The sequence below is a fragment of the Indicator indicator genome, chromosome 14 (assembly GCF_027791375.1).
Source record: "Indicator indicator isolate 239-I01 chromosome 14, UM_Iind_1.1, whole genome shotgun sequence".
Classification (NCBI taxonomy): Eukaryota; Metazoa; Chordata; class Aves; order Piciformes; family Indicatoridae; genus Indicator; species Indicator indicator.
Window position 1 is genome coordinate 7,549,389 of NC_072023.1, and position 54,681 is coordinate 7,604,069.

The 54,681-nt window shown below is 46.7% G+C and overlaps 2 protein-coding genes across 5 annotated transcripts; both read right to left on the reverse strand.

Moving 5' to 3' along the window:
* Positions 1-4,930: 4,930 nt before the first annotated feature.
* SGSM3 (small G protein signaling modulator 3) lies at positions 4,931-22,768 on the reverse strand. Of its 2 annotated transcripts, XM_054387151.1 has the most exons (22): positions 22,741-22,768; positions 21,399-21,484; positions 20,158-20,224; positions 18,850-18,851; positions 18,522-18,734; positions 18,281-18,388; positions 17,192-17,335; positions 16,625-16,820; positions 16,254-16,399; positions 15,112-15,339; positions 14,155-14,209; positions 12,175-12,302; positions 11,021-11,176; positions 10,457-10,511; positions 9,992-10,041; positions 8,567-8,719; positions 8,397-8,467; positions 8,014-8,062; positions 7,634-7,719; positions 7,147-7,269; positions 5,558-5,618; positions 4,931-5,152 (listed from the first exon to the last, which is right to left on the reverse strand). In XM_054387151.1, the coding sequence occupies exons 1-22, from the start codon at positions 22,745-22,747 to the stop codon at positions 5,069-5,071; spliced, it is 2,268 nt and encodes a 755-aa protein (XP_054243126.1). In that variant the 5' UTR covers positions 22,748-22,768; the 3' UTR covers positions 4,931-5,068. The 2 variants fall into 2 exon arrangements, with proteins under 2 accessions (XP_054243126.1, XP_054243127.1); XM_054387152.1 differs by lacking the exons at positions 18,281-18,388; positions 18,522-18,734; positions 18,850-18,851; ... (1 more) ...; positions 21,399-21,484; positions 22,741-22,768 and having other exon boundaries at positions 4,931-5,146; positions 8,567-8,641; positions 17,192-17,326.
* An 11,660-nt stretch (positions 22,769-34,428) lies between these two features.
* Positions 34,429-52,364, reverse strand: ADSL (adenylosuccinate lyase). 3 transcript variants are annotated; one of them, XM_054387113.1, is made up of 13 exons: positions 52,246-52,364; positions 48,053-48,256; positions 46,961-47,005; positions 46,112-46,191; positions 42,765-42,936; positions 42,416-42,462; positions 41,928-42,018; positions 41,032-41,101; positions 39,935-40,082; positions 37,785-37,875; positions 37,177-37,266; positions 34,866-35,042; positions 34,429-34,556 (listed from the first exon to the last, which is right to left on the reverse strand). In XM_054387113.1, the coding sequence occupies exons 1-13, from the start codon at positions 52,321-52,323 to the stop codon at positions 34,470-34,472; spliced, it is 1,380 nt and encodes a 459-aa protein (XP_054243088.1). In that variant the 5' UTR covers positions 52,324-52,364; the 3' UTR covers positions 34,429-34,469. The 3 variants fall into 3 exon arrangements, with proteins under 3 accessions (XP_054243088.1, XP_054243090.1, XP_054243091.1); XM_054387115.1 differs by lacking the exon at positions 46,961-47,005 and having other exon boundaries at positions 52,246-52,356; XM_054387116.1 differs by lacking the exon at positions 34,866-35,042 and having other exon boundaries at positions 52,246-52,356.
* Positions 52,365-54,681: the final 2,317 nt, after the last annotated feature.

Sequence of the window (54,681 nt, forward strand, 5' to 3'; positions counted from 1 at the left end):
GCTGGGGGGTAAGAAGAGGATGTGTGAGCTCTGGGGCTGGTGGCCTCCTACCCCCTCAGTGTGGTCTGACCCAGCTGGGGTGAGAACCCTGCCCTTGGAAGATGGCAGCCCCTCTTCCTCCTGACAGGAGCAGCCATGGCCACTCACAGAGTGGAGTGGGGCCAGGCATGAGTCCCCTCAGAGCAGGGCAGAGCATCACTGGACCCAAGCCCTTTCCAGAAGCAGCTCCCACACCTCGCTGGGACTGGGCAATAAAGGGCCTTGCATTGGTTTAGCAGTTGCAGAAGGGGATTCTACCTGCAGAGCAGGTCACGAAGGCAGGAATGCTGGTTGGGAGCCCAGCATGGCTGCTCTCTGCACCACCTGCCATCTGTCAGGGGAGGGTCTGATCTGCACCAGGGCTGTGAGAAGCTGGGCAGAACAGGTACCTTTTCTAAATGTAGCCAAAGGGAACCAGGGTTCCCCACCAACCTGGTACACATTGCTGGTTTCCCAATTACAACCGAGTGTGGCAGAGCCCTGCCTCCTTGCTTCACTGCTTTGGGCTTCAGAACAGATTTTTAAGGTGCTAAAATCCAGGTCCTTATATGTTAAAGCTGTCCTTCAGTGCCCCAGACCTCTGTCTGTGCCTCGAGGCGAGCCTTCAGGCACAGCCTTGTCCCCACAACTTCTACATCACTTGCACTGCCTCCAGGTGCGCAAGGCAGTCTGCTGTGGTGGGGGCTAGGGAGAAGAAAGTGTCTGTGAGTCCTGGGGAGTGGCATAGCTAGTTACAAACAACATATCACATGGGGCCATGTGCAATCTGTCTCCTGCCTTCAGCTGTGCTGGTGCCTCCCTGTAAGCAGATGCCCTAGTGGAAAGAAGCAGCTGGGGCGGTCACCCAGCAGGCAGGGAAGGGGAAGTGGCACTGCAGAAGGCGTGCGTTGTGGCTCAGTAGCACAACTGTGAGGGCCCCTTTCTGGGGAAAAGTAAGTAATGGGCAGCCGACATCTGCACTTCCTCCAGCCCCACAGGGTAACAAACAAAATCAGAAGGCTGCCTACTGTGAGCTGCTGTGTCCAGCCAGCTCCTGCCGTGCAGGTAGCTGCTGATTCCTGAAGGGGTGGACAAGGAAAGGAAGCCCACAGAGCCATGATGATGATATTCTCTGAGCAGGGTTTTAGGCTGGAAACCCACGCTTTGTGCTGTTACTCCTGTCACTTGTCAATTCCTGTCTTTGTTAGGAGCAGCTCACCCCCCTACCTTTACCAGAGGAGACACAGCCTAGCTCTGCCCCACCTGCCCTCCTCACCACACAGCTGTTCCCAATTTGGCCCCAGCTGGGTCCAGGCTGTGTGGGCTGTGGGAGCTGAGGGAGACAGTTGGCAAGGGCAGGGCTGGCGACACTGCCTTTTGAAATCCTGCAGACTGAGGTGCTGACCCTGCTCGGGCAACAAAAGGATAAACTGCCATCCTTTCCACTATCTCCTTGAGGATGCTGTCTCCACCTTTCCCCAGTGCCAGGCTGCAGTGCTGCTTGCTGGGGATAGGTAGTTGTGGGCAGGCTGCTCCCCTGCCCCTTTGGTACCTGGTGGTGCTCTTCTCCGGGGGGAGGCCTTGCTGCAAAGGTGCAAGTACCTTTGCTTCATTACCAGGCAGGTGAACACCAACCTGGTTTACAGCTGGGAGAAGCTCCTGTGTTTTCTGAGCCCTGTTTGCTTGTTAACTAACTGCATGGGGAGCCACTTTCTTAATCATTCATGGGGGGAGCCTGCTGGCAGCTTCCTTCCTTTCTGGCCCCCTCTCTCCCATCTCATCTATGGCTGGAAGCAAGTCAGAGTCTCTTCTCTGCCTCCCTCAGGGTCTGGGTTGGAGATGATATCCCCTCTGCACCTGCTTTCTGTTGCCCAAGCTGCAGTGTTGAGTCCTAAAAATGAGAATACCTGGAACTGGTGGACTCTGGCTTCACCCTGCTGAGCCCACCCTCACATCTCTCCTGGTGTAGCCCTGCTGCTCACTGGGAGCAGGGTGCAGGAGCAGTTACCTTACAGAGCTGCCAACAGCACTTCCTAGGGCAGCTGCCCATCTTTGGGACCAGGTGGGCACAAGAAGCAAGTGGTTCCTTACAAGGAAAGTATAGCTGGGGTGTGTAAGAGGATCTTTCAGTTTTGTCAAACTCAAGCAAAATGAGCTTCTTCCAGCCCCCAGTGAGCAGTAGCCTCCTCCCAAACCAGCTGTGTGATTTATTTTGCAATCAGCAAATAAAGAATGACATTATCAAAGTGCAGTGAGCTCTTGAAGGTGGGAGCACTCCACCTGCATCCTGGCCTTACCCAGCCCTGGTTCAATGCACTGGGCCAGGCACCCCACACTCCTTGTTGGCAGAAATGCCAAGGCCTGTTAAGTATTTAGTCCTCACCCATGGTTGATGGTGAAAGGCTGAGCTCACAGCTGCTCCCTTTCACCTGTCCCATCCACCTTTCTTTGTGGAACGTTGTAGGAATTGAATTACATTAAATTTGCCCAACATACTTGAAAGTGGCTGATGGAGCCCAGCTGACACAGAATCATGAGCCCCACCTCCTGAGGAGCCCAACTAACCTGCTGGAACCCCTCTGCACAAGGGGATTCTGCCAGGAGAGCCAGCAACAACCCTGCGCTCAGGGGCAGAGGGGAAGATGGTTCCTCATTGCAGGAAACACCAGAAAGTCTGCTCCCCAAGCACTGCCCAGAGCAGGCAAGCCCAGTTCTCTGCTTTCTTACTATTATTTGTTTGAATAATAGTTCAATAGTTCTTTGTTGGAAGAGGTATTCCCCTGGACATAGGTTTTTGCAAAAACAACAAAGGCTGATGTTCTGCCTCTACCTTGAATGTAATCCTGAATCTTTCTGCTGTAACTGCTCCTTGTTTGTAAGGTGTTTCTGACGAGCACGCGCTCTCCCTTCCACTATGCAGCAAAGGGTGAGGGCTGATCAGCACCATCAGAGGCAGATGGTGTTGGGGCAGCAGATTTAGAGCGAGTATTCAACTGGAAAAGGGTAAAAGTGACAAGTTAATGGGGGAGAGAATGGATCTTTAAATTGAATTATTTTTTCAGTTACAAATATTTGAAAAAAAAGAGAAAAAAATCCATTTTATTAAAAAAATTCCAAACAGCCACCTGCTCAAAAACTTTTCTGCTATGCTGGTGGGAGGGCTTGGGGCTACTCTGCCTTTTCCAGCTAAGGGTGGGTGATCTGTCTGGGTCTTTCTCAAATCTGAAAAAAAAGAAAACCAAAAGAATTTTGAGTAGTGGTGCCTCATCCTTTCTTGGCTGCAAGGAGAGTCCCTTGGTGTTTGGAAGTTGCCTACCCCACAAACAGAAGTAGGTCTTCTGGTAGGAGAAGCATGGGCAGCTCTTACAGCCCAGTAGGCTGGTCTGTAGCCCAGCAGTTATGGTGGTGAGATGACTGCAGCCTTCCTCATCTGGATGCCAAACTGGAATTACTTTGACAGAAAACACTAATTATTCACATCAGTAAATATGCTTCAGCTTCCACCCTCCCATGAGCTTGGGCTTCTGAACATGGTTCTAGAGCCTGTGCCCTGTTGCTGCCCCACTTGGCAGATGAGACTTCCCCAGCTTTTCTGGAGAAGTTTCTCATACAGACACCACAAGCCACCACTGCCCAGCCCTTTCTGCCAGCCCCTCCTGCAGTGCCCCTACCCACTCCTGGTTTTGAGAACATCTTGTTTTTCTGGGGCTCTGGAGAGCTGGCATTTGGGGAGGGCAGGGCTGCCACTGCTGGCTGCACAGCTGCTCAAGCCCCAGCCATTACCTGGTCTTGTGGCCTGCTCTGGTGCAAGGATGGTCAGGAATCCAGCACCTCAGCTTGGTGCTAGGAGGAGTCAGCACAGAAATGGGGTCACAACGATCAAATGGCAGAAATGAAGAGCTGGCTCTAGCCCTGGCCCTGTCAAAGCACAAAGCCAAAGCCAGGCACTCTCCCAAGATGCAGTTTATTTACAAACCCACAGAATAAAGGAAAGTAAGAATCTAGTGTCATCTCACAAGTAGTTTGTGCTCACAGACAAGTGCTTTCAGTAGAAAGTCACAGACTCCATATCCAGAGCCACCACCACAACGCAGCAATTCTCCACTCCTGACCTGTGTCCCTGCTGCCACCGCAGGGCTAGGAGTTAGTCTCCCTGAGCCAGCTCCAACCTGAACCCCATCCTGAGCTACAACGGTGCCAAAATAGACATGTTCCTGGAGTTAATTTACAGGTTTTTGGTTAACAGTAAAAATCATCTAGAGACTAAAATGACAGCATGAAACACTCTTCTTTAGGGGAGGGGTGGTTTTTGGCTGCTCCTAAACTAGGAGACAAAGCCCATCCCCTAAGGCTGTTGCAGTGGCAACAGGCCAGTGCAGTCGGGCACCTCTTGTCCACACCCCATGCACCACTGCCAGAGAGGTAGGAAGAGGCAGATTCTGGGTTCCCCCTTCTCAGCCCTGTTTCCAGGACAGAGGAACTTGTCCAAGTGCTTCAGGTTTTGTCCTCCCTCTCCCCAGCAGAGGTGAGCCCTTGGCTGGCAGGGGGGGATGTGCCATCCTTGCTCCCATGCAGCAGGGAGTCTGTCACCAGCCCAATTCCACTTGCACATGCAGTGCCACCTGCCAACAGCAGCAGCTCTCACGGATCAAAGCCTCTTCCTCACAGCTACAGCAGCTGCTGGCCCATGGGGCAGTGGACCTGACTGCTCCCCCGGGGCACCAAGGGGGAGGCAGGGCTGAGGCAAACAGGACATGGTGGTGGTAGAGATGGGGAAGGCTGAGAGGGGACACTTGTTTTTGTGGCCAGAACACACTTGCCACTCTGCAGTATCAGCCTCAACCATCACCTCACTTGGGTCTGCAGCTTGGCCTCTCAGCACTGTTGCCATCTGTCCAAGTTGGCCTGGCAGCGTCCCCCTCCCCCAGGGGCATTTTGTCACAGATACAAGTGGGTAGGGTGGGGAAGGGCAGGGCTTGAGACATGATGGGAGCTGGGGGAAGGAGTGTGTGCCACTGAGAAGGTTCCCCAGGATGGGGTGGAGTGGGGGTCACCCATCTATGTCCCAGCTGAACAGATGGTGCTTCACGAGCATGTCCTGCACACCTTCCTTCAGCGGCTTCTTCTCCTTGTCCTGCAGGATGACAGAGACCCAGGTCAGTGCACTGCACCCAGAAAAAGGGAAGGTTGTGTCTGAAGGCAGAACCCCAGCACACTGAGGTCTCCAGCAGCCAGAGCAGCCTTCTGCACTTCCCACCTCCATGAGGCTGAAACAGGGAGAGGCTCTGTGGTTTGGAGCACTGGGGAAGAGAGAGGCCTGCCACTTTCCTCTGTCCCAGCTGGGCAGGGTAGCACCCTCTGTCAGCACCTCCACACAGCTCATGTGCACAGCCTGCCATGGCAGGGAGAGCAGCCCCATCCACAGACTGGCACCAGACCAAGAGGCAGAGGATGGGTTGGAGCACAAAGCTGGGAGACAGAGGTGGTAAGTGAAGCCTCTGGCTGAGGCAGAGAATGGGAGACACCACCACCTACTCACCTCCCTCTTGATTGGCAGCTCCCAGTCCTGAGAGAGGCTGAAGGCAAATTTGCAGAGGACTCTGCAATGTAAGACAGTGATGGTCACACACACCCCCACTCCCAGATGACACTCCCAGCCTGTGCCCACAACAGCTGCCCCTGGGCACACCATGGCACAGCTCCTCAGCTTGCCTCAGCAGCCACTGAGCTTACAAGGATGAAATTCCTTGTTTGTTTGTTTGTGTCAAAAGGGCAGCACCACCAGCCATCCCGTTCCCCCTCTTTGGGCTTCACATCCTGCCATGCCCAGGCTGGAAAGAGAAGCTTGGAGACATGACTCAAGTGCAACCCCTACAGAGCCTGACACAGCAGTGCAGGGAGGCACAGGCAGCCCTGGGCTCTGCTAGGCTGTGGACATGTGGCTAAGAGCTGCATGCAGCTGGCAATGGGAGGCTGCAGGTGCTTCTCCAGAAACCACACCAGTGCCAGTAGCACCTCAGAGTTTCTGCATCCCCTCCCCTCACTGGAGTAAGAGAAGTGTCCTAGCACTCATGCACATCTGCCGCATGGGGAGGGCACATGGAGCCCCCTCACTGGGGCTGACTCTAAGCAGAGGCTGCAGGCACAGCCTCAGCCCTGTCCCTAGAACAGGGATGCACAGCTCAGACCTCCTGGCAATGAGCTCATCAGTCTGTCAGCCTCAAGGCAAACTCCTGTGGTGGGGGTCTCCTCCAACTCCTGCTGCAGTGAGGGAGCCAAGGCCCTCCACAGGATGCTGACTGACACATACTACATAAGCCTCTGCTCCTGCTCCACACAGGCCTGGGATGAGCCTTGAACCAGTTCCATCTGGCCCTTTGGCTGTGCTGAAGTAGCAGTGCCCCCATGCTGTGAAACAGAAGCCATGGGATAGCACAGAGGTGGAGGAGACTCAGCAGCAGCACTAGAACAGGGCACCCTCTGTACACACAGGCCCACTCCTGGCTACTGACTCTCCCAGTGGGCCAGAGGCAACCAGGTGGTGTAGGAAGATGCTAGTTCCCACAGGACAGCATCAGCAATTGGGCTGGAGGGGTTTCTTTGCAGCTTCCTGGGGCTGGGTGTGACTCTGCAGAGTGAAGGAGGGCTGGGATGTGTGCTCTGGGCTATGTGCTTTGTGTGAGCTCAGCTGTGTTCAGCCCCTGACACTGCTCCCTTGCTTAACCTGGAGTCAGTCCGTGACAGTCAAACCGTCTCCCCAGTACATTCCCTGTTTCCTGCTTGGATTATAGTGGTTGGCAGAGGACTTGGAGAGCAGGGCTTGGAAAAGGCACCATTGAAGTAGACATAGGGATAGGGGACAGTAGGAGGCTGCTGGTAGGCCGGGGCTGCCTGCTTGTCACAACAGCTCTCCAGGAGCCAAGCTCTGCTCTTGATCAGGCAGGCACAGTGCAGCACATTAAACTGTCTAGACAGCTGCTGCTGCCTCAGCACACAGATGGAAATCGCTGCAGTGGGGATGTCTCAGCAGCCCATGCTGCTACTCAATGGAGAGGGCCCAAAGCCAGCCACAGTGAGGGCCACCTCCTCTCTATTCCAGACCCTGTCAAGGCCCATGGGAACACTCACCTCAGCTCACATTTGATCTGCACCCAGCCAGGACTGCGCAGGAATGACCAGGGATGAAACCACTTCTCAACAGTCTGCAGGCTTGAGCACAGCACCTCCAGCCACAAATGCAGCACCTGCTCACTGCAGCCATAGGGTAGAGGCACATGACTCAGCTGAAGCCAGCAAAGCAGCCCCATCCCCTTGGGGCAGTCTATTTTCAGTCAATGCCTTGATCCCAACCCACAGCCCTGTCCCCAGAGGGAACAGGATAACCCAGCAAACTAATGTGAGCCACTCCATTCACTATGAGTTATTACAGCCAAGAGCCAGCCCAGCAGGAAGCTCAAGGACCAGGTCCCACTGGATGACTGCAGTGAGAGGAAAAAGGATGCTGTGGCCCAAGGTATATCAAGGTAAGTGATGTTCTTGAACCTGCTCTGCCCCCTCCCAAGCTCTTCACATCCACCAGCCCCTCCACTCTGGAGCTATCAGGACCATGACTCACTTGAGCCCAACGCAGATGAGGGAACGAAGCTTCACATCCATCTGTGCATGTGCAGCATCATGTGTCATGTTCACAGCCTGCACGGCCTGCAGGGAAGGAAGATGTGGTCACTGCCATCTCAGCATCACAGCCAAATGCTTCACTCCCCAGAACTCCCCACCACTACCCAGTGCCACCTGCAAGATTCAGAGGGGCTGAGCCTTCCTGATAGCTTCACTTTCTGCCTTCTCCCAGGCACCTGGGTGTCTTTACTGCTTCCCATCAGGGAAGGGCTAGGAGACTCTCAAAGCCTCTCCCAGGAGATGGACATCACCCTCCAGAAGCCTCCATGGCAAACTTCCCCACTTCAGAAGCTGGGCTCTGCTGGAGGTAGCACTCACCCGGTAAAGCAGCTCCTCTGGAGTGAGAACTTTGCCATCTTCATCAAGCCTGCCAAGACCACAGAAGAGACCTAGCTAGTTCCAGAGCCAACCCAGGCACATGCAGGCCTTTCACCCTCCATATCCCAACAGCTCTCTTGCTGCCTCTGAGCCAAAAGGTAATTCTGCAGCCATGAGAGAGCAAAATACAGACCCAGAAAGAAACATGGGGGCTGGGAAAGCCAGTCTCAAATCAGGACAGGCACAGCAGCCTGCTGACACCACACCCACAGGAAGATGGGGTGGACCATGACCCTTCCCAAGGTGGAGAGCAGCAGCAGTTTGATGAGCACATGAAGCAGCTGGGTCTGTGCCCTGCCCTCATGTGAATAATGTGGCCTCACCTGTAAGTCTTGCAGAGCACGAGGCGAGAGTACACCGAGTCAAAGTCCCGTTCCACCTCCCGGCCTGCAGCCTAGTGGGGCACAGGGACAGTCAGCACTCTCTGCCCTACAGCCCCCTCACCCCAGCCCTCTGGCAACACAGCCCCACGAGGGGAAATGAGACCTCTCACCTCTTCAATGAAGAGCCAGGGATGGCAGGCCCCCCCCAGCAAAGATGGCTTCTTCAATCCGTGTTCAAATATGGACTTCAAGGCTGGACACAGCGTCCCTCGCACCAAGTCTGTCACCCCTTCTGTGACTGAGTCATCTCCAGCGATGGAGTACTGAGGAACATGAAGAGCCAGCTCTCAGCATACTGGAGAGGGGGCAGAGCACAGAGGTGGTCCACTCACCTCACCTAGAGCTTCTCTGTGCACATCTACTCCCAGGTGCCCACCAGCACCCATTCCCTTAAACCCCTGTGCCTTTGCTGGCTTCTGCTTAAGGCATGTTTGGTGCTACTCCCTGGAGTTGTTCTGGGACCCCAGGACCTTTGTGCCTAGGTGCTGCCCAGGAGACCACACGGTGACCCCCAGTGTCATCCTAGCAGCATTCAGCATGTAGGAACTGCTGCAGTTCGGTGAGAAGATAACTGAACTAAGGTAGGAGAAGGAGCTGCACCGAGAGTCTCTGCCACTCTAAGCTGCTAAAAGTCAAGATGAATGGGGACAGATAGGAATTCCCAGGGCAGCTGGCACACCCCTCTGAAGTATCACCCTGATACATACATTCCAAAATTAGGAGTGAGATCCTCTCCAGTTGGGAAGAGGACTGCTCAGCAGCCCAGGGTGTGTTTATAAACAGAGAGGTGATCTGCTCCTAAAGGACGAGCCCTGAGAATTGAGTGAGGAAGCAAATGAGCTGTCAACACTGACATCTCTCAAGAGGCTTCTCTTGGTGAGGTGGGGGGAGAGGGTGTCTCAGGTCAGCCTCTGAGCCCCTCTGCAATCTCCAAATGCTGAGGAAGAGGGAAGACTTCCCCTACACATAAGGCAGCAGCTGATGGTGTCTCCTATCCCTCACCCCAGTCTTGGGGCCATATTGAGGTATTTGCTCTAAACAGGTGGCCTCTCACCACTGCTGGTTACTAGATGAACCAAAAAAGAGTGCACCCTTGGGCACACTTGTTTAGGGAGAACCCTCTGTGGTCACCACAAAGCATGAGTGGGATCCACAGGCTCAAAGGAGGGAGAGAGAACAGGCAGCAGGAGGCTGGCAGAAACACTGCCCACAGGATTGTCTTATGCACCTTCCTGCTGCTTTTTCAGCTTTTCCAAAGTTCATCTCTAGGGTCCTTGCAATTCCAGGCATCACACTCAGCTACCCTCTGCAGCCCTCATTCTCCACTTGGTCAGCATCAGGAAGTTGATTAAACAGGCTTAGAAGATAAGCTGCCTGATGACATCACTAAATGCTCAGTAGCCAGAGAGAGCAAACAAACTGAAGGAGGGAAATAGAGGGCTCTTTTCTTTCAACTCTGCTTTTTCAGCTATAATTCTTTGTTTAATGTTGGGGGTTTTTTGCTGCTGTTGCTGGTGGTGCTTTTTTTTAGTTACCTCTTTACTCCGCTCATCCAGGATCTCCACAAATTTTGCAGGAAACCAACCTACAAAGAGTGGACAAAGAGGTGAGCCTGATGTAGACACTGAGAACCACCAAGCTACAGACAAGACCAGAGCTCAGCAGAAGCTGAGAACAAATCAGTATGGTTCAACCCCAAAAAAGGCAGCAAAATCACAAGAATGAAGGCATCTGCAAGAGGAAGCCAACTAAAGGACACTTCCTACAAGCAGCAGAGGTGACATGCACCCAATACCCTTGTGCTATCTGAAAGAAGTAACCAGGCAGCTGCAGCCCTGCTCTCATACCCTGCCTGCTTCGACATTTCTCTCGTCCCTGGCAGAAGCTTAGGTAACTGTCAGAGCCTTTGCTGCAAGCATGCCAGAGCAGTTGCTGTGGATGATGAATGGATGTTCTGCACCCAGCCTCATTCTCCCCAGTGCAAACCATCCTGCTCTCACCTCTCAGTCCATTCAGCTCTCCCACCCAACAGTGCTCATCCTTCTGAGAAATGATCTGGAAAACAAAAGAAGTGGAAAACACTGGTTGAAAAGAATGCTGTGGCAGGAGGGCTACAGCTGCCTGGCTGTGTGGACAATGCAGAGCTGCTTTCTTCTCAACTGTTTGGCCAATGTTCTCTTCTCATGCGACCCAGGGCCTTCACAGAAAAAGACCTCCTGCAAACGTGACCCCTGTTTTCCCCAGTTTTCAGGTGGGATACCCACAGGTAAAATGCAAATGGATCTTTGTACAGTTTTATCACAGCCTACTGCACAGCTTTAAACTGGGACCCAGCTTGGACCAAACCAATCTTTTGTGCAGCCAGAACAGGGACTTGGTTATGCTGAGAATGAGCCATGAGGCAACACTCACAGCAGTACACTGCCTCACCCCCAGCTGCTCCCCTTAGACTGCTAACTGAGCTCTGAGGTGATGTGCCTCCCTCCTCCCCTGCAGAAAAGGCTGTGTGGTGTCCCAGCTAAGCGGGGCCCACACGGCCTGCCCCTGCCCCTGCCCCAGCACACCGTGATGATGTCGTTCTTGCGGAACCCCAGCTCGTCGTCGTCGTGGCGCTCGAAGTCCAGCAGCGCCTTGGCGCGCCGGCGGCGGTTCCGGGAGCAGGCCACATAGTTCTCATGGTCCCGCTGGTGGCTCTCCATGCTGTAGTCTGGAGTCAGATCCTAGCATGCATGTGGATGAAGAGCAGAAAAGCAACAGGTCAGACTCACAGATCACAGAAACATTCAAGTTGGAAAAGTCCAGCTGATAACCCTGCTCTACAAGGTTCACCCCTAAACCATATCCCCAGGCACCACATCCAAACCACCTTTAAACACACCCAGGGTTGATGACTCAATCACCTCCCTGGGCAGCACATTCCAATCCCTGACCACTCTTTCCATGAAAAAATTGTTCCTAATGTCCAGTTTAAACCTACCCAGTCACAGCTTGAGGCTGCTCCCTCTTGTTACTATCACTAATTACCTGGGAGAAGAGACCAGCACCAGCCTCTCTACAATGTCCTTTCAGGTAGCTGTAGACAGCAAGGAGGTCTCCTCTCAGCCTCCTCTTTTTCAAACTAACCATCCCCAGCTCCTTCAGTCACTCTTCATCAGGTTTATTCTCCAGACCCTTCCCCAGTTTCATTGCCCTCCTCTGCACTGGCTCCAGCACCTCCACATCTCTCTTGTATTGAGGTACACAAAACTGGACACAATACTCAAGGTGTGGCCTCACCAGAGCTCAGTACAAGGGGACAATCACCTCCCTACTCCTGCTGGACACAGCATTTCTAATCCCAGCCAGGATGCCATTGGCTTTCTTGGTCACCTGGGCACACTGCTTGCTCATATTCAGTTGCCTGTTGATAAGAACTCCCAGGTCCCTTTCTACCAGACAGCTCTCTCCAGCCACACTGCCCCAAGCCTGTAGCGTTGCTAGAGGTTGTTGTGAAATGATCTGCCAAAGCTTACATTCCCAAACCCCTTCCTGCTCTTGGCAGGCAGACAACCTCACAGAAGAGCTGTCCTTCACAAATGATGGGTTGAGCAGCCCTCATCCTCTACCTGTTACATCTGGCAGGTTCTTTCTTGTGCCCACACTTCAGGAGCATTTGATCAGCCCTATCCTGTGATGAACACTCAACACTCATGCCTGGAGCACACAGCAGATCACTCACAATGCTGCAGTTCTTGGGATCCACACACTGGAAGTGCCTTGCCACCTGAAGAATGGCCTCACGCAGGTCGGCCACCAGTTCTGTCTGCTTGATGTTCTTGGCTTTCAGTGCCTCCAGATCATCATCCCCTGGAAGAGCCCACACATCCAGAGTAAAGGCAAGGCAAAGAAAAGAAGTATAAGCTATCACAGATAGCTAACTTAAGTTTGTTTGACAGTTCCTAATATAAGATGAGTTTATCACATCCAAGCTTTACTTCCCCTCATTCGAGTGGAAGTTTTCCATTCTGGTAGTCTGCTGCACGATGGCAACTTCTCTATTTTCACCAATATTTTAAATGCTAACAATAATATTAGGTAAAAACCATGTCAGTCACTGCACACAAAACCCAGTAAAACCAGAAAACACTGTAAATCATCTCAGTTCTACCGCTGATGCATTTTGAAGCTGGAACTTTATCTTTTTGCATGGGTATAACTCAAAATTGCCTTCATAAAACTACTCAAACTCGGTCAAGGAGACTATCTGAGACACAAGAATGATGCACTGGGCAGCTAAGTTCCCTGCTGCTTCAGCCTGTACTGATTGTATGCTAACATTACACACAAGAAGCCTGAGTTTAGGTTGCACAAGCAACTTTCCTACATTTCTTCACTTCTGTGTGCTTGGCTTTACAGCTTCATTGGTCTTCTACCAGAAATTTTATATGTAATGCTGTAAGTGCCAGTAGCAAGCCTGTGACAATATATCAGCTTCCTGGAGAATATCTGAAAATCTCTTCTCTGAAAAGAGCAGTAAACCTCAGTTCCAGATTTATCCAGGCTATCCCAAACACAGCAGAAACACTATTTGAACCCTGCAAATTCATTGTGTTGCCTTCCTCCAGAAAATCAGCGTCTGTGGTGAGATGTGGCAATGTCAAGACAGAGACCCAGTTGCAAGGAAGGTGATGACAGTGAGGCTTACAATAGGAATGGCTACTATGGAGTCACAGAAGCAAGTTACTGTTAAACCCATGCAAGACCTATTCTGGCTGTGTGCTTTCCAGACACATGTTGGCTGAGGCCATAAGTGAAGACAACTAAGATTCAAAAGTGTTCACATCAGGCTCTCAGAATAAGGAAGAACATCACTGATGTCTGTATTTATGAATTTTGATAGCTGATACACTGGACCATCCTCCCCTGTCTCAGATCCTGAGAGAAGTTCCTGAACTGTGCAGAGTAAAGGCAGGAGAGTAAAACATTCAGCCATATGGTCTGTCAGCAAATGTACAACCTGTTGGCCAGTGCAAGAAGGACATCAGAGCTGGGCTAAGCTGCCACCCACTGCTAGTCACCATTAGAATCATAGAATTGTTTCGACTGGAAGAGACCTTCAAGATCATCAAGTTCAACCATTAACCAAACACTGCTAGGTCACCACTAAATGATGTCCCTAAGCACCACATCTACACATCTTTGGAATTTCTCCAGGGATGGTAACTCCACCACTTCCCTGGGAAGCCTGTTTCAGTGCTTTACAACTTCATGAAAAGAATAATAAAATATTTGAGCCTGGAGAAACACCACTTGTGACCAGCCACCAATTGGATTCAAGTCCATCCACCACAACTCTTTGGGCCTGGCTATCCAGTAAGTTTTTTCATCAGGCAAAACATTTGCCCACCCAAGCCATAACCAGACAGCTTCTCCAGGAGAATGATGTAGGAAATGGTGTGAAAGGCTTTACTGAAGTCACATGTGTTGACCTCCAGTCAGCTGGAGGATGGTCAGTCCATTCAAGGACTATCTAACCTAAAATTTACTTTCTGACCAAAGTAAGCAAGTAGAAAACTCCACTTCTTCCCTCTCAACCCTCAATTCTGTCTCTCTTCTGTCCTCTTTCTCTGTACTGGTGCTTCCCTGCTTTGCTCACTCCCCTCCTTCCTAGGCTGCTCTACCCATCAACACCAGGTGAAAGGCACAGGATTGTCCTTACCAAAAAGCAGAGAGGTGATGCCAGATTTCCTGCGCTGAGTCCTGCGCCGCACAATCTGAGGGAAGAGAAAGAGAGAGAACAAAGTGCACACATCAGGGCAGCTATCAGAAATGAAAACAGCAATCCCACACAGGGCAGCTTTGGACAAGGAGTCCTGACAGCTACGACTGGAGGGAGCAGGCAGATGAACTGGCAGTTCTAGAAAGGAGTTGTTCTAGTTCTAAATGCAATGAATCAGCTCTAGTGCTTGCTCTGCTCCATGTGCAATGAGTTATTTATAGCTCAGCTGTTACGACAGCAAAGTTCAAGAATCAGCCAGGATTTGAGTGAATAATTTTAGTTCTGCTTGCTGCCAGAAGCAGTTCTCCATGGAACTACAGATACATTTCTAATGCCTACTACATTTTAGAATTGCAGGTATGTCATGTGATTAGCACACAGAGAAGCATCAAGAATATATCTTCCACACAGGCTTGACAGGAGCTATTACATCTGCAACTGCAGTCCAAGAGGAGACACAGGTGGATTTTTTATTCAGCCTCTCAAAGGTTGCTGCTGTTCTCTGACTGTACCTTCCAGAGTTATTTTAGTGCACTGGCTTTCCACTAATGGATTAAATCCAGTTCCTACTCTGCATGCTCCAAGCAAACTCTGCCAAAAGCAGATGTCATTTCTTTTAGTTTCCATTAATAAAATGCATCCCTTTCCAGCATAACTCTCATTAATGATAATTACAATCAATGTCAATATCCCTTGCACCTGGGGATTTATCAACCAGGACAGATCTGGCAGCATGTCTTAGCTCCCCCTCACTTCCCAATACTTTTCCTCCACTTGATGACACAGTCATCCTGGAGCCAAAACCCTCTCAGACAGGAAGATCTCTTGCTGACAGGGCACCCGTAAGGGAATGGTAAAACCAGAGCAGCAGAGGCAGACGGGATGCTGCGCACTCACTTTGGACAAGTTGTTGACAGTAGTGGTGGAGCTGAGCAGCTGCCCTTGGTCAGCAATGAGGTAGGCCAAGTGTTTGCGGCGCTGGGTCTCCACCGCCACATCCGTCAGGGAGCCGGCCACGCGCATGGCCTCCCGCAGCAGCACATCTGCGTCCTCAATCTGGCTGGGGATGTCTGACAGTGTGTTGAAGATCGAGGCAGAGTTTTCAGACTGGATGAGTTCATCCTCCTGCAACAAGTGCACTCATTATGCCACACAGAACAGTGAGCACAGCAGCTCTGCTCCTGGAGCTGCCTGCTGCAATTTGATATTTAGGGTATGGCCTGGTCCAAAAACAATGCAGGAATCACTGGATAATTCCACCAAAACCTCAGTAGGAAGGGTCTAAGCTACCTATGGGAGGGGAACAGCATCTTTTACTACTCCACTGCTCAAATATGCCCCCAAAATTCTAGCTGGTCTGTTTTTGAATCACAACAACCATCACTGAAATGAAGTCAAATCAGCAAGGAAAGACAAAAGAGAAGGTGTTCTGTACCCACTGCCAGGACTGGGCACAGCAGGGACCTTGCTGGGGACAAGGGAATGGAAGCTGCTCGGTCTCACACACTGTAAAGTGCCTACCATGTCAAACTGTGCTCCACTTTCCCATTACTCCCAGCAGGCTCACCCTTGCCCTTCCCACAGCAAGGTGAGCCACATTCTTTTTTGCATAAAAAGGAAAAGATCAGGCAGTTAAATGTAAGCGAAATCAAATACAGTCAGGACAATGCCAATCTCTTGGTGCACTCAATGGTGCCATCAAAAAGTTTCCCAGATAACCACAACCATGGCTTTTTACCTCTGCTCAGAGATGGTATAGAACCATCTGATGGTTTAGGTAAGATTCTCTGGATGGGATTTAGATTTAGACTGACTGGAGGGGGGCAGCTCATGAGGTTTAATTATGAGAAAACAAATGAGGTAGGCAGGGGAAACAGCAATCCCTGAATCCTGTGAAGTGCCTTGGAAGTTCTTCACAGCCAGAGCACATTCCCAAACCACACACAAGAAGTGGATACAAAAATCTTGCCCCTAAAACGTGGAATTAAACACCAAAGTACTACAAAGGAGGAGGAAGAGGAGGAGGAGGTGAAAATTACCTTCATACTGAGCATGCCTAAAGTGACCTGGAAGAGCACCACAGAGCCCTGGTAGAAGAAGAGGTCCCAAATACGAAGCAGCAGCTTGATGTGGACGACACTCGCGAAAGAGGTGAGGAACCAGTGCAAGGTGATCAAGGAGAGTTCTGTGAATAATGACACAGAAAAGAAACATGACAAGGGAAGTCATTCAACCAATGAATTTGGACTCTCTTAAGCACTTTCTTCCCAACTCAAAGATGCCCATGCACTCCCCACCTGAGGAGGTTTGCTCCTAGCCCTGCTGTCGTTGTTTCACAAAGGCAGCACAATAATTTCTGTCTGCGTGCCACCCTGGCAAGAGAAGAGATGGTTGCAGGGCACACTTTTACCAATGTCATGCTCCTGGAGCAGCCTGTCCAGGCGGGGCAAGTACTGCACAATGAGCTGCCGCAGGACACGCTGGTCTGTCTGCACACCCATCAGGGTGGTGCTGAAGTAGGAGGCAGGAACCAGTTCCTCGATGATAGCACACATCATCCAGAAGGCATCTTCCTCCTCCAAGAAGAGCAGCAGAGAGGCAGCCACCTAGGATTTTGAAGGAAAAAGAATCGGATGTCCTAAGAGAAGCAGAGCTCTTTTACCATTTCCTCACATGGACAGATGGACCAGTATCTAGGTGACCAACAGCCTCCTTCTTCCACAACAGCTCTTCTGCCCTCTCCCACTGAAGTGATTTCTCCTCAGTGGAATGCCTGTGTCCCCCTCCTCCAGCTACAGATGGACAAAATTCTTCCACATTTTTGGACACGAGGTACTACTCCGTTCTCCCTTCCCTAGGAAAAATGCTCCCTTCCTGGGGGTCAACATGTCTGGCAGCACTGCCTCCAGTCACTTGCCTCAGCATAGCCACCTCAGACAAAGTGATGCCTATCAGGAAGGCTGTGAAAGCAGATTACCATGCCAGTGCCTTGGCAATACCCAATCTCTGGGTACAGCCAGGCAAGTCCCCGCAGTATCCTGCGCAGCCGTGGCACCCCGATGCTGTTCATGTTGGAGAAGCAGGCGTTGCTGGGCATCGTGCGGAGCAAGTCCTTTTCAATCTGTCAGACCACAGTGAGCAAGGACAGTCAGCTAGCAGCATCTGAACAATGGCTCTCTTCTCTCTGCACTTCCCCATGGCCTCTTGCCTCAAGGAACTCTGCTTCCCCAAACTCGCACATAAGTCCTTGGGCACCAAAGGAAATGGCCCTATGCAAGCACCTGGGGCCAGTTAACATCCTTCACTGACCTGTGGGAAAATTCTAGTGCAGACAGTGATTTGGTGAATCCCAAGAAATACTTGCCTGAACTCAGCCTCTAGCTTTACCACTGAGAATAGGAGACATACTGGCTGGGAGTTTCATCTGCTTGTATTTCAAGCAAGGCTTCCCAACGAACATATTCCAGAGAGAAACCAACAAGCTGAATGTTCACATCTGTGACAGAGGACTTGGAGATGAACAGACCACAGACCACCCTTGGGCAGTGTTGTTCCTCCTTCCAACCATTTTCAACCTGGCTTCTTGATATGAGCTGAACATGTGCAGAGTTCAGTCTCTTTTGTCATGGCCTTTGCTTCCTTCCACAAAAGCAGAGTTCAAAGGAAGAGGGAAAACACCCTGTAACAGTCTTGTTGGTGTTCAGAGACTTTGCGTTTGAGGGAACAAAGACAGTCCCTGGGAGCATTCCCAGGGAGGTGCACCTGTCAGCCTTTCACCCTTCAATTCCCTCAGCAAATATCAGGATATTTCCTGAGATGCAACTGCAGCACTGTTTTCTAGCCTGCAGGTAGCATGGGTCCAACCCCTTTCCTGCTTGTCCTAGGAAGGAGAGGAGCTGCACAGTTGCTATTCTAATGAAATCAAGGATTAAGCTTTAGGGATTCAACCACACATGTGCTGTCTAGCATCCCTGCTGTAGGCAGATACCCCTTCCTCCTCACACAGCAAATCCTGCCCTTCTTCCCACCCCTTTGTGCCCAGTCAGCACTAGGCAGTGTGTCTCACCTGTTTGGCAGCAATGGTTTCATCATTAGAGCTGTTTTTCACAATCTCTCGATATGACATCTCTGAATTCCTCTTCTTCTGCAAGGCTCCTGACAGGCGCATCCACAGCTGGGGGGACAGGACGAACAGAGGTCAGAAGAGTCACTAAAAGAGCCACCCTCTCAACCAAGAGAAAGTAATCTTTCTGCATGATCTCTTACTCCAGGCAGGAGAGCCTGCCAAGAACAGGCAGCACTCTCACCTGTGGCCTCATGCTGTGTGGAATGCCGGCTAGCACCAGGGAGCGCAGCTTGTCTGAATGCGGTAGGGTGACCTCGATTTTGTCCCAGGTGAGGTCACCCACGTCATGGTTGTGTGTGAATTCCAGATGAGCCTGCCACTTGAGCCTCTGCTGTGGCTCCTCTGTCAGTGGGACCCCCAGAAGCTTGCTAGAGTTTGGCTCAGCGCCATCTGCCTCAGCAAAGGGAGGAGAATGAAATGGAGCAGTGAGGGAACAGGAGAGAGAACAAACAGAGGAGAGGGTGAGGAGCAGGAGAGCCATTTGAAGAAAGCACATTAAAAACATTCACATCTTCCGGCCAGAGCATAGAAAGGCAAAGCTTGGTTTCTAGCCATCTTCTCTATGCAGCAAATTTTATAGTCATAAGCAAAAGGCACTGGGGCCTTAAGAACTAAGAAGCTGCTAGCAGGCATCTAGTCTCTACTTACTCATGATTTAGAGCAGAGTGTGGCTGGAATCAAACCAGACCCCAGCAGCAGTCACGCTGCTGGGTTTTGTAAAGATCTGTAAGTCAGGCTGACAAAAGCACAGCAAGGCTCCAAGGTGGCAAGCAGAAGCTGCGTGCTCATGCAAGTCATGAGGTGCAAAATGTGAACTTTGGGGATATTTAATCACCAAAACTGCTTTAATAAGGATGCTTCCAAATTCACAATGAGAGAGCACCTTAACCTGAAGCTGGCTTCCTAAAATAGATGCTTTAGCACAAGCACAGGCTTGACGTCAGGCACTCTGTCCTTCATCATGTAACACATCCCAACAATGCAGTCCAAAGCTTTCTGCTGATTTTATAATGTACAAGTCTATCAAGTGTTCTGGATGAAGAAAATTGGTTTGTCCTGTCCTCATCTCTGGGTCACTGCTTCAAAGAGGATCCTCTATGACTCAAGGTGCCTCAGCACACTCACGCAAACAACTTCTGCCCTTGCACTGTATAGCCTGAACCCTGGAAATGTCCTGTCAGAGCACAGAAAGCAAGTCCTGCATCCTTCACTCTATTCTCTTTCTCTTTGCATAGTGAGCCAGCTGTTGTAATTCCATGTCCAACACCTCTCCACACCCTCCTTTTATTTCACCTGCCTCTGTCTTGCAGAAAAACTAGGCTGGGGATTCTGCCCCTACATTGTGCCCTATACTTCACCAGCTGCTGGCATGTGTAGAACACATACTGCTGCCACTCATCTTGGCTGTGGGTTCTTCAACAGACAGCACATGTCACTGTGCCTGCTAGCAGTGCTTGCAGTGCTACTGAACACAACAGAGACTCCACTGTGGATTGGGAGAGCTGCCCTTTCCCAGCATACAGCTGCTAATGGAGATGGTAATGTTCTCCTTCCTCTCTCCTATCCATGGCACATGCATAAGGGGATGGAAGTGACCCTGCTGCATAGTCTGTGTTCCACACTCCTGTAAGGCCTCAAGTGCAAGATGTGCTCATCTAACGCACTTGATTACAATGGCAGGACATGGAAAGATGACAAAAGGTGGGTAGATGAGACCTAGCACAGAATGGTTGCAGTATCACCCTGCCACACATGCAAGCATGGGAATGGCTGGATGCAGCACACAATGGAAGGGGTGGGGATGGGCCTGGCTTTACCTTCCTTATCAACTCGGAAGCCGAATTCATCATAGCGGAACTCTGGCTGCTCAATGGATTCTTCTTTCTGGGAAACACGAAGAAGGACAGCAGACACTTTCATCAGTTTAGCACTGAGCAACTGAACAGAAACATGGATATTATCCCATCCCACCACTGTCTGCACTGTGCTGAGTCCTTTTATATTCAGTGCCACCCACCCTAATTTCCAGTTGGGGAGGTGTTGCGTGCCATTCCGATTTTGACTTTTCCATGGAAGTTGTGAAGCCCTGCTTGCATGGGCTTCACATCAGTCCTTTCTAAAGCATCATGTCAGGATCAGAACTCTCCTGCTGAGGTGAGCTCTCCTCATGGACACACCCACCCCCCAGGTAAAGAGGTCTCTACTGCCTGCAGCTCTAATACACTGCAGCCCTGTTAGCTCTGCGCGCAAGCACTGCAAATTCAGCTCCCTGCACTGCTCCACCTTCTGCCTGTTGCTTTCAGATTTCCTCTGCAAGACAGCAGGCAAAACTGGGATTTGCACCTCTGAAGCAAGCCCAAATTATAGGGCCAAGGAAATTCAAGTACATGATCTAAATCTCAACTTTCCTCATTTATGTTTACGGCTGGCATTGAGGGATACACACTGGAGGTTACAACCAGGATTTTTTTAATGAGTAAAAACCTACAGATACCACTCCCCCCTTTCCTGCAAGACCACCTGTGCCTCCTGTGGGGTGTCTGACAAGCACTGCACTCAGGCAGCACCCAAGAAGCATGCTTCTACCACAGCCCCCCAAAAAGCTTTAATCTGCTTCACTGGGTGCAACTGCCTTCAGCAGACACTGCGGGTGAGTTATGAAATCCCTTGGCTGCTTCCTTCCTTCCTGCTCTGTCCACCTGGTGACAAGTCTAGAGGCTAGTGTTTCCTGCCATGCATAAGCCATCAAGAGTAGCCTGATGGTGACAAAGACTCCCTGAGGGTGTCAACATTTTTTAGAGTGGAGCAATAGTTGCAAAACAGCAGGGCAATAATCCACTCGAGTCTCTTTGAGTTCTGCAAGACCCTCTTGCAAGAGCCAGGATGCAACCACAAAACACGTCAAGTAGCAAGCAAGCATCCACAACCAAACCACTGGAGAAAGAGTGCACCTCTCCCTCCTTTTCCCTGGGGCTTTCAGAGATCACCAGAAACTACCATGGTCCCTTTACTTTCTGTGCATATCCAGAGAACACCTCTTCCCTGCCCCACACTGTACCTGTGTGTATTTTGCCAGGATTTCCTGAGGCCAAATGCTGGGAGTGAGTGCTGAGAAGGGACCCCCAGCAGAGGGAGTGTGATGGCCTGAACAGAAAGAGATCAACACACAGCAGTGAGAACCAGGAAGGAATGCCTTGGAAGACACACACTCAAATATAGACCATTCCAGCAAGAGAAGGACTCTCTCAGCAGTTTGTCACTACTGCCATGCTAGACACTGACACTCCTTCCACCTCACCTAGGAAGCAAGTAATTTCAGATGGGTTTGTCCCTTACCATCATGCAAAAGAAGCAGAAAAGCCAGAGCCCTCTGAAAAAGAGACTTTTAGGGAACAGAAATAGTTCTATGGCATCATGTCAACTTTATTCTGCTTGGAAAAGCTGTCTGGTCAGTGCCAAGCCAGGGGAATAATTTAAAAAAAAAATAATTGACCTCAGCATCTGCACTCCAGAGTTCTCTGGAACTTTGTCATCCAGGCACAAAAATGGGCAATCAGAGCCCTTAGCAAGAAGCTTCCTTGCAGCAGAATGACTGGGACATTTCTGCCCTTCTTTGCAAGGTTGTCAGGCCATGCATAAAGACCTGCAGCAATGAAAGCACACCTATCATCATGGTCTTTTGAGTTCAAGGTAAGCACCTTCCCAGCTTCAGGCACTGTCCCATGAACACCTTCCTTTGCAGTAACAGCAGAAGTTCTGCAACTGAAGCAGACAAGCACATGCCAGGCCTTCTGCTGCACACATCAGTGACAAAATGGTTTACTTGGCTTTGAAGTGAAGTCTTCCTCAGGGTTACCTGCCTTGAAATAACCATCTGGGCTGGGATGGAAGATGTACACAAATATATGGGGTGGGAGAGTGGGCCACTGCCAAAGGGACATGCTGGAGGAGACCTAGTTTTAGGTTTAGTAAAGCTTGTACCTCAGTAGCTCACAGCTTATCTCCAGTAATTCTTCAGCCTTCTGCCTGCCTTAGTGACTCTGTTTTACAGCAAAAAAATCTCTCAGTTCATAAGTAAGCCACCTGTTTTGGGGCAAGTCTTGGAAAAAAACAGAACCAAGCAAATCTCATCAAAAATAGGGAAGGCAGACTACATCTCCTTCCTCCTTTGTGTTCAATGGCTGAAGCAGTTTCTGCAGGCTTCAGCACAGAGTAAAATAAAGAACTGAGTTCACCCTGAGTGAAAAGGCAGCTGGGTCACAGAAAGTGGGACAGTCTTTTCTCCTTCAATTTGACCAGACAGCATGGCTCTTGGAATCAACAACTGTCTTTTACTAAGCTGCAGCTGAAGAAAGAACGAGCAAACAAACAAGACACTGTGTCCATTTTTTTCTGTTCACCTGACATTGCACTCAGTAAGATTGAGTAGCAGAGGATGTCAGCAGGTCCAGAAAGGCTGTTCTCAGAGGTGAGAGGTCAATATCCTGTTACAAGAAGGAAAAAAATAAAAATTAGTGATGAGAAAATTCATGGTGGGGGACAGACAAATCCCTCGTGCACAACTTATCCACAGGAAAATTATATCCTTGAGTGTTCCACAGCAAAATTAATTTCCAGGGACAGGAATTTCCTCTTGGTTTCATACCTACCCATCAGCTAGAAAGAGCACACTGTCATATCCCAAGTTCCTGTGACAGCAACAGCATTGCTGAATGAAAACATGTCAAAAATCAAGTTAACTTCCATCACCTTTCCCACCACATTCTGAGAGTTTCGTATTTCAAAGAATCATAAAATTGTTTATGTTGGAAAAGGCCTCCAAGATCGAGTCCAACCATAAACCTAAAAGTGTGAAGTCCACCACCAAACCATGTCACTGAGCACCACATCTACATGCCTTTTAAATACCTCCAGGGATGGTGACTCCACCAACTTCTCTGTGTAGTCTGTTTTTATTTAATTATGAAAACACACTATACATAATTCTCTGAATACACTGCTCATGGAGAAGGGAATGGAATAGTGAAAAGGGCATAAGGGGGGAACATTAGATTCAAGATAAGCCTGAAAGAGATTTTAGGGGTAGCATTACAAGAGCAAAAGGTTATGGAATACATCTCCCTGAAGGGATCTGGGAAAGCTTCTGGCAGGGATTTTCAGTGGTGAACTGGACTAGGATGTGGACAACATGCAGTCGAGTACCTCTGCAACGAGCCAGGCTCCTCTGCTAAATGTGGTGATGGAGCTCAGATGATCAAACAGCCCACTCAGCCACTTAGCTCCCCTCCTTCCTTTCCTGACATCAGTTCACAGAAGCCTTTTAGAGGGTTTTTCCAATACAACAGTGGAATACTTCAGTAATTGGAAAGAGATATTTTGGACTTTAAGATCAACCTTGTAACTCCATGGGTGGGAGACAGCAAGAACCACCTCTACCAAACAGATAAAGCCACTGCTGAGATGGATCTAGCAGTCCCCCTCCTTTATTCGGGAAAGAATCTGGGAGAAACTGTCATTGTTACATCTGGGACGGGTTTTCCAGCTTCCCCTTTTCATAAAGCTACTTATGACTGCAAATCACTAAAAGGAACCCCAGGGATTCATCTGGCAGGCCCCGTCCAGGTTTTTTATAGTGCTCAGTAGGACAGGGTTATATTGCCTTCACATTTCAGGGAGCTTTCCAGTGAGCACTTGCAGCCTGAAAGTGGCTTGCTACAGAACTCCAAGATAAGCAGCTGTGAAATACTGCAAAAGCAAAAATGCATCTGTCTGAGAACACAAACCATAAGGCTTCCTCCTCCCAGATTGCAACAGTTGCATGAGAAAGGCTGGCAGGGCTGAGTAGACACTGATCTTCTGACACCAACTCCCAGGGAAAAAAAACAAACAAACAAACAAACCAACCAACCAACCAACAAAAAGTTCAGCTTTTGTTTCTGAGAAGTAACATTGTACATGCACTGGCCAACCACTTACACATGAGTTGTGTAATCCCTCTTCTACCCTTCCCATCACTCTATCCCCACTTGTTCTCTTAGAACCAACTATTCCATCAGTAAATGAAGACACAATAAGAACTACAAAATGAGCACCTGCACACTCAGGGCAGTGTAGGCACATCGAGCAGGTAGCTCTGCTAACATTACTTATTTCCCTTCCAACATCACTGAGTGTACTTTGATTTTACTTTTTTCCCCCAGGTTGATCACTGCTCTGTAACCACAGCTGCTCTGCTGCTGAGACTGCCATCTCCTTACCTTCTCTCTCCCTGTTTCCAATTACTTCTATTAGGAACACAGTCACTACTTCAGCTCTGTGGTACTTCTGCCATGCTCCTTGTTACCCGTGCTCTGAATCCAGGCCCAGGGCATCAGGCTTGTGCGCAGGGATCCTTCTTGGTCATTATTAACCTTCACAGCACACACAATCACTGCTGAACCAACCTCCTATGGAGCAGCCAGACCAGCGTGCTAGGCACATAGAGGAGAAAAGACTCCATAAGAAGGGAACTAACCACCATGCTTGGGAAGCAGAGCAGGACAGTACTGAGGTCAGAACTCCCTCCTTATCCCAACACTGCTGTAGCAGAAGGGAATACCTTCCCTTGTCCACGTCATCACATGCTGGCCTCTTGCCTCTCTGGAGATCACTCCTCTGCCTGCTGCCTGCCATTAGAGCACTGAACTCGGTGGGCAGGTTTTTCCGGCCCCTGGTTCCCATAGAAACCTTCCCACAAGCAGCCATCTGGGACAGAGCCCAGAGAAAGCAGGAGGCTCACCTTGCTGCTGGCACCAGGGCAGGGTAAGGAGTGTGAATCACAGCAAGAGAAGGCTCCTGCTGTTGTATGATGAGGCAATGTGCTGGGGCCTGCCCACAGAGCCAGGAGTCTCCAACAGAAGGTGCTGAGGCCATTAAACTAGCCCTGTGGTCCTTTGCCACCTTGCTTCCTGTCCCACTCCCACTCACTCCTCCTGCAGTAAAGCATAAGAGGAACTGGGAGGAAGGTTTCCTGACACAGCCAGGCACTGCCCAGTGCAAGCCAGGAGGAGAAGGAGGATATATGGCATATGGGATTGGTACAGTAAGTACTTTCCTTTGACTGAGTGACTCTCAAACTGTGACAGGAGACAGCAAATACCATAAGGGACTCCCATGAAGCCTGGGACACTGCATGCATGAAATTGCTATGGCTAACTTAGCTGACACTTAGCAGACACTTCTGGAAATGAGCAACAGCAAAGGATACAAAGGAAAAAACACATTAGAACCAAAAAATATTAAAGGCAACTCTCAAGTTCTCAGAACTTTGAAATTAAAACAAGTTTTTGCCCATGCATTAACCTCAAATTTAGGTTTCCTATATGAGGCAATTCTTGTCACTCAAGAGGTAGCCTTCACACTTTGAAAGAAACATAATTTTTGTAAAATTTAAATGGTGCCTGTTATTTGTAGTTTTATTTGTTGAATTCAGACTCTAAAACTGGAAGGGGAAGGACACAGTCCTGAAGGCTGGAAGGGAAGCACACAGTCAGCATCAGATATAGCTACTGGAAACATTCCATCTGCAACACCTTTGTCAGAGCTGCAAACACATACCATGCAGGATTATATCCAATTAGGTTTTCCAGCAAAGGTGTCCTTTAGAAATGGATGTTTGCAAGGGAGACCTGTGAATTTACTTCCATTTGGCAGTTTCAAGCCTCCTCTGGATGCACTTGCTCTTGCACACAGCTGTGACAGGAGAGATTTCTATCACCTGGCTTCCTACAAACACCAGGTAACAATCTCCTGCTGCCTGTGTTTCACTTGCTGGGCCTCTTTTGCCATATGATGTCCACCCAAGCCTGCTGTGATAGTGCCTGAATGTGCTAGGCATGAAATCACCCTGTCCAGAGCCTTTCCTAAAGTAGGATCTTTATTTTGGGACAGAAACTCCTTCTCAGGAGTATTCTTCCCCTGCTGATTTTAGCAAAAAAACAAAACACAACACCAAAAAGCTACCAAAAAAGCAAAAGAAGACATTTTACAAAGCACAGAATCACAGAATCAACCAGGTTGGAAAAGACCTGAGAGATCGAGTCCAGCCTATTACCTAATACCTAACTCCTCCTGACAACTAAACCATGGCTCTAAGTGCCACATCCAATCTTTTTTTGTATGCTGAAAATATTATAACTAGCAACCATGCAGGAACTGCCAGTGAATACCACCAGGAGGAACAGAACAAGCATAGAATTATTTTCATCCACTGTCAAAGGAACAGTATACACAACAGTAAGTGGCATGGGGAGAAGCTCTTCTTTCCATTATGCTTACTCTGAACATGAAGCAACACTGCACACAGTAAATGCCACTGCCACTTCTGGATTACCAGCTGCTTTCCACTGTTATCTGTCCTCTGGAAAGGGAAAGAAAAGATGTTTTGTGAGAGAGAAAAGCAATTGCAAAGCCACTGTACTCTTCCAGATGTCATGCACCTAACTGTAGTTCTAGAAGCCTCTTCCAGCTCAGCTTTTAAGATCCCACGGAGATCGCATCCAGTTTAACATTTAGACAGACTTCCTCCCTCGTAAGTCAGACCCCGCACTGAATCAGGCAGTTCATTTCTGTCCTCTTACACTTGGGAAGGCTTGATTGCCTAATCAAAATCCTGGTTTGCTCAATGAAATGCACAAGAGGAGCTCTCACCAGGAAGCCCTTCACCTTCCCTTCCCTTCCCCCATGAGTTTCTCCCCAAGGTCATGCAAAGCCATATCCTGGAGCTGCAAATGCCACCAGGCCCACAAGTCAATATTTGCTTTGCATGTATACAGTCAGAAGAAAACTCCAGCTTCACAAACGAGTGGGTAAGTGAACAAAAAGCACAGCCACACACCTGACCAAGGGGCAGACAAGATGCAGACAATATATGCCACTCACACCCTGACACCTTGGCTTTTTAAGTGATGCAGAACCCCACAAAGAGACACTGATATACACCAGCTCCTGGTTCAGGAGTCGACATGGTGCTGGTGAACCTGGGTCACACCAGAAACTATCTGTTTAAGGCTTACAAACCAGAACCAGCCTCACACTCCTTTGGGTGTTGAGCAACTACACCCTACACTACAAATGCAGGAAGGAGATGCTCAGCTAGCATTTCATCCTTTACGTTCTACCATACGACTTCAAAAAGTTGGGGGACTTCAATGGCCCTCAGACCACTTACTCCTAGCAGAGGAAGTAAATTAGAGATAAAACAAAAGCCTACAGCAGTCCTAAAAAGCAGCAAAGTGTGAGGGCCTTGCAGAGCTAGATGGGCAGGCAGGAAGAATGGAGCTGATGGCTACAGAGCATCACTCAGGACTCACTAACTGGTATCACAAACTGACTGCAGGAGTGTGGTGGGGCAAAGTGCCTCCTCCCAAGTGCTCCAGTGCTATGAGAGCAACATGTAACAGAGACAACAAAAACTAAAGTGGAACTCTGTGTCTCTGGCCATAAAGCATCTTGGAGACTCCTGGCCACACTGGAAATGCGACTCCACGCAGCAATGTAACTGAAAGGTTTGCTGTGGCAGAGCTTGATCTCTGATCGGTGTCCAACAAGTCTGCCTGCTGTAATGACAGAGAGCCCCACCGGAGCTGAAGCTGCTGAACAATTTCCAGTTTATACAAAAGGAACAGAACAAGTAACTTCCAGTTTTGTATCCACTTCATTTTGAAAACAAGGATGTGAAAACACAGAATCCTGTTACCTACTGCTTACACATTGGACAGACAGGCCATAGGTGGACTTCCTGATTGTAGTTCAACGTGTCAAGCTTGCTTCTATAAAACCCACTCCCCGTTATCCTCTTATGTAGAATGCAAATATGCTACACGTGGACCTGTATTTTCTTTTCAGAGCTGAACTGCCTTTTATTTATCTAGCTCCAAAGCAGACAGCTGATCCTTTATTCAGTACACAGCTTAAAAAGGCTGAAGCTCTTCTAAAATCTGAAGATGACAAAGTCATAGAATCATAGAATCAATCAGGGTTGATCATCTAGTTCCAACCCCCCTGCCGTGGGCAGGGACACCTCATATTAGTCTTCCTCCATGTGCTTCGTGAAAAAAAAAACAAAACAAAACCACCAAACAAACCACAACCAAACTTACTTGCAGCTCTGCTGATTCCCTGTGTTGCTAACACAAGCTCCCCACACTTTAGCTCTGGAAAGCAGAAAGGTTTATCCTTACACAGCAGATACTTGTTGCCTGCTAAGCATGAACTACACTGCTGTGGAGAACTTCTTGTTGCTCAAGACCCTTGGGATCAGAAGAGGAGGAGTTTCCCCTTTCCTGGTGCTCCTATTATTTGAGTGGTGAGAGGAAGTGTGATGGGAATACAGAGTGCTCCTCCCATCTCACACATTAAACGCTGCTACACAAACACAATCCAAGGGTTTCTGATCACTGTCTAAGGGGCCCCAAACTTATTCCATGAGTCAGTTTCTTCACAGTAAATGGATGGTGCAGGGTCAGAGCACTTCTGCAGCACTCTACAGGAACTCACTTCCCCCCAAACTCTCCAGAAGCAGTTTTTTATCTTTTGGTGCATGAACTTCTGCAAGTTTGCAAACTATTTGTCAGATATCTGTGAAAGGTAATGGCAACTGCCCAGTTTCATTTGCTATACAGAAGTCTGAAAGAAAAGGTTTCAGTTTGAGATGTAGGGTTGTACCAAGCAAAGAAAGGTTGACAGACACTATTGACAAATATTTAAAAACAGATATTTTTGAGTCTTTTACATGACATCCTAAGCAGTGACAAGCCATGTCATCCAAGGCTTAACATCACCTCCAGATCCAGCCCCTTAGGCTCACCCAGAGTGAAAGTTTGATTCCCAGGTTGGTCTCATTTACTGTTCCCAGTGACAAAGGAACAACAACCTGAAGATCAGCTCTTCCCTGACACAGTCTCTGACAGATCTGCAAAGTTTTAGCTGCCAGGGTTTGCAATTCACTTGGTGAGATGAAAGAAAGGCTACTTTCAGGTCACTCTCCTGTAGCTCTGTTGTATTACTCTTTGCTCTAGCATTAGCAAACCCCTGTCAGATTTACCAAGCCGAACTCTGAGCAGGTTTCACTTCATTTGTCTCTAAAGAACCAGCTTTTTAAGGGAAGCATATCCCACAGCACTCAAGACTTTTCTCCTTCAGGGCTGTTTTTCCAGAACTCAACTTTCTGAAGAGGCTAGTAACACCCAAAACACCTCTCAGGACTGTTTGCAAAGCTCTTATCCAGCATGTCATGTTAGACTACTTATGTCTTGCTCCTGCACAAATTTACAGGCATGGATAAATCAGAGGAAGAAAAAAAAGACAAAATATAAAATGGGTCATTAACGTTTGTAACATAACAAGACAATCCCCCTAATGTTTCCTGTTACTGGGTATCAGGAAGGTATCACCTCTAGAATAAAAGAGCTGTCATGTTATGGATATTTTCCCTCATCTCTGAATCATCAGGCACTTCCTAGCCAAGAAACACTGCACTGCCTGGGCAGTGACAACAGTTCTTGTAGCCATAATAATACCAATACCTATCTTCTCCTATCTCATAAAACAAGTGTGTTGTCATTTCTCCTATGTTTTGTGGCTTTTTTTTTTTAAGCCAGGAACAAAACTGCTTTGTTATGGATACAACTTGTTGCAGTCCAGTTGAAAAAAAAAAAAATAAGCTGACTTCCTCAGAGACAAAACAGATGTGGCAAGACACTCCTCTTCCCTACCCAATGTCAACAGTGACACAGCTGACCAGTGAGATTTTCTCCAGCATCCTCTGATCCTTACCCTGTGCAAGCTTTACATATCTAAAATCTCAACTGTGTGATGAAACATGGTGTAGAAAGAAGTTTAAAGATGTCTTTGTGCTGCTGAGGATACAAACCTGAAGTACCAACACCTGTACATCTCTTGAGGGACATTTGGGACACTGTGCTCACAACATACAATGAAGCTATTTGTCTACCACATCTTGCCTCACTGCTGCAGGCTATAGGGTAGGATATAGGATCAACAATGTGATCCAGATCAACACCTAGGACCACCTCTGCTTTAGCCAGAAGAGCTGTAGGACCACATACACCAAAATACCAGGTACATTACTTTTAGCACTACTACTTTGAAGAGTTGCGATACTCTGCAGGATTTATTTTTCTAGGTTTTGTTTCCTTCTTATGTTTTGGTGAAAAGTTTGCAAAAACCAGAAGACAATATCATCCCAATCATTTCCAAAACAGTTACAACCTCAAATGCAGCATCACTTGGGAGGGGTGAGTACACCAACTCCTTTGTTAAAGCATCCCAAATACTGAACTTGGGAAGCAATTTTGGAACAAACCAACCAACTCACTAAGAATGGCACTGAGACTGGCAGCTCATCTGATACAGATCCCTTAACCAATAATCCCTACTGTTACCTTGCCACCTCAGGCAAGAGATGTTGAGTCTTAAAAGCTAAACGTATTTTGATTATTGCCTACCATTTAAGGTAGGTCCTTTAGAATGCTGATATTTGTAAAAGACATCATCCCACAGGAAAGCAAGCAACAGGTTAAAAGCACAGCAAAGAGGGAAAAACTACATGACATTAGCAAAGGCCTCAAAAATGGAAAATTATTTCAGTAACAGTACTTCACTCACCTCAATAGTTGATGTTAACTCTATCATCACCCTATCAGGACATAGTTCCCCCAGAAATATGTCCTGCCTCTCTGCTGCCCCCTTCACCCTTCTTCTGAGGAAGAGTCACTATGAATGACACCACCCTGAGATGACCAAGATTACACAGTATCAAAACATTATCCTAAACAGCAATTAAGGAAGGTGGCATCTGCTATTTAAATCTGTTAAATACATAATTAACGTACGTTTATATTAACATGATGCAAACAGTCCCCAACCAAACCTGTTTAATTACATGTCATGCCTCCTGTCACATCCTTCCTTCCTATTTACTTCATGAGTTCTCCAGGAGAGGAATCTGACCTTTGTTTCAGCGTCAGGAAAGCCACACACAGAGCAAGCTATTCCAGAAATAATGAAATACATCTTTATTCCAGTGACTTTTTATTTCCAACATGCCACTCCAGACTCTGTAGCAGCTGAAAAACTGCTCTAGAATTCAGATTATCCAGAAAGCAACTATATTCCGATCAGAAAAAAAGCACAGCAGTGCCCCACTCCTGCTAGTCTGGTAGTTCCTTCATGAGTGATTTTGAGATCCCACCTCTCACTTCTGAACATCTACTATTCTTAACTCCAGCAATACTAGAAACAGCAATAAAGGATCACCCATTTCCTCAAGGAAAGCCTTTTACTACTTTATTCCCACCACTCTCCCTCCCAAATGTTTGCAGCAAGCCATACAGAATAATGAAGACTGTGACACCATGAAGTAGGAAGCTATGACATCACATAAAAAAAACCCCACACCAACACTAAAATCTGCCTGCTTAGAACTGAAGTACCTGCCTAAATTCAGGCATCACTCAAAACATTAGGAAACCCAGCAGCAACAGGTAAGAGAATTTTCCTCAGTCACCCTTACCAGCTCTGTGAAGAGACAGCAGCTGTCCCCGAGCCCACAGCCACCGCCTGCAAAGTGATTTAAATCCTTGTCACGGCGGTTCTTTCCTGCCCTGAATTTACATCACCAAGTACGAGGAACTCAATTTGTCTCTCAACTTCCTTTTAACATTTACTACAGCTGACATCACAGGGCCTGCAGAGTCTCTGTTTATGCCCACTGCCTAGAGGACACTGCCATATTTCCATCTGTTTCGTGTCTGTTCCTTCCTCCCAGCCAGACAGGAGACAGGCTGTCTCACCCCGGGGGCACCTCCGAAAAGACGCAGGCGTGCAAGGCAGATGAGGCTGGCAGAGCTGGATGGAGAAGACCACCTGAGACCCAGAGCCACGGAGAAAAGAGGCAGGTTACGGGAGAGGCATATCCCGAGGAGCAGGAAGGCGCAGGAGCGGCTGGGGGAGGGAGAGAGCAAAGCCTGGGGGGAAGCGGGGAGCAGGCAGAGTACGCCCAGAGGGAAAACGTACCCCAGCCTGCCCAAGGGAGCCTGACGAAGGAGCTGTGCACAAAATGAGTCACTCGCCAGAGCCCAGACCCTGCGTCAGCGCAGCAGGTGAGCGGCAGCCTGCTCAGGGATGGGGAGGGAGGGGATTCCTCCCTTTCCCTCACCGCTGCCCGCAAGTGGCCTAGGGAGCGCACCCCTTGCCCCCCCCCCCACAGCCCCGGGAACAGGGCCGCCCCACCGGCTTCAGTCCCCTCCCCTCAAGGGGCACCGCAAAGAGTAAGGGAGGGGAGGGGTCGGGTGCCGGGGGAGGTGGGGGAGGTGTGTGCGGGCACGCCACGGCTGGCGCGCCCATTAATGAGGAGGAGCGGAGGTGGCAGTCCCAGAGGACGAGGGGCGGCCCGCCAAGACCTCCTGCCCGCGAGCAGGAGACCTCCCCTTCCCCCCACGCCTAGCGCTGCTCGCCATCGCCGGCCGGGCCGCGGCAGCTCCGCCGACACTGACCTGCTCTCGTAAGAGATGTCCCCAGCACCGCCTGCCCGCCGCGCTGTCCCCACAGGACGGGCGCTCGACCCCGACCCGGCGGCCCCCACACGCCGCTCCGGAGGGCGCTGCGGCGCACGCGCGGCATCCGGGCGGCGGCGCGGAGCGCTGTGGGGGCTGTAGGCCGGGGGCCGCCGCGCAGCGGGTAGCACCTGTTGACCCCGCGTGGTGAGCAGTAGGGGTGGCTCCTACAGCCCCTTCGCACAGAACAAGCGGCATGAAGCCATGAGAGGTGCAGTGGGGGCGCTGGGAGCAAGAATAGGGAGGGTTGCGCTTAGCCCTAGTACAGCCTCGGAGGCGCGGGAAGAAGCTGCTGAGTTCTTTTCCATCATTCAGGTCTAGATTAATTTCTCCTCAAAGCAAGGCACACGCCAACTACTGCTTTACAGGTCGCGTTTCTCATGGACACGGACGACAGGGGTGTGTACCAGAGTGCAGTGGAAGAGCCATCTGGTCTCTGCTGGGGGTGCGTTTGTTATTTTTTATTCTACAAAGGAGGAAAGAGGACCACAAAACACAGGGAGGACCTCGGTGTCTATGTGTTTTTTTTCTTGGTTATCCATTTGAGTGATAGTTTGAAAAGTACCAGTGTTTAATTACTTATCCTTTTCAAACAGGAGGCTGAATAAATGTTAATAGCACAACCAGGCAAAATGCTTTAAATGCTCCAAACTCACAATGTTTGAGACATTTTGAATGCCAGTCTAGTCTTTCAGTTAGTTCTGCTTTCCTTAAATCACACTTGAAAAAAGAATCGAGCAATTCTGTTCATGCCATCTCTAAGTAACAGAGGTAATAGAGAGCATTTTATTACACACAAGCAAAGGAAGTGGCCTGTAATGTGACAACAGTGCGAGAAGACGTAATGGAATCATTCCAGTTTAAGTCAAAGGGAGAAGAGTTTGGCTGAGTACTGAATGTCCAGTAAAGCAGAGACATCACAACAGCTGGTTCCTAACCCACACCTGGAAATACGATTTTCAAACCCACATGTACAGTATTAAACTAGCAAGGGAACACTGAAGGACTACCAATCTGATGAGGCAGGAAGTTCTATGGCCTTTTCCTTTCATTATTCTGATTTTTGGGGCTTATTTGCTGCCCAAATCACAGTACTCTGAAAGCCAGGAAAATATTTTACCATCTTTTCAGACACCTGTAGAGAAAGTTTAAGAGCAGAAGAGTAACATGGAAAGGGAAGTGGGCTCAGTTCCCCTTACCTCTGCTCAGTCAGTTATACATGTCAGGCAGCACTTGGCACTGCTCTTGAAACAGCTGGCAATGCTAAGGGGCTCGTGAAAAGTACTGTGATAAAAGTTACCTTGTCACAATCAAGCGTTTCTCAGTAACTCAGCACACAGTAGACGGAAGCTTGATTAAACATCAGACAAAGAATGAAAAGCCCATCTGGAATCAAGGTGGTTGTAAGCTCAGGGGGTTAAATGTACTGTAGAGAACCAAACCAAGGTGACACAGTAAGCAGACCTGGTTCAATAAGGCTTTTATTGTTACCCACACACCTTTGCAGAATATACCTAAAGTGCCAGCTCAATTTTCCCACCCATCTTGTTTTGGTATGGATCCAGCGCTGGCCGAACTTCCTGCTTCAGGAACTTTGCCACCTGTTCAAGTATGGGAAAGAGAGAATTACCAAAAGAAAGGGCTTGCCCTCTCCTACCCATTCAGACCTGCTTGTCTCACTGGGGTCTGTTTCACAGAGACACCTAGCACTCTGACAAGTCCAGAGTTAAAAATGTGAAGCCCACAAAGAAAGACAAGGAAGCCAAGGAAAATGAAAGAGATAAATGTGTCTTAGTAGTATGGGCAGAGGTACGTAACATGTACCCTCCCTGGAACACAAGAGCATGCAGGATTAAGCAACACACTGCATTACAACCTGTAACACCTGTAGCCTCCTTCCACTACTTCACCTGCTGAGGAGCACGTCCAGTGAAGGAGGAGGGATCCAACAGACTTTCAAGTTGTTTATGGATAGGGGCAAAGTAAGAATCAGCACGGACACGGTCGATGAAGTCATTATCACCCCCTTCCTGTTTCACAACAGCAGCAGCTTTCTGGGAGAGAACTCGAATCCTCTCGTGGCAGTCCTTCAGGAGTAGAGGGGAAAAGAAAAAAAGCTATTCCTTTGCTACTGATAGCACACATCCATCCCACTAACTTGTGCAGGAGAAACTTCAAAGTGTAGTGCACTGGGTAACACACAACTGAGACAGCTTGGATTGACTGCAGTGGCTCATATACCATTAAAACAAGATTGTCTTCATGCTTCCACATCTGCCCTTTGAAGCTAAAACAGTCTGAATGACACACACATATCCTGTTCAATTATACCACAAACTTACAACACTGGAATCCTTTACACTTCCTCCAACTCCCCAGATACTCTTAAGAGTTGTCATAGGATTTTTTTTTTTCAGTTGTTCTATTCTTTACTTGCATGATTTTTTCAAAGTCAGGCTAGAATAACTGTTCCCAAAATATTCTATGTACTATGTAATAAAGGAATTCCTTATTCACCACTAGTCAAGCCCTGTATGGAACATCTTGGGAGCACAACAGCATAAAACCTTTACAGGTTTGGAAAAGGGAAAAGAAGCAAACTTAATGAGCAGTGAGATGATGTAAACCATAGCTTACATAAGGACAGACTGAAGGAAAAAACAGCCACTACAAACTTGAGGCTTTAAGACATTCTCCCAGACAACCCTCACATGACACTAAGACTGGTAAAACCCTTTATATAACAGTTTTTCTGCAACACTTCTAATGCCTTGATTTCCTATGGAATCAATGTGTAAAAACAAGGGAACCCAGCTGTAGTCAGGCACCATCTGCAAAATCAGATGCTGCCCTGCTGGCCCTAAAATAATCAAGCGGTTGCATTTACAGCCATGTAAGAGTCTTCTCCTTACATCTATTATCCTTCATCTGTCTTCAGTTAGGAGAAAAATTATCTCCCCTTCCTCATTTCCTCCACCCAAAGGCCATCTTGCTTCCACACAGACCTGCCTTAGGTGAACAGATCTGGATATTTAGGGGAGTGAGCTGTTCAGTAGTGGGGAAAGAAAAGTGAGTTTCTATGCTGCAATGTGGGAAAGCACAGAAAATGTGCTGTTCTGGGGTTCCCAGAAGGTGAAAACAGAACGTATCAATGTGAATAAGAACAGATTTTACAAGTGTACTAAACTCCATCACTTTGTAATTAAACACCAACAGAAAGAAGGTAGGCAAAGAGCAAACAAATGAAATTCACTCTTCAATCTAACCAAAATAGAGGGGACCATTTAGGTAAGTGTAGGATACTTTTCTAGAGAACCATGAGACTTACCAATATGGTGTGACCCTTTATAATTTAATTGGGAAGCTTAGACCCGGTGACAAATTTGAGACACACAGGGAAAAAAAAAAACAATCCAAACCACTAAAAAGCCCTGACAACATGGGTGAGCTGCCAGAGAGATTCCAGGGAACTAGATCTTCACATCCTGCTCAAAGCTCCCAGCAAACCCTTCCACTATTGCTATCTTGCAAGTTTAACTTCTGTCCCTGATGTGGAAATAATCATAGAAGGACAAATTACTATCTAAATGTAAGTGGAATGGTTTATTAAAATGTAAATTTGGTTATCAGTTATCATAATCAGAAACTGGATTATGAAATCAACTGCTAAGAAAATATAATCTAATTGTGTCTGGATTTATTTACTGAGGAAAAGATTTAATTTCCATTTGCTTGAACACATAAAACTGAAAGAAGGGCCAGAATTGATGACAAAAAGCACTACCCTGAATTAGAGAAGAGTGACACATGAATGAATGGTTCATACTTGCTTTTTCATTAACAGCACTGATTAATTCTTTTAATTTGTAAGGTAGCCAACTGCCAACATGTTCCATTTAAAGCAGCCTGGCCTGTGTTCCAAGTTCCTTCAAACATTTACAAAAAGAAAACGCCTACTAGTATCTAATATAAAAATAGGTCTCTCTCTTCTCCAGCACAGACAGACAGATTAGCTCAACACACAGTGCTCCAAACAATAAATATGGATCTCCACAACTACTCTCTCCTCAAAGAACAGTCTGGCTTTGCAGCACCACTGTACTATTAGTAACTGTGGGAGCAGGTGGAGAGCAAAGATAGGTGATGTGGTCAGGCACTTCTGTTTCTCTGGAATGAAATGCCAGGCAATGAACAAAGGTATAATTTTGACTCCACTTGTACCTGACGATTGCCCCCAGCTTTCACCATGGCCATGATTATATTCTCTGTGGCCATGAAGGGCAGCTCCTGACGGATCCTCCTCTCAATCACCTTAAACAGAGCAAATAGAAACAGCATTATAGCAATTCTGTGAACAACTGGGATTCCAAGTGAAATTTCTCCCTTTCAATCTCCAGGACTGGAAAATGATGCAAAGATTGTTTCGTTTTTAGAACTTAGCCACAGAAATCCAAGTATTGAACCTGATAATACTTAGACTGTTTATTTTGTAAGGGGTGTTTTTAACCTATAGGTAAGTTACAGGACAGTATAAGATCTGCCTAGACAGTATTTTTTGGTGGTAAGCTCTACAGATCCATTGTGTAGTTCAGGGGAAAATATCCTTTTGGAGAAATTCTGAATTTACTACCTTTTGGTTTCAAATAGCACCCTTTCATGTCTGTCCTGCAAAGAGTGAGAATATAGTGAGAATGAAGAGCAACATTCAGAAACCGCTTGAACGAACAGATAAAAACGTAATCCTTTGAGTGGGAGGATTTTTGATACACTTTGGCATGGGTGCAGCATTATCAAGGATGCAACACTGCCCACGTTATCTCCTGCTTTACCTTTGGGTATACCACAAGTCCCTCGGAGATATTCTGCAGTGTACTCAGAATGATGTCAGCTGTGAGGAAAGCCTCAGCCAGACACACGCGCCTATGAAACACACATACCCAGGGCCCCAGTTAGCAATAAACTCTTCCAGTCTACCTCAGATCCAGCTCTTCAGTTTCTGTAAATAGCATTACTGTGGCCCTAAAGCTGGAACTGTAACTCTTAAGAGGTGCTTCTTGTTGCTTAAAGGTCACAACCAGGAAAGTTAAAGAGCATTTTATAGCAGTAGATCTCAAGCTGGGGAGATGGGAGGAGGTTTTGGGTTTGAGTTGATGATTCCTTTGTTAGTAGAGATTGGAAGAGAGAGGCAGAGTGAAAGCACACACACAGAAAGCTCCAAAATAATTAAACCATTACAGAGCTAGGAAAGAGGGCAGCAATTTATACAGCTAGGAAATACATGTGTGTCTTCCCCTATGTGTTCTGTGTTGCCCTGTCTACCGATCCTACTCTCCAGGAGCAAGAGATGGTGTGCTGTCATGCTGTGCCTGGCTGTGCTTAGTGGAGAACTTTCAAAGTGAACCATGCATGTGGTGGGGGCCTCCTCCAAGAGACCAGCTCCCAGGTCCTAGCAAAAAAGGCATGACAACAAGGAAAAGAGTAGGAAAAGGAGTAGTTGGGACTGAGCTGTATCAGTCAAAAGGCTTCACATCACGGTGCAGCAATTACAGCATCATCCACCTGCAACAGCAGTGCCTGGCCCATTCTAAACTGTGAACCTTTAGAAGGCAATAGTACTTGAACCTTGTGCTACATTTAAGGCTCCCAGTTCTGTAACATTGTCTTCAAAAGGACTTTGGTGCTTTGTAGGTTGATAGCATTTTCTCTGACTTGCTCTCCTTTCAAAACATTTTACCTTTAACAAGAAAAATCCAAGGCATAGATTTTTTTTTTTTAATTGGATTATGAAGTAGACAGATGACCCTTTCTATTAGATGAGGTGAAAATAAAATTTTCATAAAAATAAAATAAAATAAAATAAAATAAAAAGATTCTGCTGTATCTCCCAACACTTGGTAGCTATTGGGAAATAAACACATCACATCAACCAGTATTCAGTTTCTTAAATGTACCTTGTTTTCTGCTGCCTGTGCAGCTCTTTCCTTAACAAGACTAGCAGCTGTGGAGTAAAAGTCTTCCAGCAAAAGATCTTCTATGCTTTTGTGACATTTTATGCACACTTTATGTTTCTGGAGACATTTTTATAACAACATTCTCATTAAGAAACTGAATGCTAGTCTATAGGCAAAAGTGCTGTTATTCATGGCTCCACAAGCCCCATATTTTAAAAATCTAAAGATTTCTAAGATTCTAGGAGATCAGATTCAGCAACAGAAGACTACTTTGAAATTAAAATATATTAAAAGGTAAATACGAGATGTATACAAATCTAGAACTAACTGGGAGATGGATTGCTATAATTTACTTGAAAATTTACTATAATTGCTATAATTTACTTTATTTTCATTACAGATAACTTTTGCTCTTCTCAAAATAGCAATAATGAAGAATTAGGAAACAAAAGCAAAGTGTGCTAAGCAGCATCTAAAAGACCTGCACAGGTTTTCATGAAATATTACTTCAAAAAAATATTATTTTTGTGCTTTTTTTTAGATCTGAACTACTTTGTGTAAAGCTTGACGCCACAAAAAGGTGAAAATAAATCTCTTTAGATTATTTGGAGAGGGTTAAAGTATTACAGATAAACTGTTGAATTATTCTTAAAGAAGTTCAGAGCAGCAGGGTCAAAAACCACACTCAAAACAGACAGGAAAATCTGAGAAATGAAAAACCACATTCAAAACAGACAGGGAGGAAAATCTGAGAAATGTAATAACTGCTACAGTATGCTGTGGAAACAGGAAGACTACAAGAGCAACTTATTACCAAGGCTTCTGCATCCGTCCCTCTCTCTGCTGATCTACTTTGCAGAAGATCTTGATGTTAACAACACCCTAACAGTTTTCTTCTGATCTTAGAGAGGAAACCAGTCTGTAGTCTCTAGATTCTACTGAGACTCCTTTCCATCAAGGTGGTAACTCGTGGTTTTAGTTTAAACCCAGTATTTTCTAAATTGCTGCATTGCAAGGCCTAAACAAACCTGTTGGCACTGTCATCCAACGTTCGCTCAAACCACTGCACAGAGGCTGTTTGGAGGGGATCCAGCACCAGAGTCATCAGGTGTCGAGCCAGGCTGCAGCAGCGTTCTGAACGCATTGGATTCCTCTTGTAAGGCATAGCACTCGAACCTGTGAAAAGGGAAAGAGAGATGGAAACGGGACATAGGAGCAGTGCATTCAGGAACAAGGGACGAAGTTCCTGCCCCAGGTAAGAAAAACGTGTCAGGAATCATGTTTTTGAGTAAAGCATCAAAATAAGATGATTTTGTAAGGACAAAATGGCATAAAGAAAATGACACCACCACGATTCCTCTTCCGATCAGAAACATCAAAACATGGGGAGGAAAAAAGTGAGAAGACATTCGGCAATTCTGCAAAATAGAAGAAGTACTACCACATAAAAAGAACAAAGGGACTTGATTTTTAATGCAGCATTTAGCACCATCTCTCTAGGCTACCCATGGCAGCTGTGTTCAAGACCCTACAGGCTCAATAATATTGTCCAGAAACTTCTACTGTGCCTGTTGCTCTGGTGAATGGATAGCAAAACCAACCACAGAAAATAGAATGAGTCAAGTAACAAATATGACTAAGACTTTATTTTCTTATTCAGTCCTATACAACTACTCAGGCTGCCTGCCTGGCCTTTCTTCCATCTAAAAGCCCTTCTACCAATGCCAGAATCACATCACTGGTATTCTTCTGGCAAGGATCCAGTCCACTTTCATTGTTCCAAACTTGTCTCGGTCAAGCAGAAAACCTACAGCTCCAACTAGCTTCATGAGGAATGGGAAACACTTAAGTACTCCTCTGTGGGGAGTATGCGACTGCTTCTGCTCTGCCCTGAAACCCAGGAAGTGCAGAAATACAAATCTGATTTTTATTACTTAATATCCAGAAACCTTTGGGTAAAGTGCATAATTTTTCCCCCCTCTAAAAAGTACTCGATAACAATGTCAAACCTCAGCTAATTTGGAGCCACTTCTGTCAGTGACATTTCTAAGTTTGCTTAAAAGGCTGCACCAACATAAATGAAACAACATATAGACTGGTCCAAGAAATGTCTCCCATCCCTTACCAATCTGTTCTTTCTCAAAAGGTTCCTCTATCTCCTTCAGGTTGGCCAAAAGACGAATGTCAGTACAAATCTAGAAAAAAACAGCAAAAAATTAACAAAGAGAACCAAACTAATACACACTGATATAAACTCTTGTTAGTTATCTTGAAGTGTTTGCAGCTGTGTCAAGAACTAAATTTGGGATACAGTGAAACGTTTGACAAAAAAAAAAATTGATACTGCAATCACACTTCCTGGCCTAAAAATCCCAATCAAGAAAGAATAAGGCAAAAAAGGTGTCCACAGTATCAGAATAGAACAGGACTCCAAGAAGGGCAAGTGTTTGCAGGGAGACACCAGGAGGGAGCAGTGAAAATGCTTAACAAAATTACAGTGATTTGCAAACAGATACACGTGCATTGAAGCAGTGAGCCTATAAAACAAAAACAGAAGAAAATACCACAGATCACTTTAGGCCAAGAGGAGAAGGAAGAGGGAGGAATATAAATACATCAATGAAAAGAATCCACAAGGAAGGAGAAAATAACACTATTATCAGCAAAGCAATTAACTAGGAGTAAATGGTGAAATTTAAAAACTCGTACACCACCAGGAAAGACATTTACTCCAATTGGATCAATTTAGCATAGATTAGACTAATATCTGGTATGGGATTTGTTGACCTATCTTAGAATCTGCTCAGTAAACTTGCTTTATTTGCCAGTGGTCTTAAGATTTTTGAGGTTTGATTACTAGGCATCTACCCTGTGGTGAATTTACACGATCACAAAGAGAACAACCAAACAAGAAACAGCAATTAATTTTTCTTGAGAACAGTGTTCTGCACCACAAGCACCTTCTCTTCAAGATCTAAAATATATCCCTCTCTTCCTAGTCTACACAAATAGGGCACTCACCTTGTGTATAGATGCCCCAAGACTGGCAAGCACAGACAGGACTTCAATATCCACCTTGCGACTATAGGTCTGCCCTGTGACCATGTAAGACCTAAAAATAAGCACATAAGTTGAGTGTTCCAGACAGATACAGCTGCATTGCAAGACTTTGAGCAAGGAGTGACCTGGCTTTTGAAGTGGAGGGTTGTCATTCTGCCCTGACAAGAACAACTTTGGATACCGGCTGTCAATTTAGGGCAGTGTGCAGATGGGAGAGAGGAAAGCAGAGGGGAAACAGACAGCCATGCTTTAACAGGGAGACAGGTAGAAGTGGCCTGTTTAGGAGGTGAAGTTTCCTTTGGGAAGCTGCAGCTGGGAATGGAAGATGGCAAAGGGAGGTAAGTCCACAGCAGCACAGTTTGGCAACCAGAGGAATCTGGACTAAGATGAAGAGCAGGGGTCACTTCGTTAGCACCAGAGTTGGGTGACTCATCATGCTTGTTACATACCGCTTAAATCCTGCCTTTGCAGTCACTAATCTGTCCAGCTCTTCAACCTCAGAGTGAAGGAAAAAAAATAAAACAAAGAGAACTCAGAATGCAACAAAGGTCAGAAACAGCAAAAAGGATCCTTTTTTTTCTCAGTTTATTGTCAACAAATGTTATACTTGCTGGGAAACACCCTCTCCCCAAATCCTGCTCATTGTCACATGGGTCCTCGTCAAGCTGGCCTCAGAGACCCACCACAATGCCCTTGTGAACTTGATGCCAGAAGCTACACGTTCTCCCCAAAAGAACAGCATTCCAGAGGGGAGAACTGCAAAGACAGCCTGGAGTGGAGACTTGCCATCTGACTTACTTTACTATGGTCTCCCTCAAAGAGCTGCAAGAAGCTGGCTTGAGTGCCAGTGGTGCCTTTTACACCCCGAAAACGCAGGTCATTCCGAGCCCGCTCCAGGTTCTGCAGGTCCATGCACAAGTCCTGAATCCACAAGCAGCAGCGTTTCCCCACAGTGGTGAGCTGTGCAGGTCTGAAAATCAAGAACAAAAAGTGATTTGTTGGCAATTTGCACAATTCCATTAGGATGACTCTTCGCTGCTCAGTTTGTTGTCAAGACCTCCTTGAGGGTTGGTCTCCCTGACTCCTCTGAGCACAAATTAATAAGATTTGGCTTACACAGGAAGATGTAACAGCACATACACGTCACCAGTAAATGGTAATAAAGATATTATCATTCTTTTCAGGAATTAGATGTAATTACATCAAGAGAAAACAGTAACTGAAGTTTCTGTATGCCTTAGGTGATTAAGAAATAAATGAGAATGGATATCTGACAGTGTTTCACTAGTACTGCTTTTGAGAGTTTCCTAAATAAAGTGACTGGAGTCCTATTAGTCAGAATATCTAGAATGGGTTTCAGGGCATTGTTCACGTCAAGCAGAAGTGCCTCAGTCAGTGCAGGTGCCGCTCCCAGAGCCCCTCGCCCACTGCAGGTGCCGCTCCCAGAGCCCTTCAGTCACCCACTGCAGGTGCCGCTCCCCGGGCCCGCTCCGCTAGCGGATGTCGCCCTCTGGCGGCCGTCGCACCGCGTCGCTGGCAGAATTCTGCCCACCAGGGAGGCCGGGCTCTAGAGACTGGGGGTGCATCCATCTCCCACTTTAATTGTTCGCTGAGGGCACAGGGGACATCCTGGGTACCTGATAGCACTGGCGTGCATTTCTCAGTGCAGAAACATCTACATACCCGTTGTGATTTTAACTTATTCCTCTAAGGGACTGTTGCTTTTTGTTTATAACCCCCCTCCTTCCTGAGCCTCTGGGCAAATGTGCAGTAATTAACAATACTGTTAGCCAATGATGTTCTTAGGACCTCTGTCTTGACATAAGTATCTGCAAGCCTCTACCACTATATGCCCCTGCAAATGCTTTGAGGAGAAAATGGGGATAGTAGACAGAGCCCTTCAAATTATCCACATGAACTCCAGAGATGACTTCTGTAGTATCTGTAAAAAGTGTATGTGCTGTTTATGTTCAGACATAAAAAAGGAAGCATACAAGACGTGGAAGCAGGGAAGGGAGAAACAGGAGGAATACAAAGAAAGTGTCTAACACTGCAGGGATGGGGCTAGGAAAGCCAAAGCTCACCTGGACAGTCTCTGGTGCACTGTGATGAGGGGCAACAGACAAACTTGAACACAGAAGTTCCACCTCAACATGAGTTAAAACTTCTTTACTGTGAGGGTGATGGAGCACTGGAACAGGCTGCCCAGAGAGGTCATGGAGTGTCCTTCTTTAGAGGCTTTGAAAACCTGTCTGGATGTACTCCTGCATGGCCTGCCCTAGGTGATCCTGGCTTGGTAGGGGGGTTGGATTCCACAATCCCCAGAGGTCTCTTCCAACCCCTACCATTCTATGATTCTATGGATTAATTTGCTATGGAATGCAAAAGGCATCAAGAAAGTCCTCTGCAAGTACATAAGCAGGAAAACAAAGGGCTATAGAAAACGTGGAAATCTTCACAAATGAGGCAGACACTCTGCCAATAAAGGACACAGAAAAGGCTGAGGTATCAGCGCCTTCCTCACCTCAGTTTTTACAACTTTGCCTTGCATACACTTCTTGAATAATTCTTTGTACTCGTTCCAAATGCCAAGATAAAACTGAGCCCAGAGAATTCTCCCATAAAACCACAGATCAAGAGAGGCCTAGGACTAGAGCTGATTGAACTGACATGGCAAATACAGCAAGACGCTTAATCAGAGACATGGCCTGATGATGCTTTCTCTCCTTTTGAAGAGATTTTAAAGTGCCAGACATTGACTCTGACACAATCTCTGCTTAACTTCCCTGCTTCTGGTATACCTCACTGAGGTAAAAGATCCAGGCTTACCTCAGAATGTAGTTTAATGCCTCTGAAAACAAACTGTTCATGGGGCAGCAGACAGTAATCTACTTCAACAACAGACCTATCAAGATCTTCTTGTTCTTTTCAGTAGTCTGCCTAAAAATATTCTATTCTATTCTGTTCCACCCTATCCTATCTTGCTCTGTTCCATTCCACCCTATTCTACCCTATCCTATCCACAGTCAATGTCGGAATTGCTGCACAAGAAGCGTAAGTGAGACAAGAGACAAAAATCAGGATGATCCTGTTAGAAGAAATTCTTCCTGATTCTTCCCAGGGATGTATGAAAACAGATGGATCTTGAATCATCACTTCAGAAGAAAGCTTTGGCTATAGTGACAGAGTAGCTGTAGTAACAAGTGGCCAGTAAACCTTTCCAAGCTGCAATTGAAACTACCTTAACTGACAGAAAACCAATGAAAATGTGACTGGAAGACAGGCTTACTGCAATTCCCAGTCATGCTTTTTGAAGCAGCCCAGAATACACACATCTGTGCTTGCCAGGAAGTCATTGCTCATGAAGCTGTGTTAAACAACTGCTGACAACTAGTCAAAGCAACAGCTCAATTTCCTGAGATAATCTGGAGTTAGGCACACACTCTTCTTCTGAACCAACAGCAGTGTCTTAATGACATCCAGCAGGACCAACTGCCACTGTTTGGAGATGGGAAAGAGTGATGGTTTTAAGGCTATACCTTTAAATTTTTCTCACAAAGTTCGAGCAGAAAAGTGAGAAAATGTAAATAAATCACAATTGGGTGTAAAAAAGCAAAATGATTATTCTAAAGACTTCCACTGGAGAGATAGAAATGTTTAAGAGTTTGTACTCAAAACAAGGTATGGGCAGTCTCTCTCAGTCTGTCTGCTCTGTTTCTCTTCTGGCTGGAGATAACACACACACTTGCATACTGACCTTGACAAGCTAAGTTTAACAAACCTCTTGGCTTCTTTGCTTTCTTCCTTCTGCCAGGGGGGTCTGGGGAAGGAGGAGGGAAGAAGCACAGCCCCTTTGGGGCCAGGGGGCTTTGTTGTGTTTTTTTGTTGATTGTACATATTTGTAGATGTTGTGAATAGTGTATATTTGTACATATTCATTGCATTTCATCATAGATTGTAGTTTTGCCTGCAAATACAGCTTCATCTGCTTCCAGACTGAGTTAGTCTGGTTAGTGTCAGTGTGGGAGGGGGATTTCAACCCACCACACTGTAACAGAAAGAGAAGGACAAAAGAAAAGCAGTAGCAGGTCAATTTAGCCAAAGCACAGCTGATAAAATGAAAGCAAAGGCTGATGGCTACTTACTGGTAGTGAGTGAAGCCCAAAGTAGGCATGTCAGCATACTTCTCAGCAAAGTCAGCCAGCCGGCTGATCACCCTTGCGAGCTGGTGAAGGCGAGAAGGAAAGAAGAGAGGCAGAATGAGAGAAACCCAAAACTCACAGCAGCAGCCAGCATGCTTATGCACAAGACCACTGTGAGAAAAAGGGGAGAGAAACAACTGATACTCTCCTCTACTAACAGAATTTGCTGTACTTCATTTTTTTCAGGGCATGCATATTAGTTTTGCTTGCTACAAAACTCAAGCAAGAGATGATACACGTGCTTGGACTTCAGCTCAAACTAGTCTAGTCCTTGTGCCCGACCCAAACCCGAAGCTGGTTTATCTCTCAGTATTTTCTCTATCCCTGGAACTGTTCAGAAACAAGCTGCTATGGGTATAACTGACAGATGTGAAGGCCAGGAAAAACCGTGTGCCCAGACTTTCAAGTCAGATAGACAACACTGCACTACACTCCCACTGTATCTGAGTGCAGAAAATTGTATTTTATCGTGTCCTGAATGCTGGCACACTCCTAGGAATATCGTTAACAGGATGCCTCAGCTGCATCTGAAAACACTACAGTTGTTTTCTGAAACTAGTATCTGTGGTACAGATAAACAAGGATCCACTTCTAGTTCCATGGAGAGCAAAGAAGCTTTGGGGAAAGACTTGTGAAAGGAACGGAAGGTAACTGTTTGCTTTCTTGAGAATAATCCAGTCAGCTCCTCTCAGGCTCCCAGCAAGGCTTAGGAAAATCCAAGTTAAACACAGCCTACTCACAGGACATCAGCACTGCCCACTCCTGAGACACTGTGCACAACTGCCTTCTCACCTTGGGTAGCAGCAGGTCAAACCCATCACGGAGGACAATGAGATCCTGAAAGAAGCAAAGAAAGGAAGTTTGGGCCATGTCTGAAGGACCAGACATAATGACTTCTCTCAGAGAGGACACAGATAATTGAAATATGCTTTGTATGCTCCAAAGTCATCTCTTAAGGTGAAAGTTCTGCTTTCCTTCTCATAGCAAAACTTGCAGTGAACTTGCTGGACACATCATTGTTCCTCCTATACTATCCACAGAACTTCCTACTAGGCACTTAGAAGACCCATTTCCACTGACTGAGCATGAATGATTATTTTGACATACTCCTGATGCCCATGGAACGTTAGACTAAATCATTCATCCCAAGTGGAAAATGCAAGCACCGTAAGTTAAAGACAGCAGGAAAGTCAGTGAAGTGACCAGGCAGCAGTTGTATTTACTCCTTGAGACTGAAGCACAGCAAGTGTCACAAGGAAGGTGGTACTACCTGAAAGCCAAACATGCTTGAAGAGTAGGGTAAAAATAATCATGCAGCAGCTTCTCATATAAAAAAAGTGGATGTGAAGTTAGCAGTGGCCTGGACGTGGGGCAACAACAATATATACACTGAGAAATCAGGCATTAGTTTGCATTCAGTTTTAGACAGTTTTTTCCCAAACATTTTACAGTTCTGTAGAGCAGTGGTACTTTCTTTTTCGCTTATCACACTTATCCACTCTCTTTGCCACTGAAAAGCTTTATTTACTCTAAATTAATATAGAGATTCCAGGCAGCAGTTGAAGGCTCATGGGCTGTGTGTTTCAAGTGGCCTTGTACAAGTCACTGAACTGTTGGTGTAACTGACAGTTCACAATCTCTTATCTCTTTGAATATTTAACATGCAAGCAGAGCTTACAGAACAGTTCGTTTGCAAGCAGATCTAGCTTCATATCAAAAGAAAGCAAGAGAAACTTGCCCTCCTAGGGTAGCTAAGATAAAGGGGAATTAACAAATCTATCTGATATTATTTTATCAATAAAAGTCTATAAAGAGCTACCATGTAAGCACCTGCAGCTCCGTTCAGCCCAGCTCTGCCGGCAGGAAACTGAACTATGATGTTACCGTATTATCCCCTACGTAACAGGAAGTTGCTCCAAGGTGAATGATGGCTGCAGCTTTTGGGCAGCAGTGGGCGAAGGTGTGAACGTGAGCCATCACATCGTGGCGCAGCTTCTTCTCTTCCTCTGCTGCCATGGTGAAGTCAATGTTGTCCAGGTTTGCTTCCATCTCCTGTATCTGCTCATCGGTGATAGGAAGCCCGAGTGACTGCAAAGGGAAAAGAACTTTCTATTTCTTTTTGTCTTTGAGACAACCCAACCTGAGACAGGAGCTGTTAAGACCATCTCGTCCCACATGACTTCTCATGGAAACATGGCAATTGAGCATAATCAAGAGCTGTAACAGGAAATGCTTTTATTCTAGGGTTCTCCAATCTTTTCCAACAGCATGGGATTGTGTTCATGCTTAGATGTTCCTCATGGGCTTCCCACTTTCCTCAATGATGCAGCACCCCTGTGACAACCATAAAAAAATAGACAAGTGGGGAAAACGACATAAAAATGTTACAGTTTCAACTTCTTTTAATGAAATATACCCTTTGAGGGGGTAGAATTCAGCCACCATGTTACTAGCTACCTTGTGTCGGGAAAAACTCTGGATCACAACTAGACCCACACAACTGTAAGCAGCAAGTGTAGAACATAAGAATTTTAAAAGTCTCACAATGAATTTAGCATTACTGCCTTTTCCAAATTAAAATGCTAGTCTTGGGCATTAGTAACTAGAAGTCACCAGCCAGGAAGCTTCAAGGATATAAAGTATTACAAAAGTTGCTTCTGCTCAGAATCAAAGTGACTGAAAAAGTGTTTTTCCCATATGGAATCTGAACTAGGTCTGAATTAGCAAGTGAAGCAGACATGTCTTTGAGGTCCTCATCAGATTAGTACCCATAGAACTTTAAATATGATGCTGCAAGTGTATACACAACCATGAGTGCCTGGATAAAGAGGAAAAGGACCTGGCCCAGACTGCTGTCTTTGAGGTGTATTGATACAGAGTGTAAGTGCCTGAAAGCACAGGGACACCTGAGCAGGCAATACACTCTTGTGCCAAGATCAAAATCTCATGCCTTGTCCACATCCATGATCTGCTGGGAAAAGCTGACCACAGCATGCAGCCATTGACAGTTATACAGAGAGGAAAGAAATAATCCCCCAGAAATGGGACTACTTGTCACAGACAGGATTACGAGTGAGGCAAGGTAGTGCCAAGGCAAATGCTGTTCTCATGCATCCACAAACATCACCTGAGGCCTCTTCCCTTTGAGTTTTTGCTGATACTGGCAGTACCTCAGAAAGAAAGCAATCAAATGGCCTTGCAACTAAGTAGAACTACCCAAGGGAGAACACAGGGTTTTCTCCAAAGCACCAGAGGTCAGTGATGCGCCTGCTGCATCGTGAAGGTACAATTCCTCTGAGGCTGTTCCAATGCGATGAGCCACTGTAACAACTATGACTGTTCATTCACCCCTATTCCTTAAGGGCAGAGCAGAGCAGGCAGATGTCATGAAACATCTCCTGCAAACAGAGTAACATTGGGCTGCTCGTCTAATAAAGAACCTGTGACATAAAAGCGAAGAAAAAGATGTATGAGGGGCCATCTTGGCTCTTATAGGAGAGGAAATATACACATTTCACATGTGCAAAACACTGTATTGTCAGTTTGATGCTGCAGGATGTCAAAGCTACCTTTAGAAGAAACAAAAGCTCCATGGAACTTGAACATGACTTTCAAATAACGTTATTTAGGTCGAGAGCTCAAGATTCAGACGAATAGGATGTTAATAGAAGCATTATAATACAAATGAATTTATGCTAAAAAAAAAATTTAAACTAGAATTTTGGAATGGGTATAAACTCAGATGCTTCAGCTTTTAAGCCCAACTAACTACTATCAGTTGGGAAAAGATCAGTTTAAGTTCCTCTCTTACTAATCAGATGCTTTGCTGAGTCTCCTCCTTTAAACTCCTGGTATTGCCTGTAGTAAGGAACAAAACATTAACTGTAAAAAAAAAAAAAAACAAAACTTGTCTAATCCAGTTTCCAGTGAAGTAAGTTTTCAGTCCTTAATTCACACATTGCAAGTGGACTGCTTGAAAATTTCACCCCTAAAGAAGGGTGCATATTGAAACCATTTACCCATCCTCATACTTTATCTAAAACTTAACGTCCCCTGCAACTACTTCACTGCAACTTTCAGAAAACCTATTGTTAGACCTTCCTAATCTTGTGCTTTACTACTAGTGTTGCCCACAGTCCATTATTTTTTAATGGACACAATTTAACACTATATACCTTCAAAAAGGACCCTGAACAAACTGCTTTTATTATTGGTAACTAACTAGTCATTGACAGAGCTAACAGGTGCTGAAAATAGCTGACTCTTCCTCTTTCGGTCCAGAGCTGACATCAGAAGACAAACTCCTCTGTAATGAGGAGAGAGATAAAAATAGCAATCTCTCTCTTCCCACTACAAAAAGAGTGGTAAAGAAATTGCAAGATCTGTCTCTGCTTTCTGGGGATAAAACTCTACAGTAGCAATGGGACAGAAAGCAAGGCAAAGAGGCAGAGGAACCCCAAGTTAAGGGCTTGGGAATGCAAAACTAGTACTTTCAGCAGCTTGCTTCTTCCTATTGGGCAAGTCCTGTATTTTGTTCTTGAACAGCAGGAAAGGTGATGGTTATCCACTTGAATTCACATGGCAGTGTTTATGTTTTAAACGTGGTAAAGCTCCTTAAGCATCCAGTCTTGGTATCTACACTTCCTGTAGATGAGGTTTGCAGTCTGCTCATTCCAGCATCTCAATTGTGACAGCAACTAGCATGTAGTATTTCAGAATGCAACTTGTATTTAACACAGGTGTATAATTACATCTTCAGCTTCTAAAACATCATGTTTGGTGCAGCATACTATCAATGAGGCTGCTGTAGTGGGATGATCTGTGAATGGAGAAGCAGCATATTCGTAACACTGCTTGTTCATTCTCCAGCATGCTGTTTCTCTGCCCTTACACTAGCAGCAACGTCCAGATAGACGGCTTGGATTGCTCCCTAACAACCCCAGTGCTTCAGAAATGGAAAATAAAGGGCTGTACAAAATGAATGGGCAACTGTTGAGTCTGAAAGATAAAGCCATCCTGAGAGCACCCAGGGCAGTTTTGTGCTTGTTTTTCCTTTGGTTTTTTTTGACAACGTATTTCAGCTTCTTCCCTGTCAAAAACCTGATACGGATTTTCCTCGCAGTGACAAAGAATCAAGTTAATGAACCTTAAAAATCAATTGTCTCAACTAAGTAGCAATAAACGGCTGTACACATGACCAAAGTCACAGTAAGAAGGTCTAGCTTAAACTAGACAACAACCTTAACTCCATAGACTCTAACACAACAGAGTACAACCATATGGATGTATTCCAGTCACTGCTTCTGAACACTTGAGCTGATATCAAACTTGTGCTATAAGGGTTGCTGTTTGTGGGTTTTTTGGTGGCATTTAGCTGGTGAGAAACATAAGAATTCCAAGGGTAACTGTTCTAATCATTTCAGCCAAAAGTAAACTTTTCTCAGCTGTAAGAACTATTTAAACAACTGGCTGCAGATGTGTGGGGTGGTCCAGTTGGCACAGACTGATAGCAACCTGATTGCATGTCTCATCAGTCACACCTCCTGAAAAGCAAACAGTAAAGCGCTAGAGAAGGACACTGATGTTTACTCAGAAGGCAGCCTCCTCAACCCCACACCCCTCAGCTGTTTACCAAAACCGTTACAAAACTAATTCCACAAACGAGGCAAGGGGGAGGGTACGAGCCAAGCAGAGATGATTTGCTGGGGGGTAACAGGTCCGTGGATTGCACACGAAGTGTCCTGTAAAACCGGCCTTGCACGACCTCCACACCCCCCGTCCCCGAGACACGCGAAGGGCCGCCCCAGAGTCGCTCCGAGCAGTTCTCTGCCGCTCACGCTGGGCAGACCCGGGCCGCTGCAAACCCAGGCCGCTGCTCGATCTCGTTTCCCAAGGGCAGCTCTGGGAAGCCAAGAGAGGCGCTTCCCGCCAGCTCCCGCGCCGGGGGCCACAACCCTGACGGCGTCACTGATGGGAAGTAGGACGGGGCCATGAGAGCCACGACAGTTCTCCTTGCCCCCCTTGACCCAGCCCTCGTCCCACGCCAGGGACGGGACATTGCCCCGTCCCGCCGTTACCTTCTCGGCCTGGGCGAGGTAGAGCCAGAGGCGTCTCCAGGTGCCAAACTTCTTCCTCTCGCTGAAGTTGTAGCCCATCTCGGGACTGGCGTATCGCGACACTAGCGGAGAGCGGTAGCGCGCCATCGCATCCTCCTCAGCAGGGGGGGCCGCCATGGCAGCAGCGGCACGGTAGCACGGAGCGATTTCAGCCGCCCGGGGCTGCGCGCCCGCCGGCAGCCGCTGATAAGAGCGGGGGCTGGCCCCACCCCGCTGTCGCAAGGAGCCCCCGCCCCTAGCGCGGAATACGGCGCCACGGGCAGGGCAGGTGGCGCCTCCTGGCGGAAGGAGGCTGCGCGGGGAGTGGCAGCACAGAAGATGGCGACACAGGCGCAGCGGAGAGAACAGGCGCGGCGGAATAAAGGTGCGGAAATCACCAAGGTTAAATGCTTAGCAGCCAAACACATTTATTAGTCTCTTTTTTTTTTCTTTTTTTTTTTTTTTTCCAGGAACCCAAAAATATTTTGTAGTTATAATGTAAGCAACTGAGTTGCACATAATACAATCATATCTTTCAAAAAATAAAAATAAAACAACAAAAAAAGCTGTTTAAAAGCAAAAAAAAAAAAAAAAAAGAAAGAAAAGAAAAAACCTTCAGAAAACTTATATAAGTATTACACCATCTCTCAGTTTCAATGAAATGACGACGACTTAATTCCTTATTACTCTTGTCACACTCCAATAAAACATCACCCTTTTGTTTTTTTCCTTTTTTTTTTCCTTTTTTTTCATTTTTTTTTTTCTAAATCCAGCATGAGAAATACAGTACCTGCTATGGCAAAAATACACATAAAATGCAACATTTCAGCTTATTTGTACATTAGTAGAGTTTAAACATTGTTGGTTTGTTTTGCTGTTGTTTATTTTCTTTTTAAGTGAACCAGTGATTTTAAGTACCACTATACTAAAAGTAAAATAAAAATATAGAAAAGGAGGAGAACGGGGGGGCAGCCAGCCATACAAGAGCACCTTCTGAAGTGCTGAGTTTCTGTGTCCATGGAAAACCCTTTGGAAGTTCAAACGTGCGAGTGTAAGGGATGGAAATGAAGATGACACCTGGATGTGCAGGACATTGTGTCTCCTCTACATTCTCCCCATTTGTCCTGTATCTTTTTTTACTGCACACTAGCAACTGAGGGGAGAAACCAGAGCTACAGTAAGAGTTTAGTAAAGGAAGCCATTTCAAGTATAGGAAAAAAAAATAAACACTTACAGGTAACTTGCAAATAGCATCAATATACAAACAGCCACTATTTTTATTATTACAATGTCTGCTTCTGGGGGACAGTGTTTCAGGCAAGAGGACTTCAGCTGTACCTTCCTGTTACCTATTTATGTGCAAAGTAGAAAAGCTGCCTTTTCTAATCCAGCCATTTTGGACATCACTGATTTCCTGTTCTGCAACCTCCTCCCCTCATTTTCTGAGGAGGAACGAAGGTGGCATTATTTTACCAAGAAGACTAGATGAAATTAATCTATTTCTCCATTCCTCTTCTGGACACACCCATGTCCCATTACTTGGTTGCAATGAAGAGAAACTCAGCAAACATCTGATGCCCACCATTAGCCAGTTTCCTGAACAGGTAAAAGGCATTTACCCTTTGTAAACATAATCCCTTATATGTTTGTGGAATCAAAGCAGCATTTCATATATCCATTCAAGCAGTTGAGATTAAAATAGATCAGAACGCTCCCTCGTCACTGCTTTTCCTCCCCCCCCTGCCCCCAAGAAGATTGCATTTGGTTACTTTTGTTAGAATGTGGAGTTTTTTTTGGTTCTTTGGGGAAAATACTTAGCATTTAATTCAAAGTAAACATTACAGAATTACCATCAGCAGACTCACACTGCTGTTTGTTCTGCTTTCTAGAAGAGGAAGAAAAAAAGCACTGTGCATCAGGTATTCTGTATGTTTCAGACAGGGTGTGGCAGAAATCCAAGACACGTGTGTGTAAATCCCACAGGTGCATATGCAGCATCACTTCAGCTTATTTCTCTGCAGAATCACTGTACACACTTTTGAGTGCTGGCAGAGATGGAGCAGATGGCATATGGCAACAGTGGGGAGATATTCCTAAGGCCACAGGGAGCAAATGCAGGACAGAGAGGACCAGGGAGTGTCAGATAAGGAGGTTTCAGGTACAGAAACCATACTCTTGATATTTCAAAGGCCAAATTCCAGAAGGCATGGGCTCATATGCACATCCCTGAGACGCACATCCAAGAACGAAGAAACAGCGACCACACGATTGGAGAGGGGAGAACGTAGCAGAGGTTCCCTGACAGCTGTGGGATTTACCCAGTGAAGACCTCTTCCCCCACCACCCTCCCAGAGACATTCCGGGAGAGCTGTAAGGCATATACACAAGCAGCATCTACTATCATTCCCTCTGTTCCTA

Bases quoted from the DNA above. Each gene is read 5' to 3' on its own strand.
- SGSM3 (XM_054387151.1), bottom strand. The intron at 11,177-12,174 runs GTGAGTGATCTG...CATGCATGCTAG, and splicing joins ATCCCAAGAACTGCAGCATT to GATCTGACTCCAGACTACAG. The intron at 10,512-11,020 runs GTGTGCTGGGGC...TTTGTTTTCCAG, and splicing joins GCAAGAACGACATCATCACG to ATCATTTCTCAGAAGGATGA.
- ADSL (XM_054387113.1), bottom strand. From the start codon at position 52,323: ATGGGCTACAACTTCAGCGAGAGGAAGAAGTTTGGCACCTGGAGACGC. The intron at 42,463-42,764 runs GTAAGTCAGATG...CTTCACTCTGAG, and splicing joins TTGAGGGAGACCATAGTAAA to GTTGAAGAGCTGGACAGATT. The intron at 41,102-41,927 runs GTGAGTGCCCTA...GTTTTTTTCTAG, and splicing joins TTGGGGCATCTATACACAAG to ATTTGTACTGACATTCGTCT.